This window comes from Salvia splendens, chromosome 8 (assembly GCF_004379255.2).
Source record: "Salvia splendens isolate huo1 chromosome 8, SspV2, whole genome shotgun sequence".
NCBI classification, from domain to species: Eukaryota; Viridiplantae; Streptophyta; class Magnoliopsida; order Lamiales; family Lamiaceae; genus Salvia; species Salvia splendens.
Window position 1 is genome coordinate 31,010,057 of NC_056039.1, and position 60,948 is coordinate 31,071,004.

At 41.0% G+C, this 60,948-nt stretch overlaps 6 protein-coding genes, 1 non-coding gene and 1 pseudogene across 9 annotated transcripts; 2 read left to right on the top strand and 6 right to left on the bottom strand.

The window, feature by feature from the left end:
* Positions 1–2,349: 2,349 nt before the first annotated feature.
* LOC121743278 (protein CHUP1, chloroplastic-like) lies at positions 2,350–6,404 on the top strand. Its single transcript, XM_042136534.1, has 6 exons — positions 2,350–3,591; positions 3,875–4,006; positions 4,091–4,272; positions 4,348–4,459; positions 5,864–5,998; positions 6,091–6,404. Exons 1-6 carry the CDS (start codon positions 2,365–2,367, stop codon positions 6,226–6,228), a joined length of 1,926 nt encoding a protein of 641 aa, XP_041992468.1. The 5' UTR covers positions 2,350–2,364; the 3' UTR covers positions 6,229–6,404.
* Positions 6,405–10,137: 3,733 nt separating this feature from the next.
* On the bottom strand, positions 10,138–12,534 carry LOC121743110 (U-box domain-containing protein 7-like). The gene is made up of 2 exons (XM_042136297.1): positions 12,019–12,534; positions 10,138–11,117 (listed from the first exon to the last, which is right to left on the bottom strand). The coding sequence occupies exons 1-2, from the start codon at positions 12,297–12,299 to the stop codon at positions 10,265–10,267; spliced, it is 1,134 nt and encodes a 377-aa protein (XP_041992231.1). The 5' UTR covers positions 12,300–12,534; the 3' UTR covers positions 10,138–10,264.
* A 16,131-nt stretch (positions 12,535–28,665) lies between these two features.
* TRNAG-GCC lies at positions 28,666–28,736 on the bottom strand. Its single transcript has one exon. It is a non-coding gene; the product is annotated as a tRNA-Gly (tRNA).
* A 147-nt stretch (positions 28,737–28,883) lies between these two features.
* LOC121744963 (ubiquitin-like modifier-activating enzyme atg7) lies at positions 28,884–33,370 on the bottom strand. The gene is made up of 14 exons (XM_042138670.1): positions 32,944–33,370; positions 32,023–32,240; positions 31,653–31,844; positions 31,514–31,568; positions 31,340–31,434; positions 30,993–31,182; positions 30,808–30,916; positions 30,583–30,727; positions 30,343–30,501; positions 30,049–30,237; positions 29,727–29,924; positions 29,491–29,606; positions 29,249–29,405; positions 28,884–29,176 (listed from the first exon to the last, which is right to left on the bottom strand). The coding sequence occupies exons 1-14, from the start codon at positions 33,089–33,091 to the stop codon at positions 29,003–29,005; spliced, it is 2,145 nt and encodes a 714-aa protein (XP_041994604.1). The 5' UTR covers positions 33,092–33,370; the 3' UTR covers positions 28,884–29,002.
* Positions 33,371–34,053: 683 nt separating this feature from the next.
* Positions 34,054–34,464, bottom strand: LOC121746064. The gene has a single exon (XM_042139993.1). The coding sequence runs from the start codon at positions 34,462–34,464 to the stop codon at positions 34,054–34,056; it is 411 nt and encodes a 136-aa protein (XP_041995927.1).
* Positions 34,465–41,673: 7,209 nt separating this feature from the next.
* Positions 41,674–43,607, top strand: LOC121743187 (heavy metal-associated isoprenylated plant protein 28-like). Of its 3 annotated transcripts, none has more exons than XM_042136417.1 (3): positions 41,674–41,775; positions 42,928–43,003; positions 43,133–43,607. In XM_042136417.1, exons 1-3 carry the CDS (start codon positions 41,770–41,772, stop codon positions 43,507–43,509), a joined length of 459 nt encoding a protein of 152 aa, XP_041992351.1. In that variant the 5' UTR covers positions 41,674–41,769; the 3' UTR covers positions 43,510–43,607. The 3 variants fall into 3 exon arrangements, with proteins under 3 accessions (XP_041992351.1, XP_041992354.1, XP_041992350.1); XM_042136420.1 differs by having other exon boundaries at positions 41,734–41,903; XM_042136416.1 differs by lacking the exon at positions 41,674–41,775 and having other exon boundaries at positions 42,916–43,003.
* Positions 43,608–43,687: 80 nt separating this feature from the next.
* Positions 43,688–47,257, bottom strand: LOC121746065 (annotated as a pseudogene).
* Positions 47,258–49,062: 1,805 nt separating this feature from the next.
* LOC121743465 (dof zinc finger protein DOF1.5-like) lies at positions 49,063–49,931 on the bottom strand. Its single transcript, XM_042136771.1, has one exon. It carries the CDS (start codon positions 49,786–49,788, stop codon positions 49,360–49,362), a length of 429 nt encoding a protein of 142 aa, XP_041992705.1. The 5' UTR covers positions 49,789–49,931; the 3' UTR covers positions 49,063–49,359.
* Positions 49,932–60,948: the final 11,017 nt, after the last annotated feature.

The window sequence follows — 60,948 nt, forward strand, 5'->3', positions numbered from 1 at the left end:
TGTAATCACTTCGTCTTTCTTCAGCCTTTTATGTGTTGGCTCCTCTTGATTGGAACCTCTGCATTCTGCTTTTAGGGACGACTTAGTCTTCCAGGCAGGGAGAGCATCAATAGTCAGGATTACTCCATCATATTGCGGCTCGTCGTCGTCTTCGGGATCCTCATGCCTTTTCGGATCCTGAGGATTGCAGTTCGCACCTCTCTGCCTTTTGTTCTTTTTCGGCTGCTTGCTTTGGTATTTTTTTAACGTTCCCGTTTTCACAAGAACATCAATACCTGCAGCCAAATCTCGGCACTCCTCGGTATCGTGACCGTGGGTTTGATGGAAGGAGCAATATCGATCCTGAAGTCGCCGTGCGGCTGATTTCGTCATCCGCTTTGGTCTTTCGAACATATCGGAATGTAGTTCGAAAATTTCCGCTCTTGACTTGTTTAATGGTACGAACTGAGCGGGCGGCTTCTCAGGATTGAGACGTGGCCCCAATCTGCCTTGTACTGGTGCCCTTTGAATTCTTTCAAAAGGAGTTCGGCGAGGAAGCACCTGGTCGCTTTGATCGGGCTTCCTTTTGTCTCCTTGGGATGAGCTGTCTAACGACCGTTTTCGACGGTCTGCCTCATCCGCACGAGAAAACTGGTCCGCAATGTCCCACATTTCTTGAGCTGTTTGCGGACCGCACTCCACGAGCTTTCTGTAGAGAGCTCCGGGCAGGATTCCATTTTGGAATGCCGAGATGACAAGTAGATCATTGAGATTATCTACTTGTAGGCATTCCTTATGGAATCTCGTCAGGAAGTCGCTGATCTTTTCGTCGCGACCTTGACGTATAGAAAGCAGCTGAGCCGAAGTGATTCGGGCTTCCGCTTTCTGAAAGAACCTCCTGTGGAAAGCATCCATGAGATCTCGGTAGGATCTGATGCTGCCTTGAGGAAGGCTGTCGAACCACCTTCTGGCGTTCCCGATGAGCAGCTCGGGGAACAGCTTGCACATGTGGATCTCATTGAGACCCTGGTTCGCCATATTATATTGATAGCGTCCCAAGAAGTCATGAGGATCCTCTAGCCCGTCATAAGTCATTGACGGTGTCCGATAGTTCCGCGGCAAAGGAGTTCGGGTGATGTCGTCCGAGAATGGAGTCTTTAATGCTCCGTACATGGCGAACCCGACATCTCTTCGGTACGGAGGAGATGGAGTTCTCCTGTGGTTCCGGTACCGAGGAGGAACATGTCGGGGTTGAGGATTCTTTCTCCTGGAAGACACGTCACTACTGCGGTAGTGACTTTCCTGTCTGGATGAGGAGGGAGAATCCGCCGTTGTCTTCTCCGACTGTTGGCTCTTCTGCAGGAAAGTTAAGAACTCCTCCTGCTTCTCGGCCAAGAACAGCTTGACAGCCTCGTTCAAATCAGGCTGCTGGGAAGACTCGGTGTGTGGACCTTTTGAGCGGCTTGCTCCTTCTCCGTGAGAACTGGAAGTAGATTTTTCACGAGGCTGCTTTCCAGGCCTATGGGCTGCTGGATTAGCTTCCTCATGGTTATCACGGACGGAGGCACGGGTGTTATGTGATCTGGTATGCATTTTTTTTTTTGTAGAAGAGGATCAAAAACTCGCTTTATCACAAATTTGGTTCTCTGTTCCCCAGCAACGGCGCCAGTGATGAAGCGGCGAATTTTTGATGTTTGTAAATGCAGGAAATAAATGAAGATCAATACAGAGATTTTACGTGGTTCGATTTACTGAGGTAAATCTACGTCCACGGGGAGAAATGGGGGCAGGTTTGTATTGCTTGATCTGCCAATTACAGCTTACAACACTGGCCTGCTTTATGATATTCTCTCTAGAGAGCTTTTTAGAATTTAACAGAAGAAGAAACCCTTATCTATCTGACCTAGGTTCTATTTATACAGTGAACCAAGATCGTGGCATGCAGCATTTATTAGGTAGTGGATGTCGTGGAGATCGTGGCGACCTTGCATGGGTCCACTATCCTGCATGAGTTAATGACTGCTTGACACCACTAAATAGATCGTCGGTGTAGTGGAGGTGGAAATCTTGCATGAGTCCACTATCTCCTAGTTCGGTCGAATACTGAGACCGAACTGCTGAATTATTGCCGAGCAGCTTTTGCCGATCTGAGAGTAGAGCTTGATGCCGATCTGAGGGCAGAGCTTGATTGGTTGGCTTTTACCGAGCTGTAGGCTGAGGCCGAACTCTTTGGTTGTGCCGAACTGAACTCTTAGCCGAACTCTTTGGTCATGCCGAACTGGTATTCTTTCTTGGGCTTTGTGCTGGCTTGTTTAGTACGTACTCCATCAATAGCGTTGGTAGAAAGAGAGAGAGCAGCCGAGTTATCTTGAATTTAAGGCAACAATGGTTGCTGGCAAAGTAAAATCTGTAATGGGGCTTCAGAAATCATCGGCGCCACCTAAGCACAAGCCCGACGCCTCCGCCAGGCCCCCATGGTCAATCACGCCGACTTCAGGCAAGCAGCATCCCTCGCCGCCGCCGCAGAAGGGCTCCGCCGCCCCCTTCTCTCGTTACTTCCCTCGCGCTTCTGCTCAAGTCCAGCCCCGCCCTCCCGACGTCTCCGAACTCCTTCGCCTCGTCGAAGAGCTGCGAGAGAGCGAGTCCCGCTTGAAGACCGAGCTCTTGGAGCAGAAACTCGTCAGAGAGTCCGTCGCCATTGTCCCCGTTCTGGAGAGCGTTATCTCCAGCAAAGACTCCGAAATCGAACTCTCCAGAAGGAAGATCGGATGCTTGGAGGCCGAGAACGAGCAGCTCAGGAGCGAGAACGAGTTTCTGCACATGGAATTATCCAAACAAAATCAGATATACGAAGAGAAGATCAGATACATGCAGGCCGAGCTAGCTGAGATCAAGATAGCCGTTTCCGAGAGAGAAACCGAGTACGAGGAGGCCACGTCTTCATCCGCGGCGGCCGTGAAGCCCAGCGACGCTCGTAAACCAAACGTACCTACTATGTGTTTGAGAAAATGCGCGGCTCAAACTAGCAGTAAGACCGAAACTGACGCGAGGAAAGACGAAATCTGTGCTGCGGCGGAGAGGAATCCAACAGCAACGGGAAATTCCGAGGAAATTCCTGAAGCTTCCGATGTGTTTATGGGGATAAGATCCCGTGCTCCGCGCGTTCCTAAACCGCCTCCCCGGCCGTCCGCATCGGCATCGCTTCTCTCGATGGTTCGTTCATCTTCTCCCAAATGTTTGTCATCCGTCTCGTTGCCTTCTTACGGTTCCTTATCCGATTCAGCGCACCGCGCATTATCGGAAACTTCCAACGGCTCACGTCCGCCGCCTCCACCGCCCCCACCACCTCCTATTAGAGGCTCCGCTCCTTCACTGCCGAAGAAAGCCGCAGCGGCACCACCTCCTCCTCCTCCTCCGCCTCCGAAAAAGGGGTCGAATCCGTCGCCGGCGAAGGTCAGGAGAGTCCCGGAAGTGGCTGAGTTTTACCACTCTCTAATGCGGCGGGATGCCACTTGCCGGAAGGATTCAGCCGGCGGTGATCCGCTGGTTGCGGGTGCTACGGCGAAGGACATGATAGGCGAAATCGAGAACCGCTCAGCTCATTTGCTAGCCGTAAGTCCTCTGTTTACTATTTTGGTCAGGGTATGGGTGGTTATTTACCACCACTGCCACTGTGCCATTGGAATTTTGCCAGACTTTTTTCAGGATAAGACAGTGTTAAGAATCGAGATCAAAATTGGTAGAGCAGAAAGTGTAGTAAACTGAACAAACCACGTGGCCAAAATGATTATTCATGCCCTCTATTGATTGTGCTCTCCTAGATCAATTCCCATTGCACTTTTTTTTTGGTTAATTTTATCATTATCTGATTTGTTTATTACTGCCTTAATCACAGATTAAGACTGATATAGAGACTCAAGGGGATTTCATAAGGTTCTTGATTAAAGAAGTTGAGGCTGCTGCATTCACTGATATTGAGGATGTTGTGTCTTTTGTCAAATGGCTTGATGATGAGCTGTCTTACCTGGTATATCCCTTAGTTTCTCCCAATGCTTGTTATTTTATGGCTGGTGATTATTTTCTGATTGGTTTTTTCCTAATATGCATAAAGGTCGATGAGAGAGCAGTGCTGAAACACTTTGACTGGCCTGAAAAGAGAGCAGATGCGTTGAGAGAAGCCGCATTCGGTTACTCTGATCTGAAGAAGCTGGAGTGTGAAGTCTCATCGTTTCGTGACGATCCTAGGCAACCTTGTGCTCATGCTCTCAAGAAAATACAATCTTTGTTTGAGAAGTGTGGACTCTACCTAAATAATTACCGGAATTTTCAATTAGTAATAAATTAATGTGCTGCGTTATTTTGTTGCAGATTGGAGCATGCTGTGTATAATTTGTCGAGATTGAGAGAGTCAGCAACAGACAGGTACAAAGGTTTCCACATTCCTGTGAACTGGATGCTCGATTCCGGCTATGTTAGTCAGGTAAATAATCTCATTCTAACAAGTTGTGATGCTTGTTTTGATCTTTTTGACTGTTGATGAGTATATAGTATTAGTTAAAGGCAAAAGATTCAGCTATGATTTTGTTTGAATTAGTTGTTTATAATGTTGACTTGATTTATGTAGGATTTCTGGTATATAGGTTTTAGTGTTTAATAAGGGATTGCTTAATATTATTACTTTGACTTGTTATGGTGGAGAAGATCTTCTCTGACTCTGTCATTTAGACAAGATTTCTCATCCTTCATAAACAACTCTATTATTTTGCTGAGTTGGTCAAGGTCAACTCCAAACAATTATACAAGCATTCAGACAAATTCGATTTACTATCAAAATTATGCATAGATTGAATTATAGCCTATATGTTTGAGATCTAGAGGCTGTTAAACCATCAGATTAATGGTTCCGATGTCTTAACAATAGTAGCAAGACCCCCTTCACTACCATACACTCATGTGATCATGACTGACTATCCAAACTCTTGGAGTTTTAATTTGAAACAACTGACATAACTTTTGTTAGTTAATTCATATTAATATCTTCATATGGATTAATATGCTGGCCCTGTGTCAATTAAGGATTAGCAATAACTCACTTCAACTGCAGACATATTGCATGCATTTCACATGTCTCTGATTGCATATTTAGTAGTACTACCTCCATCCCACTCAAAGTGACGCATTTCTGAAAAAAAAGGAAACACCGCTCTCAACTTTATTCCCTCTCCACTTGAAACAAGAAACAACACTGCATAAAATCTAATGTTGAACATGAAACGTGTCACTTTGAGTGGGACGGATGGAGTATCTGTTAACTTCAAATTTTTTCTGAAAATTAAGCGTACGTCCTATAAGTAGATCTGTTGATAAACATGATAAACCAAATGAAGAATGATAAAATGAAAAAGATGCATATAGGTAGTTGAATGATCAATTTTTTACTTGGTAATGTAGTATAAGAAGTTCATTGGTGGTCCCTCGAGGTTATTTTTACAACTGGAAATTATGAGGAAGCATCATGACATACACAAATTAAAGTTTGGGTAGGTGAAAAAGAATGCCTCATTTTGTTATGTCCAACTACTGCATGAGAAGCGCTGAACATGTGCAGCAGTGCAGGGCTCTCAAAACTTTAAGGTGCCTCTGTTTTGTCTCTTTTGATTGGGATTTTAGTATATTCATTAACCTGATCCCAAGAATCTATGTCACTTGGGTACTTTTTTGCTTGCTTCTGTTTGCTTTACGACAATATATCATCCTATTGTTTGGTGAAACACTAATGTGAGAAGCTTACTTTTTACCACATTGGACTGTTCTACTACGCTCGAGTTTTACTGTGTTAAATAGCAGAGGAGGGGCTGACAGTTGTGATGAAATGTGTGCGCAGATCAAGCTGGCGTCCGTGAAGTTAGCGATGAAGTGCATGAAGAGAGTGTCGGGGGAGCTTGAAATGGCTGGTGGCATCCCGGAAGAAGAAGAGCTCGTAGTTCAAGGTGTCAAGTTTGCTTTCCGAATACATCAGGTGATTGATTGATTCTTGTTTGAATTTTTCTACTTCTTTTGAACTTCATATGTTGCAAAGTGATCAGTACTGATTCGAATTGTGTTTCTTAGTTTGCGGGCGGTTTTGATGTGGAAACTATGAAGGCTTTTGAGGAGCTGAGGGATAAAGCTCGACAGTGTAACGTGCAGTGTCAAACACAGCAGCAGAAGTATGTTTCGAGGTCCTGTGCGTCGGCTGTTTGTCTGTAGGCTAAAGCAAAGTCATCTGCAGAAGATGATTGCCGCTATTTTTTTGCTGTATAATAGGGTTGAAGATAGTGCGAGAATGTGAATATGCTTGGCAGCTTCAGCTGCATTAATTTTGTGCAAACTTATTGATGTATAAGCTTCAACTATTTAAAATATAACACTATGATTTGGATGAATTTTTTTTGAAGGTAACATCAATTTGGAGTGATGCTGGTATAGTAGTATGTATTCCAGATTTTGCTTCCTTCAATTTCCCATCTCCCTCTTTTTTAATTACTAGTATTTCACACCCTCTGAGTCTGGTGGCATCTACTCCCATGGTGATTGAGCAGAGTTCTGGTGAATCGTTTACCTTTCTGCCCTATTCTTCTATGAGCTCCTCTTTGTTGAAATCGGAGTCGGATACAATCAGCATGGGTGAGTCTCTCTATCTCAACTTCTATTCTTTTTTACTTTTTGATCCCCTTTTCAATTTTTTTTTATTGTGGGATAGGGTTTGATGTGGGGTTATTTTTAAAATCCCAATTGCGCATATAAGTAGTGCTTGACCCTTTTAGTTCAGTGAAATGAATTAGTAAAATGTTGGGTCTATTAATAAAAGTAGTATTAAGGGTATGAAGTAATTAAGGACATAATTAGTATTAAGGGTATGAAGTAATTAAGGACGGACGAAAAGGAAAATTGGTATGATTAATGGGAGACGGAGGGACCGAGGGAATACTTAGAATTATTTTTAGCAAAGTTAAGATTCCAGATTATAGATGTACTGTTCTCAAAATGAATTCGATGACAGACCCAAAATTCTATGGATATGAGTAATGTTTAGAAATGTATCATTTAAAATGACATATCAAAAAGAAAAATGTGTCACTTTGAATAGGACGGGAGTAATAAATATTGGAGGCCCGGCCTCCAATACATCGTGGTGGTGGAGCATGGCGGCGCGTATAGTTGGGAGGAGCTGTTCTTTGGTGAAGGGCTCGAGGATTTTCTCTGCCTCTTCGGGAGCAAGGAAGCCCATCGACAACGACAGCACAGTGCTCAAAGGGTTTCCTAGTTCCGCGGTAACGGGGTACGATCTGCCGTGCTTGTCGGCCTTGCGTTTCTTAGTGTAACACCCCGACTTTTTCTATCTCTTTTAGTCATTCTCGAAAGAAGGTGGATTTTGTGAGCCAAATTTTTTCTTTTCTTACGCTCGATTTAAGGAATATTGGACAACACTGCCAATCAAGAGGAGTTCAAATTTCGTTTTCTACCTGGAACAACCAAGAGGAATTTCTTTAGTGTTTATTTTTGAGGCCTTGCTAGAAAATTAAATTGGATTATATTTATTTTGGACCTACCAAATAAATATAAAGTCCAAATAATTTAATTACACTTATTTGTGTCCAATAGGCCAATTTCTTCCTATGAGGCCAAGGAATAAAGTCCTCTTCGAGCCCAAAAGTTAAAATGCTTGATTTTGTTAGTCCACGCCACTTTCCAGAAATATGCTCCACTCTACTGCATTACATGTTGTAACCTCTCTCTTCTGAAAAATTTATTTCAATGATTAAATCCCAGTTTATGACAAATAAAGTCAGCAATCAATTTGATCTTGAATGCCAATAATCACACTTGATTATATACAGTCGACCACTTCCTCCATCCGTTACACAGACATTTTCCCCTCCACCATCCGGAATTGACATAAGACAATTAAGTCAAATCAATTAAGATTTTAATCCATCATTAATCACAGTTTATTTCCACATTGATTTCCAATAATCGTTAAACAGTATATCTACTCGGACTATTTCATTTCTACTTCACAAGTCACGTCGGAATTCCATAACAAATATCAATAGAGTTGAAGAGAGAACATAGGGGATTAGAGAAGTAGAAGCTCAATCCAGCAAACCCAAAGAGCTCAGCTTTCAGGGTGTTTCGGAGGCTGTACGGACTCTTTTAGGACGGTTCGGGGCTGTTCAGCGTAGTCGAGTAGTTGTTCGTGGCTGCACGAGCGCGTGCGAAGCTGTCCACTAGTACAGCAGCGGCGACACTACACGATATCGGTAGAGTTTGTTGGTGAGACATCACGGCGAGGGCTGGCGGCAGCAGGAGCGGAGGACGGGGCTGCCGGAGAGAGATGATGCCGACTGCACCGTGACAGCAGCGGCGCTGCATTCTGATCGAGGGTGAGCAGACCTCTGGAGCAGCAGCGGCGCTGCGTTTCTCTCCCAACAACGGCGTCGAGACCCTCCCCCTCCGAGCAGCAACGGCGGCGGGTAATCAGCGAGGAATGGTCACGGGGGCACCGATTGCAGCGGGGTGAGACGGATGCCGGACGTCGAAGATGACTGCGCTGGTGGCAGAATCATGGCAGAACGGGGGAGTACGACGGCTGTGCCGCCGCACGCTCCACAGAAGCGGCGGTGACAGAATTTTCAGGCGAGCATTGCGGGCTCAGAGCGAAACAATGCTGAGTAGCCGGAACTTGCAGTTATGAATTCTTCAAAACAGGCGGTATATGCGCCGGTCAGAAGAGGGGAAAGAAATAAAGAATGGTGAAGGGAATTAGGATGAGTTGATTTTGATATTGTGGAGGAACGTTAAGAGAGACAGATTGGCGCATGGAGGAATAAGGTTGGGGAGTTCTCTTTATTTTATTTGGCCAATTCGTTTCTTTTGTTTGGGCCGTTAACGAATTATTTAAATATGGGGTTTTAAGGTTGACAAGTGATGGAGGGCGAACGGCTGGCCGGCGTCGCCTGCGATGCCTTGGGCGGCCGCAAAAAGTCAAAAGAAAGTCTAACCCAACGAGTTAAGGTCGGAGTGAGGAAAATCTCAAGTTAAGGAATCTTTAAATGAACAAGATGGACATTTCTAAAATGCAATCGGTCTATATATAAAATGCAAATTAAACAGTCTACATCTAAAATGCAAAACTCAATAATAAAAAATGCAATATGCCGAAATCCAACTACAGTTTCTACACATGTATATTGCATTTTAATATTTACAATATTGCATGTTTTGTGTCACGTGGCAGCACGAGATTAGATGTACGTTGTTATTAGAAAAGAAAAAATAATCCAATCAAGAATACTTGGAGCACAAGCTTCTAAACCTCTATATAAAGGGTGACATATCTTTGAATGAAATCAAGCCAATACAATGTAACTTGAGCTATTCTCGTACTTTAATTCTAGTATTTACATTTCCGCATTTCAATTCTATTTTTCAACAGTTGTAATTTTAAAATTAGTTATTTTTTAAGTAAGTACCCATTCACCATTCTATGGTTTACATGGATGCCAAGCGAGTATCATTGCATAGTAAAAAGAAATCACAAATACATATGAATTTAACCGGTTAAAGGTAGTGAATATTTCCAAATAATAAGATAATTTGTGCAAAAGTTTGGCAGCAGTATTAAAATTGTACCGAATGGAATATTCCCACAAGTTAGTTATCATTTTTCAGTCATTAGATGAGATTATGCTTACAATTTATGCATAATATTTCAAATTATTGACGAGATTAGGCTCGTAAATCAATTCTTAATTTTTAAGCTCCATACGAGATGATGCTCAGAAATAAGAGATTATTCGTCAAACTCTAGACGAAAACTTAATTTTAATCTTTCAAACTCGAGACGAGATTATGCTTGATTACGATTTTTCAAGGTCTACATGAGACTATGCTCAAATGTCATTTTACAAGTTCCATATAGAGATGATGTTAACAATTCATAAGTTAAAAGACCTGATTTTCAACCTTCAGATGAGATGATGCTCAGTTTGTAAAGGAATCGAAATGTACATTGTTCTTAGACACAAACACAGCCACATATGTTCTAAACTTGTCTGTCCTATAGTCTTGTTTGCCTAATTGCAGGCTAAAACAGAGGATAATCACTGATCCAAGTTAAATAAATACACCAAAATTTTATTAGTATTTAAATAAATCATCCAGGATTTACAATCAGAATCACAAACATGTGGTACCCATTCCTTTGTATATACCAAAAACAGTACTACTATGAGTGAATTTTCTAGTATGGTAAGCTCTTAGAACTGGTGCTAACCACCAAAGCCTTGAGCTTCGAAGCATCTCCGGCCGCCCCATTGGCACGGCGCGTGATGGTCTCCATGTTCTTATGCAAACTCTGTTTCACAATCTTGGTCATCATCCTCTTCCCTTGCTCGGCATCCCCCTCACTCAGAGGCGATCCCATCGATACCCTCCCCACCTGGAGGGGCCCCGAATGAGGCCCCATCCTCGTCTGCCGCTCATCCTTGAACCACTGCAGCAGCTTCAGTGCTCTCTTCTGCGCCAACGGGCTCCCCAGCAGCGCGACTTCTAGAAGCACCTGCACTATCCCGGCCTTGGCCATCTTCTGCCTCTGCAGGGAGCTCTGGTGAGCCAAGATCATCAAAATGTAGGCAGACAGTTCCTGGCACTTGGGCTTCTCCTCCCATGTCATGATCTCGATTAGCCCCTCGGGCACTGTGGGGTTCTGCTCCAGCGCCTTCCTCCCGGCTGAGGTCACTACCAAGTTGCCTAAGGTTGCTAGGCTTTTCTCCGAGGTCTCCTTCACCGAGGCTAGCTTCGTTAGGCTGGTCATGATCCCCGTTGAGATCAGGGCTGGCGCGTTGTCTAGAACGGAAGAGAGGTTGTGCAATGTGCTCAAGCAGAGCTCTTCAGTCTCTATGCTTGAACAGGATTCAAGAATGCAGACTACTGTTGGAATGATTCTTGAAGAGTTTAGGGGAAATTGACTGTTGGCTAGGCCTGATATAGATAGGAGGAGCTCTGCAATGTCTCTCTTATCTCTTTCCTCTAACAAACTCAAATTCTTGGGCAATTTTGATAAAATACCTGCCTCCACCATTAAAGCCTTGTTCCTAAATAAGAAGCACAAAAATAGTTAGTCAAGGAACAAAGTGTTGCTATTGATAAAGTCTTTGTCAAGAACTACTATAAGTCAACAAGATTGAAAATATGTGAAAACAGAGCTTCATAATACATTATACTATATGCTAAAGTTAAAAGTGATGTTAGCTATCGTTATCTTCAACCTATACCTCTAAGTTATTTTTTCTGGGTCAATCATATCCTTACGCCAAGAACATCAATTTCCACTCTGTATTATTCCATAAAACAAGAATTTCAAGCACCAAATACGACTAACCAAAGTCCAAACCCTATTGTTGAGGCACCTAACTTTCAATTATAAAATCCTAGCAAATATAGTCGTATCGCAAGGGGCTTATGCAGAAATGTTTTCGTTAAGAGCTACGTTTTCTAAATTTTATTCGAGAATATATTTTTTAGGTGATTCAAATTATTATAGGGACTTTTGCAAAATAATTTACATAAAATTTTAATATATTTGAAAACTTCATAAAGGATTTTATTTTTGAAAATACTGGCGCCGTGGCGCTGCCGGAAACCGCGGTCGGCGTCTACGACACCGGCCACTCCACCCACCCCACAAGTCATTAATGGCCAGTAGGCCTCCATAATGGTTGCAATTTCCATGTGTGAGTAACATTTTTTCAACTAATAAAGAATAAGTATAGCTTCGGCCCCTCCCGCAATAAAATATCCAACTAGATTAGAGACTATTTGCTTAATCGTTAATCCCATTTAATTCCTCTACTCCAGTTGAAAAAACTAAAAAACAACAATAATTTTAAGTAATGCAACTGAAAATGAATAATCTCTATAATCAAATTAACCAAGACCTCAAAACTCCAAATTTCAAATTAAATCGAACCAAATTAATTAAAATTTAAAACTCACGTGAAAGACGCATTGGCGAGTTCAATAAGCACTTGCACAGCCAATCTTTGATGCGCCGCCGCCACCGCCACCTCCGATCCAACCATAGCAACCAGCGGCGGAATAACACCAAACTCCGCCATGGTCCTCCGCCGCGTCACATCTACCGCCGCGAGCCTCTTCATCTCCCTCGCCGCCGCCTCTTTCTCTTCCCACCCCCCAAAATGAAGCATCTTCGCCGACTTCTTCAACGCCGCCATCCAATCACGATCTTCAATCTTGGCTTCTTCACACGTAATCATATCTGTATCAATTACAATAGCCTCCGCCGCCGCCGAATTCCAGATAAAAAATCTTGGGGTAAAGCAACAGTTAGATAAAGAATTGGAGGCGTTTGATGTTTATAGAAATAGAATGATGTATTTGAAGAAACTGTGTCGAATTTGTAGTTGCCTAATCAATTATTTGAATATTGAATAATCATTTATGTCTGACTTTTTTTGTTGAGAGAGAATCAGAGACTTTGCGAGAAGATACAAAAGAAGCAGATAGCACATGCAGCTTAAGCAATCTGTCTCTTTCGTAGGATGAATGGAAATATAATTTTACTATTTTTTTCCGGTACAATTTCACGAATTTAGACAATGGGATTATTAAATATTTTAATGGAGGCTTAATAAAAGATTTTGGATCTCCCACAAATCACAAATGCCCATGCATTTTAGTTGGCTGGCGTTTTGGGACACTGAATTAGTGAGATATGACCTAATCATTGATGTAATTTCCTCAAGAGTCAGATTAGGGCTAATTAAACATAATGTTGCTTATTAATGGATGCAACTTTATTTTTTTAAACTGATATAATACTGATTAATATCGCACAGGTATACCAAACAGATCCGGTTGGAATTATAAATTCATCTTTACATCCTCTAATAATTATCGAATATATTTATTTATGAGTAGAAAAACTATCTCTGATTTGTGGTTCCATTGATAAGCTACAGAATTTATTATTATAATTAAGAATTAGTAGTTAGTTTATATATTAAAATATAATTCTGAGCCAACATTAATTGCTTATTGTGGTGTAATGTTTTGATCGCCTGGTTCCATATTCCACCAAAACCGGTTATTTGTTCAGTTGTCCTCACACATGTAGGCTGTAAGATTCTTTTATTAGGCAATAAATTCTATAGAAAATCGCAAGACACGTGTGCTCTATGTAGTGGTTTGGTCTCCCATATCTAAAATAGAAAAGGACATTTCAAAACCAAGATAAGTTGAATTTGAAATCATAAAAAAGAAATACGATTTGTTAGTATACCGTTCAAGTTCATCCCTTTTCTAGAAAATTACCACTCCTCTTTTCTATTTAATCTTTTTCTGAAGGGAAAGTTTCATATAATTACGTACGTGATCACCTCCGTTGTTTTACGAGATTGAATAAGAGCATGTGCAGCGGTGGCGTCCGTCGCCACCGCCGTCCGTGCCAGCGGACGCACACATGGCACGCTCCCATTCGTCAACGGCGTAGCCGTTGCATTTAAAAAAATTTATTTTTTTAAAAAAAAAATCGGTTTTTTATTAAAAAACCGATAAAAAATAAAAAAAATTTCACTTCCCCAAAAAAATATATCCGTTTATAAGCGTTTTTTACACCTTTTTAATTTTTTTTCACTTCCCCAAAAAAAAAAATTCACTTCCCCAAAATTTTTTTTACACTCCCACTGTTGGAACCCCGAATGGTTCGGTTCACAACCGTTTCCTAGTCCGGAAACGGAATATTCGGCCCCTCCTCAAACCCAAGATTCTGCCGTTCCGGGGTGGCTACCGTCCATACCCAATCGACGACCAAGGTGCCTCCGAATGGCGCTACGGGTGGACACCGGAGCCTTGGCCTCGCGCCCCTTCCCAAATGCCGACTCCTCCATCTCGCGCCGGTGTCCGCACACCGTACTCACCGGCGGATATGGAAAGATTGTTCAAGGCGTACTTGGAAATCTCCGAAGATGCGGTGGTTGGAACGAACCAATCCGGCGATCACTTTTGGTGGCGCGTCTCTAGCCGGTACAATGCAAACCGGCCGCCGGGAACGATCGAGCGCAACGAGAGTATGGTGCGCAACTGCATCGGCCGAGCCAACGAAGAAATTGGCAAGTTCAACGGCTATTTCATCCAGGAGTCCCGGAATGCCGGGAGCGGCCGAAGCGAGGTCGACATCCACCCCCGAACAACTCGCTGTGGATGCTCTTAAGCCAACTCAATATGGCCGATAGGTCATCTATGACCCCCACGCAACTTGAAACACACGAGACCATGATAAAAGGTCTCCAAAAACAATAGGGGTTGATCCCGCCGGATGCGTAGTCTTATTAGGAGTTTAATTATGTAATTTTTAACTTTTAGGATTTTAATTATGTAATTTTTAATTTTAAGGAGTTTAATTATGTAATTTTTAATTTTTAGGATTTTAATTATGTATTTTTTAATTTTATTTGTAATTTGTAATATTTAGTGTGGTTTTTAAATGGATTTTAATATTATGGAAATGTTTTTGTTTAATTGAATTTTATATTAATTGTGCTCGTCCTTGCGGAAGAGCACAGTTGTGGGTGTTGTGCTCTTGCCAGAGAACAGACATGAATAGTACCGCCCGGGCCCACAACCGTGCCTCTGGCAAGAGCACGGTTGTGGATGCTCTAAAGATTGGACACAAAAAGCGATCCGAAAATAATTAGAAAATTGTTGTCACGACATTACAAATAATCTTAATTCGGCGTCACAACTTCTCCTTTTAAGTTAGAATAGAAAAAAACGTATTGAAAATAGAATTCCCGTACATATTCGGAAAAGGAAAAAAATGATAAATATGATGGTGGCAACATTACCATTGGATAGAAATCTAAGAGTTCCATCCTAACACCAATTGGTGATAGGAGGAGTGCCCATGGGGTTGGACTTTTTTCTGATCTATTGGACAACTGGCCCAATTTTTTTTCCGATCGGTTGGATCACTGGCCCAAATTTTAAGCCCAAATATATTGTTGGGTCAGTCATTTTTTTGATTTTTGCCCAGATATACTGCTGGGTCAGTTAAATTTGACCCACAGTCGGTGACCCGCTCTGATACCATGATAGAAATCCATGGGTTCCATCTTAAAACCAATTGGTGATAGGAGGAGTGCCCATGAGATTTATATACTAGTTTCAGTTTTCTTTTAACACCGATGTGAGACAGTTATATGTTATTTTTCTAGTTTCAATTGTCAACACCATTTACCACCTATGTGACCTATGTGGAGTTACATTAATGAAGAAGTTTTAAAGCTTTATTAAATCCATCAAGTATTTGAAGTTGGCATTGGCATTGACATTGGCATTTGGCTCCAATTATTAATCGATTTACATGTTCATGTGTGGAACAATATGGTGTGCTCCATGCACTCAAATTTTGTACACGTGCGATTCTCATACAACACTTGGCTCTTCCTAAATTTGCATCTAACATCTTCAATTATACTATGTTTCAACGTTGTTTGAGCAATCTAATGAATTACTACAATGTACACTTATCCAACAAATATACATTAGTACATGTATCTAGTAATATACTAACTACCAATAAATATCACAGAACGCAATAACAGATTGATGAATCCGCGAATTATTGATGATGATGAATGCTCGTAAAAATAAATTACGACACGGAAATTTTACGTGGTTCGATTTACTGAGGTAAATCTACGTCCACGGGGAGAAATGGGGGCAGGTTTGTATTGCTTGATCTGCGAATTACAGCTTACAACACAGACTTGCTATATGACTTTTTCTCTAGAGAGATTCTAACTCCCTCATATCAGATCTAAGTTCTATTTATATATGGAACTAAGATCGTGGCTTGCATCTCCACCCTAAGTCGTGGATGTCGTGTAGGTCATGGCCTAAGATCGTGGATGTAGCATAGGTCATGGCCTACGATCGTGGCCTGAGTTGACACCACGTGGTAGTGGGTGCGTTGGACATCCTGTATGGGTCCACTAACTCCTTGTTCGGTCGAAGACTGAGACCGAACTGCTTTGGTTGCCGATCTTTGAGTAGAGCTTGATGCCGACCTGAGAGCAGAGCTTGATTGGTTGGCTTTTACCGAGCTGTAGGCTGAGGCCGAACTCTTTGGTAATGCCGAACTCATACTCCTGCTTTGGGCTTTGGGCTGATGGGCCGTCATTGCTGTTGGGCTTGTTTAGTGCGCACCCCATCACTACCCCCCCCGAAGGGCGAAGTGAATCACTTCGGAGAAGTGAGTCACTTCGGCATTCTGGATAAAGGCAAGGGGGAGGCTGATGTCAGGGGACGTGCCTTGCGCGTGACTGCATTAAATGCGACAGTAAAATCCGGCCGTTGAATCCTGAAAAGGTGGGATTCGAAACGGTGCGACGATTTTGAAATCTTCGCCGAACCTGATAAATACCTCCTTTCTTCATCATTGAAGCACTTTTGCGACTGCTTCTTCTGCACTCTCTCTTTTTTGCGAAGATTCTCTCTCCGCTTTCAAGAATTTCTTCAGACTTTCTTCACCTTCAAAAAGTAAGAAAAATGTCTTCTTCTTCTTCTTCGGAGTCGGGTAGCGTTAGGAGAGGCGGTAAGGGGTCTTCTGGCCGGAAAGAGTCCGGGGAGAAGACCGTAGAGTATTTCCATAGTATTTTGAGTAAGGATACTGTGATGTCCCTACCCGAAAAATACTTTTTTCCTGGGGGGAAGGCGGTGGTACCTGACGGTGATCATAGGGCTGACTCCCCGCCGGAGGGTTACGCCACCGTGTACGAGGCCTGCTTAGAATGCGGGCTTCGTTTCCCCCTCCCTTCTGCCTTTATAGATTTACTAGATTTTTTTCAGCTTCCTTTAGGCCAGGTGACTCCGAACTCTTGGAGGCACTTGTCGGCCTTTGCTGCCGAACTCCGTAGGTTAGGAAGGGATTTGTCTTTGAAGGCGATCCTTAAATTCTTTCAATTTAAGAGGAAGGGGTCTTGGTTTTACTTGATCCCTTTACAGCCCTTTAGGGCCTTTTGTAAAACGAAGTGGCCGAAGTGGCAAAATCGCTTCTTCTACTATGATAGGACCGCGGCTCCTAGTTTTCCCTGGAGAGGGCCGGAGTCCGTTATCCGTCATCCTCGGCCTGAACCGTTGGACGAGCTCGATGGCGAGCTCAACAAGATTCCCATAGTTAGGAAACAATACACGGAGTCTGAGCTCGTCAAGGGCGACGTCGTGTTCGACATCTCGTCTTCGGACGAAGAGGCCGAGGGTGAGGATTTCTCTTTATCTTTATGCTCTACTGCTTTAACGAAGAAAATCTGACTTTGCTTTCTTGCTTTTTGGCAGTGTACATGCTGAGTAAGGCTAGCCGCAAATCTTCGGAGTCCAAGGAGCCGGAGAGGCCGAAAACCACCAGCTCGGCGTCTGATGCCGAGAGGACTCCGAAAAGGCAAAAAACCTCTTCGGATCCGAAGAAGCCGGAGTCGACTTCGGCAAAGGGGAAGGGGAGGGCCCAGAAGCCCCCGAGAGCGCCAGAGAAAGATGTGGTCTTGGCGCCTCCTTCGGAACATATCTGTGAGCCGTTTTTATGGCCCACGGACTTCGCCGAGGTGAATTCTCTTCTTGATTTTCTGGCCTTGCTTTTTTCCTGTATTTTTTGTGGCCCCTTTGTTGACTTTTTTCTTTATTCATTTTCAGAGGAACGATATGCTCTCCAAGCTCGTCGCCGTCGAACTCTCCAAAGCGTCCAATGACTATGCTGAGATGCAGAGGAAGTTGGCGGCTGCTTGTCATCGGGCCGAACAGGCTGAGGCTAACTTTGAGAAGGCCAGAGCTGCTAGGATTTCGGCCCAGGATGAAGCTCAGTTTGCCAAAAACCAGCTCGTCATCCAGCGGGAGCAGACGAAACGGAGGGATGCTGCTGCCGTGGTTGCCCAAGGGGAGGCTCTCCGTGTTTACACGGAGAAACTCTTTTTGAGCAGCCAGTTCTCGGCCTTTGTCGGTAGTCTGGTAAGGCTAATTGCCGATAAGGGCGAGCAGGGGGCCGACGTCGTGCTGCCTCTGTACAGCCGAGAGATAGCAGCTCGGCTTCAGAATCTGCCGCTCCTTGAGGAGCTCGCTTCATCCTCGGTCCTGCTTTCTGCAGACCGAGTCCGGAGTTGTCGAGCTGATCGGGACGAGAACCTGGAGGCTATCTTTGCCTCCGTGGGACCCGTTTCACCCGCTTCGACTTACAACGGAGAGGGTGAGGCCGAGCCGCTGGAGCTGGAGGCCGAAGTCGAGCGGGCCGGGCATCCGGAGAAGGAAGCCGATCAGGAGGCGGAGGCGAGGCCGGCAGGAGGCGAGGCCGAGGCTGAGGTAGCTCAGGAGAAAGAAGCTGAACCAGACCAAGGAGCCGGAGACGAAGCTGGTGGAGTATGATTTCGTCTCCCTTCTCTTAGTCTAGTTTCTTCCTTGTAAAATGGCCTTGAAGCCCTCCTAGTGTAAGAAATTTTCCTTGTGAATGAAAAATTCTCTACACTTGTCTTCGTATAGCTTTTCGTACTCGCCTTTATTCCTGTTGTATTTTACTATCTGCTCGGTACAGCTGCCGAACTAACATAGCTGCTTTGTACTCAAGGAGATGGAGATACTTCACTGGAAACGGCTGTACTCTTCGGCTTTAGACGAAGCTGAGAAAAGAGCTATAGCCGATCAAACGAAGAATGACGAGCTTCTGGCTCGTTTAGTGAAGCTGGAGGCCGATAATAAGGACTTAGAGTCCGATAAGAAGGATCTGGAGGCCGAGCTGAATACGACCATTGCTGAGAGGACTGCGTACGAGGATTACATCCGTGTGCGCGGGGGCTTGACCATATCAGATGTTCAGAGTCGAGTTGACGAACTGTGGGAGGAATATCATGTACTCCGGAGGAACAATGCGCTGGAGAGCTCGGCTTGCCAACAAGTTGTGAAATCATTACGGCGCTGGGCTTCTCGGTACGACATTGTTCTTTCTCGGCGCCCCTCCATAGAAAGATTCCTTCGGCATATCGTGCCAACAGATGCTCGCACTCCAGATCAAGCCTCTGGTTCCCTTGTTCAAAATCCTACTTCCAGTCAACAACGAACTCCGGAACAGCCGGAAACGTCAAGACGAGAACGGGCTCAGGAGCAACCGGAATCGTCAAGACAGGGACGGACTGAAATTCGCCGAGGAGTTGTGACTATGAGCGAGCAAGATCAGCAGATGATTATTGCAGAGACTCTTCATCGCCGAGGTGTTAGGACTTCTCGGGCTCGGGGAAGAGGCGTTGGGTCGAGGATAGCATCTCGTCGACCTGCTTATTCTTCATCTGCTCGGAACAACCGAACTCGGCTTCCAGAGGATTTTGCAGATAGGTGGCTTAACTTCAGCAACCCTGGACAGTAGAATAGTCCTTTGTAATAGCGTAACGCCATTTTGTAGGGTAGCGGAGTTGTATGCCGAACAAGATTTGAAAAATGAAATTTTGTTTTCGCTTCTAACACTGTATTTACAGCTTAGCGAAAAAATTTCATCGTACTTGTCCTCGGTCTTATGAAGTAAACTTCTTTGACCGGACTCGTCTTTGGTCTGATGAAATAAACATCTTTGACCGGACTCGTCTTTGGTCTGATGAAATAAACATCTTTGACCGGACTCGTCTTTGGTCTGATGAAATAAACATCTTTGACCGGACTCGTCTTTGGTCCGATGAAATAAACATCTTTGACCGGACTCGTCTTTGTGTTCTAATTTGGCGATTTTTGTCGCCGGGATCGAACTTTCCCTTGTCCTAATTCGGCGAGTTTTATCGCGTGGATCGGACTTTCCCAGTTAACCGAAGTGGTCTTATGCAGTAAACCTCTTTGACTAGACGTGGTCGTCCCCGGTCTTATGAGGTAAACTTCTTTGACCGAACTTGGTCGTCCTAATTCGGCGAGGTTTATCGCGTGGATCGGACTTTCCCTCATTGCAGTTCGTTTTAGACGAAGTGCTTGTTAAGCTGAATTGCGGTCTTGTATCCTCCTTGGAAGCTTGGACTCACAATCGTTGGCTTATTGCAGTTCGTTTCAGACGGACTGCTTGTTAAGCTGAATTGTGGTCTTATATCCTCCTTAGAAGCTTGGACTCACAATAGTCTTTAATAATCGATCTAAAAAGGGGATCAGTCTTTAAAGAACGATATACCTTGGTACCATTTGTAAGAGACGACAAGCACATAGAGACAAAACACATAGAGAAAAAATGAAAAAGACGAAAGAAAAAACTTTAAACTTTTTATAAAACGACAAGTAAAAGGTACAAGTAAAAAACAAATAAAAACATGTACCCCTATGACCGAACTAGACACAAGACAGACTGACCGGACCTTGTCTCTTACAAGTGGAACTTCTTGAGGTTGGAGACGTGCCATGTTCGGGGTACTTGTTCTCCTGACATGTGAGTCAATTTATAAGACCCTTTGCCGAGGACTTCTGACACCCGATACGGACCCTCCCATGTGGGCTCGAGTTTGCCCAGCTTTTCTGCTCGGCTTACTTCGTTGTTTCTCAAGACGAGATCTCCCACTTGAAATTGAAGCTTTTTCACCCTTTGGTTATAATACCGGGCTACTTGCTCCTTATACTTGGCTGCTTTTATGCACGCCAATTCTCTTCTTTCTTCGGCGAGATCTAGTTCTGCTCTCAGTCCGTCGTCATTCATTTCTGAGGAGAAATTTAGAGTTCGGGGACTGGGTACGCCGATCTCCACCGGAATTACGGCTTCAGTGCCGTACACCAGACTATACGGAGTTTCACCGTTGGAGGTTTTGGGCGTAGTTCGGTAGGACCATAGGACTTGAGGGAGATTTTCTACCCATTGTCCTTTGGCTTGTTCTAACCGAGCTTTTAACCCTTTCACCAGAATCCGGTTCGTTACTTCCGTTTGTCCGTTTGCTTGGGGATGGGAGACCGAAGTGAACCGCTGTTGAATGTTCAGCTCTTGGCACCAATTCTTGAACGTCTTGTCGGTGAACTGAGTCCCATTATCCGAGATGAGGATGTGGGGTATGCCAAATCGGCACACTATGTTCTTCCAGACGAAGTCCAATGCCTTTGAGCTCGTTATCGTAGCTAATGGTTCAGCCTCCACCCACTTCGTGAAGTAGTCCACGGCAACGATAAGGAATTTCATTTGCCGAGGAGCTTGAGGAAGTGGTCCCACTATGTCTATGCCCCATTGCATGAAAGGCCAAGGGCTTTGCATAGTGTATAGATCGGTCTGCGGCATCCTTGGGACATTTGCATGAATTTGGCACTTCGTACACTTCTTGACGAGCTGCACTGCCTCTTGTACCATGGTTGGCCAATAATATCCCCATCTCAGAACTTTTTTTGCTAAAGCTCTGGCTCCGATGTGGCTACCGCACGATCCTTCATGAACTTCTCTGAGGATGTAGTCCGTCTCTTCTGGTCCTACGCACCGCAATAACGGCTGGAGGTAAGACTTTCTAAAGAGGACTCCTTCATGAAGTTCGTACCGAAGTGCTCGGCACGTGATCTTCCGAGCTTCTCTCTTATCCTCGGGCAATTGTCCTTGATCCAGATACTTCAAAATCGGCGTCATCCAGTTCGGCGAGCTGGATACTGAATGTACCTCGGCTTCATCAATGCTTCGATGCATTAATTCTTCCGCCTTTGAGTTCGGATCTGAGGCCAACTTACTTAAGGTATCTGCTCGGCTATTTTCCGCTCTGGGAATGCGGATTATCCGAAAATAGGAGAAACTTCGGCTGATGCTTTGCGCTTTGTCCAAATACTTCTTCATTCTCTCGTCACGAGCTTCACTTGTACCCAACATGTGATTTACTATGACTTGTGAATCACAATGGACTTTGAGAGATTTGACGAGCAGACTTTGCGCTAACTGGAGTCCGGCCAGGAGGGCTTCGTACTCGGCTTCATTATTAGTAGTGGGGAATAGGAACCGAAGTGAGTAGGTTACCTCGTGTCCGTCGGGAGCGACAAGTAAAATACCAGCTCCACTTCCCATCTTGTTTGAAGCTCCATCTACGAATCCGCTCCAGCAGTCCGGCGGCTCTACTTCGGATTCCAAGGGCTGTGCTAGTTCGGCATTGGCAGAATTCTTCTGTTCGGCAATAACAGGAATTGCTTGATCGAACTTTGCTTCTGCAAGAAAATCTGCCAAGGCTTGTCCCTTGATGGCTTTCCGAGGTAGATATTCAATTGTGTGCTCTCCCAACTCTATAGCCCACTTGGCGATTCTGCCTGATGCTTCTGGTTTGGTCAACACTTGCCGAAGTGGCAGATCAGTTAAGACGCATACCTTGTGAGCATAGAAGTATGGCCGCAGTCTCCTTGCTGCATTTACTAATGCCAGAGCAATCTTTTCCAGAGGTTGATACCTGGTTTCTGGACCTCTTAATGCTCGGCTTGTAAAATAGATGGGAAGCTGCTTTAGGCCTTCTTCTCGTACAAGCACCGCGCTGATGGTTTGATCCGATGCCGCTAAGTATAAGAATATTACTTCGGCTTCGGTTGGAGCAGAGAGAATAGGAAGCTCGGCTAAATAACTTTTGAGCTCGTCAAAGGCCTTTTTCTGCTCGGCTCCCCACTCGAACTTTGGTGCCTTTTTTAACACCTTGAAGAACGGCAGTTGCTTTTCGGCTGCTTGGGAAAGGAATCGATTCAGGGCGGCTAGACATCCGGTTAGCCTTTGCACGTCATGTATGGACTTCGGCATTGCCATGTTCTGAACGATTTGAACTTTTGAGGGGTTTGCCTTGAGTCCGTCCTTTGAAACCCAACAACCCAGAAACTTTCCCGAATCTACCAAAAAGGTACACTTTTGGGGATTAAGTTTGAGGTTGGCTTTCTTGAGCACGTCGAGAGTGGACTTGAGGTTGTGCTCGTACTCCGAAGTGCTTTTGCTTTTGACGACTATATCGTCAACATACACTTCGACCTCCTTTCCAATCAGGTGCCGAAAAAGCTTGTCTACCATCCTTTGATAAGTGGCTCCGGCATTCTTTAAACCGAATGGCATCTTTTTATAAGCGAAAATGCCGAAATCAGTAATGAAGGCCGTTTTTGAAGCGTCAATCTCATCCATTAAAACTTGATGGTATCCTTTGTACAGATCAAGAAAACAAAAAATTTCAAAGCCTATCAAAGCTTCTACTTTTTTATCTATGTTCGGAAGGGGATAGCAATCTTTGGGACAGTGCTTATTTAGATCGGTGAAATCTATGCACATCCGCCATCCTCCTTCCTTTTTCTTGATCATGACAGGATTGGCCACCCACGAAGGATACTTCACTTCGAATAACACATCCGCCTTCAATAATTGACGGACTTCGTCATGGATGACTTGACTTCGTTCTGCCGCAAAGAGTCTTTGCTTCTGTTTTATCGGCCGGACTGAAGGATCAATATTTAACCGATGAGTGATTACCTCGGGGGGCACTCCGGTCATGTCCAACGGAGACCATGCAAAGACGTCTTTATACTCCTTGAGGAGCTGGATGGTTTTTTCCCGAAGTAGAGGCGTTCCCGCGAAACCGATCTTGACCGTTCTGGATGGATCATCTTCGTATAACTGAACGGTCATTGAGTTCGGCTCTGGTGTGACTTCGGTAATTTCGCTTGCCTCTGACTCCGGCTGCTGTGATTGCTATGCTTGATGATGCCGATCTGATTGCTCGGCACTTTTAAGCGCAATCTGCAGACACTCTTTTGCTCTCTTTTGATCACCTCGGATGACCGCTATCCCCCCTTTAGTGGGGAGCTTGATGGTGAGATGATAAGTAGAGCAAACGGCCCGAACTGCGTTGAGCCAGTCTCTTCCCAGGATGATGTTGTACGGAGACCGAGCTTTTACCACAAAGAACTCAATCATCGTACTGGAGCTAGTAGGCGCTTTCCCCACCGTGATCGGAAGGCTGATAATACCTTCAGGGCGGGTGTCCTCCTGGGCGAAGCTCTTCAGGGGAAGCGGAGCCGGACTGAGCCGAGCTGGGTCCACTTCTAGTTTGTCGAAGCACTCTTTAAAAAGAATGCTAACCGACGCTCCTGTATCCACAAACACCCTGTGGATTAGTTTGTTTGCCACTCCGGCTTGGATGACAATGGCGTCTTGGTGAGGAGAGATGGCCGGGACGGGATCAGCATCCGAGAACGTAATCACTTCGTCCTGCTTCAGCCTTTTATGCGTTGGCTCCTCTCGATTGGAGCCTCTGCGCTCTGACTTCAGGGACGACTTGGTCTTCCCGGCAGGGAGAGCGTCGATAGTCTGGATTACTCCATCATATTGCGGCTCGTCATCGTCTTCGGGATCCGGCTGCCTTTTCGGATCCTGAGGAGCGCAGTTCGCACCTCTCTGCTTTTTATTCTTCTTTGACTGCTTGCTTTGGTATTTTTTCAATGTCCCTGCCTTCACAAGAACATCGATACCTGCAGCCAAGTTTCTGCACTCCTCGGTATCGTGACCGTGGTCTTGATGGTAGGAGCAGTAGTTATCCCGGGGTCGGCGCGCGGCTGATTTCGTCATCCGCTTTGGCTTTTCGAACAGGTCAGAGTGCAGTTCGAAAATTTCCGCTCTCGGCTTGTTCAGCGGTACGAACTGAGCGGGCGGCTTCTCGGGATTGAGACGGGGTCCCAATCTGTCTTGTACCGGAGCCTTTTGAATTCTTTCAAATGGAGTCCGGCGAGGATGCCCCTGATCGCTATGATCGGGCTTCCTTCTGTCTCCTCGGGACGATGAGCTGTCTAACGACCGTTTGCGACGGTCTGCCTCATCGGCCCGGGAGTACTGGTCCGCAATGTCCCACATTTCCTGAGCTGTCTGCGGACCGCACTCAACGAGCTTCCTGTAGAGAGCTCCGGGCAGGATTCCATTTTGGAATGCCGAGATGACAAGCAGATCGTTGAGATCGTCTACTTGCAGGCATTCCTTGTGGAATCTTGTCATAAAGTCGCTGATTTTTTCGTCGCGACCTTGACGAATGGAAAGCAGCTGAGCCGAAGTGATTCGGACTTCCGCTTTCTGAAAGAACCTCCTATGGAATGCATCCATTAGATCTCGGTAAGATCTAATGCTGCCTTGGGGGAGGCTATCGAACCACCTTCTTGCGTTCCCGATGAGCAGCTCGGGAAACAGCTTGCACATGTGGACCTCGTTGAGACCCTGGTTCGCCATGTTATATTGATAGCGTCCCAAGAAATCATGAGGATCCACGAGTCCGTCATAGGTTATCGACGGAGTTCGGTAGTTCTGTGGTAGGGGAGTTCGGGTAATATCGTCCGAGAACGGAGTCCTCAATGCTCCGTACACGGCGAACCCGACATTTCTTCGGTATGGAGGAGATGGAGTTCTCCTGTGATTCCGGTACCGAGGATTCTTTCTCCTGGAAGACATGACACTACTGCGGTAGTGACTGTCTCGTATGGAGGGAGAGGGAGAATCCGCCGTTTTCGTCTCCGGCTGCTTTTGGCTTTTTTGCAGGAAGGTTAAGAATTCCTCCTGCTTTTCAGCCAAAAACAGCTTGACAGCCTCGTTCAAATCGGGCTGCTGGGAAGACTCAGTGGGACGATTTTTGGAGCGGCTTGTTCCTCCGCCATGAGAACTGGTGGTGGATTTATCCCTAGGCTGTTTTCCAGACCTATGGGATGGATTGGCTTCCTCCTGGTTCTCACGGGCAGGAATACGGGTACTCTGCGATCTGGTATGCATTTTTTGGGTGGAAAAAATGGTCAAAAATTCGCTTTATCACAAATTTGGTTCTCTGATTTCCCACAGACGGCGCCAGTGATGAATCCGCGAATTATTGATGATGATGAATGCTCGTAAAAATAAATTACGACACGGAAATTTTACGTGGTTCGATTTACTGAGGTAAATCTACGTCCACGGGGAGAAATGGGGGCAGGTTTGTATTGCTTGATCTGCGAATTACAGCTTACAACACAGACTTGCTATATGACTTTTTCTCTAGAGAGATTCTAACTCCCTCATATCAGATCTAAGTTCTATTTATATATGGAACTAAGATCGTGGCTTGCATCTCCACCCTAAGTCGTGGATGTCGTGTAGGTCATGGCCTAAGATCGTGGATGTAGCATAGGTCATGGCCTACGATCGTGGCCTGAGTTGACACCACGTGGTAGTGGGTGCGTTGGACATCCTGTATGGGTCCACTAACTCCTTGTTCGGTCGAAGACTGAGACCGAACTGCTTTGGTTGCCGATCTTTGAGTAGAGCTTGATGCCGACCTGAGAGCAGAGCTTGATTGGTTGGCTTTTACCGAGCTGTAGGCTGAGGCCGAACTCTTTGGTAATGCCGAACTCATACTCCTGCTTTGGGCTTTGGGCTGATGGGCCGTCATTGCTGTTGGGCTTGTTTAGTGCGCACCCCATCACAGATTATGGATATGTGTTTTATGTAATAAAATGTGGCTGCAAGATACTATTTCATGTATTACCTCATTCACCAAAAATTATCTTGGTAATAGACTGTACGGATTTTTAATATAAATTTGATAAATTAAAAGTTAGAGAGAGACAAAAATGGTTAAAATATTAGTTCTATTAATGAACAATTAATAGAGTTGGACTTTGAATTTATATGGTCCATATCTAAGCTGGTGTGCAGAAGTAGTGATTAGGATTTCCACTATTTGCTTCTACTAATTAGATGGCTGCTCTTCCTCCCAACTTGGTTGTGAGTTAATTTGAACAACGGAGATTACGACGTCTCATTCAATTAATCTTTTTGAGGAAAAACGAGGTTTTAATTTGGTCGTATATGGAAACGTGAATATAAATTTCTTAGTGGAAATGACCCAAATATGAGGTTTACATGAGTTTGGGTCTTGGGAGGTTAACAGTTAGGAAAGCCAGAATTAAAGTACAAAAAGTTCTACAACTTTATCAATATTTTATATTTTTCATCATCGTTATTTTGTGTTTGCTTGCAAAGAACAATAGGGATCATTAGGGGGTGAATGGATAATCCCAATTTAATTGGATAGTACTAAAAATATTAAAAAAACATTTGCACCAGCCGGGAATCAAACCCGGGTCTGTACCGTGGCAGGATACTATTCTAGTACTAGACCACTTGTGCTTCGTTGCTTCTTTTATTATAGAGTAGTATTTTCATTTACTTCGGTACAATAGAATTCTAAAGTAGCATTAATTACTATACTAAGAGCATCTTCAAGGGAGAGTTAAATGGAAAGTTAAGTCATATTTAAATGGAAAGTTAAGTCATATATGATATAACTATTATATTTGCAACTTTTATGAAAAATCATTTTTCAAGGGAAAAAGGTATTTGAGAAAGTATTATACCTTTTCCCATTTTGAAGAGGTATCTTTACCTTTTCATTGAAACTTATAACTTTCATATTTGCCTTTTTTTCATGAAAATCCATTCTCTGAAGAAGGTATTGAGAAGATATTACACTTTATATTTTTTAATGCATTTTGTACTATTATTTTATTTTTTTAAAAAATAATTTACCTTTTTATATATATATATTCCCTTTGAAATGTAATACTACTACTTTTTGGAAGTATATATTTTAATTTTTGAGAAGGTAAATAGATTATATACCTCTTTTATTTACTTTTTCTTCTTGCAGATGTTCTAATATGTTTGATCGTAAGCTTCCATATGCCACTGTGTGTGATGGCTTGTCCTGACATTGTCACACATGTAGGTATGACTGAGAAATTTTCCAAACGAAGCAAAACCTCTACACGAATACACATAAATTCAATTGATTTGAGTCAAATTTTTTGGATTTGGATTCTTATTGATTAGACCCAATAAGAATCCAATATATTCAGATTGGGTCGGGTTAGGTTCGAAATACCAGTTAATAAAATAAAATTACTCCTTATGTTACTATTTTAAAAATATTATACTTCAATGTTGAGTTCTTACATTTGAAAGTCGTGAACATTTTCACCAATTTAATAAATTCAATTATTTACATAAATTGTCTGAGTTAATTTACCAATCTATATATAGTTGGTATATAATTGTCTTCTTCAGAATACCTCATATGGAGTATATTATAGTGCTATCATTATATCATGTACGTGTTGCCTTCGTTTGCTTATAATTTGGACTTGAGAGTACAAAATCAAGATACATATTCTCAGCCCACTTTCCACGTTACAACTCGTCATACTGATTCTATTAATATTTGTAGTAATACTATATTTTCAGTAAGATACATGTATTAATTAGTAGTAATAAATTTTATAGAAAATCGCAATACACGTGTGCTCTATCTACTGGTTTGGTCTCCATATCTAACTTAGAAAAGGACATTTCGAAACCTGGATAAATTACTGATAGATTTATTTTTTTCAATTCTTATCAGATAATCTGCATCTCGATTTATAGGTCCCTTTAATTCATCAATGTAATAAGAAAAAAAAAATCGTTATCTTAAAAATGGAAATACAATTTGTTATTTGATTTTAATTGTGTATAATTAAATTACGAAATTCAATCTCATAAACCAAATACAATAATACATATATAGTAATATGTATTATTTGAATATTGATCAAACATGCAAGAACTTATAACAAAAAATAAAATTAAAATAAAGGTGCACCAGCCGGGAATCGAACCCGGGTCTGTACCGTGGCAGGGTACTATTCTACCACTAGACCACTGGTGCTAATTGTTCTAGCTGTTTTTATTAGTCCTTTATTCACCTAGTTAAGATAATAAATTCCTACTCCAATTTGTGGCTTCATATATAAAATGAAAATAGACACAAATGTACTACAGTATACTCGTTATTTATGCAGAAGGAAACGATGTGCAAATATTGTTAGCCTTTAGATAAAGACAATTAACATGCATTCAGCAAAACCAATCCTTTCTCAATTTATTTTTAAAATTAATAATAATTAACTCTCTATTGCCAGCGTTAATTAAAACTCAAATGAGAGAAAATTCATCATCGTCATCGCCAGTTTCATCAGCCCAATCCACTTCGAATTTGCTAGCTGATTTCATCAGTTCAGTTAGACCAGTTAGATCTTCTAAATATGTAGGATGGTTGATGGCTTCAAGTATAAAATCCAATCCTCTCTTCTCATACTCCTCCACAACCTGCACACGTTTACAACTTTATTCAACAAATTACATGCCATATATTCGAATGTTCTGTGAAATAAAGCTTACAATGGAGCTACAAGCAGTGCAACTTGCAGACGCATGACCGACGAGGATCATCTGAGAAAACTGGGACAGAGAGCCTCGCACTTGATGAGGCAGAATCCCGAGAGGTTGATCGCCGCCAGTATCAATTGTGCTGGAAAATTCAGCTTTGGCTGATATCCTAAAATGGTTATCCAGAACAGATAAGGAAAAACGTATAAAGCAACTCATGAATAAGAGCTAGAAAGTGTGCAGAACCAATGTACCCAGAAGGATGATGTAGAATTCCTACAAGAAGCTCAACTGCGAGAGATGATGCAATAGGAGCAAGTCCTGGACGTGTGACAGTACATTGCTGGTCTAATGTACGGTTAGAGGTTGACTGCCAAACAGACAAGAACAGTTAAGATTGTTTTCGCTGTAATAAAGAAAGAAAACATAGATATGTGTGTATTGGGGTGGGGGACGTGATATCCGAGATCAGTTACTTCAAAATACTTACATCAACTGGAGCAACAACGTCATTGCAAAAGTAACAACCTAATCTCTGCCCCCTATTCTTCCCAGCGAGGGAGATGGTTGCAATTTCAGCAGATAAATCATTTACAGCTTCTGTTTTTATGTCATGAGAACTAAAAGGACCAGCTCCATGGCGCATAACTAGAAAGCTATCAAACCCGAGAGCAGCAGTAATAGCGATCTACAGTTAAAGCAAACAAGTTCATAAATTAGTAACCAGATATAATTCAATGGCTGTATAACAGGAATTCAGATAATGCTTATCGAAAAATCATACTCAAGGAAGAAGAAGAAAGAGTATAAACCTTATTGGTTTTGGCACAAAGAAGAGTTGGAAGCCACCTACTTTCTCGTGTATCAGTTAGCAAAAATATCACATCATGTGAATCTATTAAGTTATGCAACTGTTTGCAGTCTTCAAGCACACTACTCTCGTCTTGGCTCAGTACAGGATGCCCAGGCATAGGAATAGCCATTACAACAGATTGTGTTTCCTGCGACATATATAGCACATGAAATACTGAGAAAGCCAATAAAAAGAACGTGCCCTTGTGTGAAGAAATTGAATCATGAACGAAATAGAGAAGATAACACTGTACCACTGCTGGATATATTCTAGATAAACTTTTAGCAGCTGCTATGGCCTTAAATTCACCACCATTCAGACAATCATCCAAGGTATACAGTGACTGCCGAAGTGGATTAGACATAGAAACTCTACCACTATCAACAAATGTGATCTTCCGAACACCCCATGCCTGAAATAATTAGTAAAAGTATAAAAGGCAATTGGGCTCGACACAAATATTGTGTGATATATAGATTTCTAAAATCCATACCATAAGCATCCTAGCAACCTGGCATCCAAGTGTACCTGCACCTAAAAGAAGGCATCTTGTAGATGACAAGACAGTCAGATTTAGTGATGGCAGCTGACGCCATCTCATAAGCTTTAAGTTCAAATCGGCAGCTTCAACTGCTAACCTGTCAAAATTCATGTAAAACTAACAATTGGACACTGTGACGAGGCTCTGAATTGTCTAGTAGTAGATTGTGCAGAATACCTATTTGGATCCATTGTCTTGGCAAGACTAATGCACCTTGATGCCTTTCTCCCTCTGTTATTGAGTTCCCAGCCAACAGCATTTGGCATGTTCTCATGATTTCTCAGCTCTAAATGAAGATGCTCGAATGAGAATGCATCAAAACTGAAACTGCTGAAACAAGACAGATATTCTGGTAGATCTACCTTGCGAATTTGATACTGATGCTTCTCCCACCATCGATGATTCTAGATCAGCCAAACCACGACTCTCACGATAGCAGAAAAAATGAACCTTAGGAAGACACCATCTTCTGAAAATATACCATAAGAAGTTTCGAAGTGGCCAACCAGGATTATTCGGAAGATGGCAAGGGTCATAAAATCCAAACAGCACCTACAGGGAATTGGATATGTGGTTCAATATCGAGTGGCGATTGGTCATTCAGCTTCATTCGTGCAAAAACATCGATATTAACAGCATATGTCTTTCTGCAATTGGGTTTAAGTTGATAATTTATTATCACAATCCTTTTAGTTTACATATGACAAACCTTATGACTATCCTTCTGACAGGCTTCAAACTCAGCCAGATGCCTAATAGTAGCAGTAGAATTTGAAGGAATGGATACCAGGAAGAAAGGAACATCTGCAAAAGACTTGACCTTTAGCTGTGACTTAGTGAAAGTAAAGACACCTAACCAACAATTATTAAGGATGACGTTTACCTGTTGTTGAGCACATATTGCGCCAATCATTACAAGCAGCTGTCACAGACTCCACCTACAAGCACAATGTTATCTTATATATCAAACTTAACATCTCAAAAAGATGACAGTAATACGAGCAGCTTGATATTTAAAGCACCTCATCCTTACTAAACCATTGAGTAGCCGGCTTAAGATTAACAACAGTTGCTGGAGGGTCAAGAACCAATGCTGGGAAAGCAAACCAATAATAAAAGCTCCATTTTTTCAAGTCAGCAAATGAAATGACGAGGAATCTTGATAGAAGGCTGCAGTCCTCCTGGACTTTGCCGGATAAAATATCCTCCCATATCTGACATTCCAAAAACATGGAAATGAGAACATACCCAAATTCAAGCAGATTTTTCATCACAAAGATCAATTCAAACAAAATATGAGTTCGGACTTTGGAGCAGAAGGGAAAAACCTCAACCCCAATAAATTATGCATAAGGCGAGTCAAAAAGATAAAACAACTGATAAAAATTAAACCTTTTTTGCTTCTGCTTTGAGTAGCTTTTGTTTGTCGAGAGCCTGGAAGCCCTCCAATGTATTTGTATTGTAAAGAATACCAGGGATAGGACATCTATTCCTGTTCCCACGACTTAATACAGGCTCAAGTGATTGTTCATTAGACTCAGGAGGTAATGATTCCGTGAAAAGAGTTAAATGATTGGATACTTGTCGATGTGAAGAAGGGGCATAGAAACCTGCCACGACAGTTAAGACAGAAGTGAAAATGTGTTCATGGTTCAAATATCTGCAGGTATTCCCTAGTCCCTAGAAGTCAATTAGTTAAAAGTACAGTGCTCGCAGAAAAAGGGTATCCTCATTAACCTCAAAAAGCCAGCTAGTTACCAATGCTTATTAGTGCTTAACAGTAGAAGCATGTAGTTTAGGGAGAATCTAATAAAAGAAAACCAGCAATGTTAGTAACATGCCAATGGATTAGCAATGGCCCAAACATTTCCAATCTGACATTAGAAATTTTCTACAATTAAGAAAAAACCGGGAAAGATTTCAGTGGGAACCTAGGACCGTGAAGCACCACTGTGAAGTATTATCATATGCATAACTATGTTTATTTGTATGCCCAAAATAGTGTATCCCATTAATTAATACCTACAATCTGATTAGTATTACTGATGCGATACAATTATAATATCATATCAAAACACTTAAATTCACACCTGAAAGGGGATAGAACAAAAGTAGCACCAAAGCAACAATGACATTCCATAAAACATAACTGGATGAATAAACCTAAAAGGAATTAGGGATGCCGATGCGATTGAGCCTACAAATAACAACACAATGCACTGATCTCAACTCAGTTTTATTTTGTGGAAGTCATGAATCAATCCAAAACAAGCTTGGAAATTGGAAGCAACCCTGGTTTAATTTAAAGGGTACCAGTGATAGGAATAGGAGACTCGTCAATCCCAAGCTTGTTGAGCTTCAGTGATGATAATCTGTGCCAAAATCCCTCGTCCACTGCACTTTGAAAAGGAGCGAATTGAAGAATTGATTCATTCCCTTCATCCACCGAACTGGACGACATGAATTCCTACGCTTTTCTTTGCTTTGATGGATCAAATACAATTGAGAATTGGGGTACAACTGCGCCGCATAAGGATCGGCGACTTGCACAACTCTATAGCCAAACGCTGCGAAAATTTAGAAGAAAATTAGGGCACACAGTTGGGACTAATGGAGTTTGTGCCGTCTCGGGTTTGGATGTGGATGAGGATGAGAAGAAAGTTGGATTGAAGTCTTGTAGATTTCTGTATCTTCCAAATCCGATCCATACGCTGCTTCAACACTTGTTAAATTCATGTTTCTTGACAAGTTAAACAAAACATATTGCTTAAATATTTACGTCAGCGACCCCCTTTTTTCGATTATTTTTTATTTAAACAAAACTAAATTTTTAGTTTTACTCCCTCTGTTCTATTTTTTAATAAGGACATTTCATTTTGGATACTAGTTTTGAAAAAATAATATTGACAAATAGTTAAAGTAGAAAAAAATAAAATAAAAAGGAATAATGAAGAGAAGAGTTTGAAAAACTAAAATACAAATAAATATTTAAAGGGTAAAAAAAGGAAAGTAATTAATAATCGCTCTAAAGTTCACACCTCCAATCTTTTCAAGGATGTTATAATTTGTTTAGTGTGTGAAAAATGTTTAGTTTAGTTTAGTTTAGTTCCACCAATTAGTTTCTATTTTGCTTACGGATCAAGACGATTGGTGCTACGCTTTCTGGAATCCTACCTCTGCCGCTTTATTAAGAGTATATTGTTAACATAAATTTAGTTGATAATCTATGTGTTAATTTATGATAATGAGACATCTAGGCTATCTTGGTTTGGTTGGTTACGAGTTCTAATTTCATTTATTTTGAGTTCATTGCAACATGTTTGGCAGGGAGATAGTGTAAATGCTTGGTGATATATCCAAACAGAGCTCATTATTTGGTGTATTAACATAGGAAAGTTGAATGGCCATGAAAGACTGATCCGATCACTGGGCAGGAGCAAATGCCTCGACCGGGAAAGTCTTGGTGATACCGGCAAGGCTCTTGAAGTGAATCTTCCCAGTGGGTGGATCATCAACGGTTATCTGACTGACTGGAGGCCACAGAATAAGCTCCTTGGCCTTGACTCCCTTGAGCTTCTTGATTTGCTTCTTCTCCACGTAGCCGCTTATGTCCGTGTCGTAGCTCACGACCTTGCTTATCATCTTGAAGTTGTGCTCCACCTTCGCCTTCTGCTGGATCCACATGTACCCGCTGCTCCTCACGAACCCTACTTCGATCACATCTCCCAGTGGGAGGAGGCCCCCTGGCAGCTCGAACTCTTCCAGGAGGGCTGTCGCCTGTTTTAGCCCTTCTTCATGGCCTTGCCTCACTATTGCTCCTTCCCTTTCTGCCATTCTTGATTTGTTTGTTTCTTTGTTTTAGTTTTGAGATTTGTGGGGTTTTGAAGTAGTTGATTGATCAGAATTTATACAAAGGGTTCACTCATTAGAAACAAAATTGTAATGGAGAAACCAACGTGGTGAGCTTTGTTTATATCAGTAGAACTAGTGTTTGCACAACTATGCTGCTTGTCATTTTCATTTGACTGTGTAATCTTTCTCGATTATGGCTTCTACATGCATATGGATCAAACATGAAAGTTTCTCTTGCTCAACCAAGAGTATCAATTTGATGCAACTGTCCAAATAGTATAAATTGGTTTTTAAGTAACAACACAAGTATGAACATTATATAGTATATACACCCTCGCCCCGCATAAAGCGAAGCATTTCCTTTCCGGTACTAGATTTTACGTAGTGCAGTGTTGTTTTGTGCGTTCAGTGAGTGGATAAGAGTAAGAAACTAAGAATAAAGCATGATAGTACAAAATAAAGAAGAGATGATGATAAAATAGAAGATACAATATACTACTCCCTCCGTCCCACAAGAATATACACTCTTTCTTTTTTAGTCTGTCCCACAAGAATATGCATTTTTCAATTTTGAAAACTTTTTTCTCTCTAATGAGGTGAGACCCATCCCCCATTGACAATACTTTAATTACTTTTTCTCTCAACATCTCTCTTACTTTATCAATATTGCATTAAAACTCGTGCTGAATTCAAAGTGTATATTCTTTAGGGACATAGGGAGTATCACTTGAAGTGAGAGCGTCCTTAAAAGAAAAATGAGTTATTTTATGTGGAACAAAGGGAATAATGCAGCGAATTAAAAAAAGTTAAATTGGGCACACAAATTATAAAGGGAAAATAATAAAATAAGAGGGCAATCATAAATTGAAATTGAATTCCTTAACTACAGTGGGAAGCTTTGTAATTAACTCGTCTGTTTTCAGAATATTCCAAGTTGCTATTTTAGAAAACATTTTCGCACAACTGGCCTTGAAAATAGACCCTTAAATTGTGTCTCTTCATGTATATAATTATAATAGTATTAAAAGTTTAAGCAGTCATATTCGTAACTGCGAAGCAATTATGTCACGCCCGCATTTTCTAAGGATAGAAAACACGGTTGATCGCGACTAGGAGAGGATTAAAGAAGCGGGGAAGATAGGGGAAAACAACACAACTCGACCATAGCTCGAAACAACTGGGAATAGCTCGAATAAAATCAGAGTATCTCAACAATCAACAACTCAAAAATGAATACTATCTCAACGATACAAGAACTCAAACGAAAGACAACTACTTAGCGGAAGCATTTGAGAGGAGGAATATGCCACGTGTGAAGACATGACACATTCTACACACTTAAATTTCTTCAACGGTCTTGCTCAACACCCACCGCACCCGTCACGCTCAACCTGCAATTTTTAAAAAGAAAAGCAGGGCTGAGTACTTGATGCACTCAGTGGACTCATGCCGAAAACATTTTATAAAAAGTATTTATCATGCCACCATTGAGTGACCTTGGGGTTTTAACTTTAGAAATTTCCCAAGACACTAAAATCATTTCCATCGTAAAACTCGTGACTGCAGTCATTTTCCCATAGATGTCTACCATATCTGATCCATTGATGACAAGGAATGTGGCCACATCCCAAGTCACTAGACCGGCCGACCCAAAAGACGGCTCACGATCTCCTTAGGTGTACACTAGCCTGAATAGGGACTCACTCCCTAGACAGACCCGAATTCGATTATCCATTGATGGCAAAAGCCACATCAGATAGGTTCCATAGAATAAAACAAAACACGGCATGACAAATATTCATATCATTTTCACATAAAAATATACTTTGGGCATTGCCCTTATTTAAAAAGAAAGCCCACCTCAAGTTCTTAATCCGAAATTATTTCTTTTCCCTTGATATCACGTCTCGCTCTCAAGGAATCACCTCTCTCACACAATTTGCGCCGCCGCTGCCTCATGCAATTCTCCGTCATCATAGCTGCTGTCCGTCATGAGCAGCCGCGACTGCTGCTGTTGTTGTTCTCTTTCTCCGTCGGCTCGTCGTCGTTCGCCTTCTCCCTCCTACCTCAGTGGCAATCGGCGCCGCCGCTATTCACCGTCGCTTTCTCAATTGAGACTTGAAAGCTTCTCGGATCTCTCTCTTGGATTTATGAAAAGTGGAGACGTGTGGGGGTGGTTATATATAAACATGGTTGACATTGTTGCTGATCGCATCCTATCTCTCAGGAACCGATTTGAACAAAAGATTTGGGGAGCTTTGAGCTGAAGCATATCGTGTATGGTCTTATGTTGGGCTTTCAAAAGTAGTTTCATAAAAAGAATTGGGCTAGGAAAAATAAATAAATTGGGTAGAAAAAGAATGATTGGTATAGGCCCCAAAATGATTATATCCTTCTATCGATTAACGAAACAAAGACAAAAATTTTAGGTGCACAAACGATGTCACTACGAACAATAATAAAAAAAGGCAGAAAAAGTCGGGGTATTACAAATTAGCTGGGGCTCATTTTCGTGTACATTTGCAAAGCAATTAGCTGGATCTCACTTTCATGTAAATTTGCACCGATGCTTCTAAGAGCATCCACAACCGTGCTCTTGCCAGCGGCACGGTTGTGGGCCCGGGCGGTACTATTCATGCCTGCTCTCTGGCAATAGCACAACACCCACAACTGTGCTCTTCCGCAAGGACGAGCACAATTAATTTAAAATTCAATTAAACAATAACATTTCCATAATATTAAAATTCATTTAAAAACCACAATAAATATTACAAATGACAAATAAAATTAAACATTACATAATTAAAATCCTAGAAATGAAAAATTACATAATTAAACTCCTAAAAATTAAAAATTACATAATTAAAATCCTAAAAATTAAAAAAACCACTACTCGTTGCCGAATTTCGCCCACATGTGGTTGATTAGGTCTTCTTGTAGTTGATTGTGGATTCGAGTATCGCGCATTGTGTGTCTTGTCTCGATCCTCTGGCCAACCGTCGTATGCTCGCCTCGGCGTGGGGGAGACCTCGCTGTTGAGCTTCCGGCTTCGTCCTCGTCGTAGAAGCTAGCCGCCCTCGGCCCTTCGTCGGCTATAATCATGTTGTGTAATATAATACACGTGAACATGATGTCGACGATATTATTCACGTACCACAGCCGAGCCGGGGCCTTCACAATGTTGAATCGAGCTTGAAGGACCCCGAAGGCTCTTTCGACGTCCTTCCGCGCTGACTCTTGACGCTGCGCAAAAAGAACCCGTCTCGGGTCGTGCGGGTTGTGGAGCGTCTTCACGAACGTCGACCACCTTGGGTAGATACCATCGGCGAGATAGTAACCCATGCGGTATGTATTTCCGTTGATGGTGAAGTCGATCGCCGGTGCTACACCATTCATCACATCATTGAAGAGTGGTGAAGAATAGAGCACGTTCAAGTCGTTGTTGGATCCGGCAACGCCGAAATATGCATGCCAAATCCATAGGCGATAGTCGGCGACCGCCTCAAGGATAAGTGTTGGGCCGCCGCCTTTGTGACCGCTTAAGTGTTGCCCCCTCCAAGCAGTCGGGCAATTCTTCCACCTCCAATGCATGCAGTCAATGCTGCCAAGCATTCCGGGAAAGCCATGGACTGATTCGTGAAGACGAAGCAACCGTTGGCAATCATCGGTGGTGGGACCCGAAGGAATTCATCCCCAAAAGCAGAACGAACGTCCTCGCAAAAATTCTTTAAACAAAGGATTCCAGTGGACTCACCGATATGCAAATACTCGTCGAAGATGTCGGCCGTTTGCCCAGTAGCGAGTTGTCGGATGGCACACGTACACTTCTGCAACGCCGTGATACTTTGCCGGCAGGCTGCATCTACACCTGTTTGAAAGTATTCAACACGTGCGGACAATGTGTTGACAATTCGCATGAACAAGCGCTTTGACATGCGAAAACGGCGCCTGAAGTAATCTGCCGGAAACCGCGGATGGTCGGCAAAGTAGTCGGCAACGAGCCTTTCGTGGGCTCCCTCCCGGTCACTATGGATGTAGCGGCGATTTGATCTAGTGCGTTGAGGAGGATGAGCGGGGGTATTCGCCGCGACATATGCTTCGTAAGCGGCACGATGTTGTTCGTAGTATTCTTGTTCTTCGCGCTCCGCTTCCGCCATGAGATGAGTGAAATCCATTTGATGTTTTGAGTGAATGTTGAATGTGTTGATAGTTTGTATAAGAATTATGAATGAGAGATGAATGAGAGGTGAATTGATGTGATAAATGAGTGATGAATGTGTGTATTTATAGATGATTTTGGAAAAAATTAAAAATCAAAAAAATCAAAAAAATTCAGAAAAAACGGGAAAAAACGGCCATATTTTTGGGATTTGGAAAATATTTTTTTTATTTTTTAGCATTATTTATAATTAAATACCGATTTTTTTTAAAAAAAATAAAAAATGTTTAAACACAACGGCTATGCCGTTGACGAATGGGAGCGCGCCACTTGTGCGTCCGCTGGCACGGACGTGCTCGATACATCGAGCAGCGCTGTGCCAGCGGCGCGGACGGCGGTGGCGACGGACGCCACCGCTGCGCATGCTCTAACATTCAGACTTTGTCCAAACTTCACTAAATTAATTTTCATTTCATTTATTAATATTGCGTCATCCGCGTTTCATACTTTACAATGAGGCTATCTAAGTATTAAGGCCTTAAGAGCATTAGCAATGGGGCGCCCTATGGCGCGCCACGTCAGCAGTTTTATCCTCCTACCTCCCCACCTGCAGTGGGGCTCCCTAAGGCGCGCCCTAAGGTGCGCCCTATGGCGCGCCACATCATCATTTTATTGTTTTGTTTAATTAATTTAATTGTTTTCAAATAACAAGTAACGAGTAAATAAAAAACGGTTAAAATAACAAACGGTGAAGTTTTAATAAAAAAAAGTTACATCATTGAACTAATAAAAAAAAAACTAAGTCGGACCAATTCCCAACTTCCGACGCAGCTCATCGAGTAACGCCCGGAGATATTCGGCTTCGTCGGGGTCGGTACACTTCTTGAGGGCCCTGTGCGTCTGCAACATCGTCCTTGCCATCGACGCTGTTGCTAACGACTCAAACGCGGTGGCCGTCTGGGTCGGGTGCTCTACCGGGACCGGAGCTTGGGTTGCAGCGGTTGACGATGAGGTCGCGGTCGCCTTCCCCTTGGCCTTCGCAGCCTTGACGCCGGGAGGACGCCGGAAGGACGCCGGGAGGACGCCAGAAGGACACCGGTGTGCCGGAACTCCCTTCATCCACGTACGTCCGGTTGAGGTCAACCGGGTGACTGCCGCTACTCGTGTAGTCACCAACTTCGGTGACCTTCGTCCTCTTCGGCGCACCAGTGTGCAGAATTCCACCTTGGAACTTCTGCTTCTCCCTCAAGAGTGCCCAAATGACCTCGTGCTTGAAATCGCCGAACATCGACCGGTACGACAACATCGCTTTAGTGCGCACGTCGCTCGCGCTCTCGCCGCTCACCTGTGACCGCGTGAACTTCTCGAACTCCGCCGCGTACAAGTTCACTTGCTTCTTGACTTGATCCCAGTGCTTGCGGAGTTGCTCACGCTTGCGCTTGTACGCGGTCGGCGGCTTGACCGAATTGTAGAGGTCCGCGATGCGTTCCCAGTACGCGATCTGTCGGTGGTTGTTCGCGAATATCGGATCTTCCGATATATCTACCCAGCACCGGGCAAAAGTGAGAGTTTCGTCGTCGTTGTAGTTCGTACGGCCGGGGGCGTACTCATCGCAATCACCGGGAGGCGGCAACTTCTGCACCCGCTGCCGGTTCCGCTTCTTTCTGGCTGGGGCGGAAGAGGTCGCGGCGGGGTCGGGATCGGCCGCTGCGGTTGGGCGGTGCGGAGACGGCTCCATGTCAGACAACCCATACGATTCCGTACTGAAATCGGGATCGTAATGGGTGTTGGTGTCGAACGAACGATAATCGCCGGGTTCTGTACCCGGCCAATGCGCCCCTGCGCTAAACGTAGGACTATTGGGGCTTGAATCCATTTCGTAGTAATTATGTAAATGTAAGTTTCAAAAATGAAATCGCATGAAATGAAATGTTACAAATGAACGGTATTTATAAAAAAACGAAACCGCGTGCCATCGTCCGCGGTCGATCGTCCGCGACCTCCACAATGGGGCGGACGATGGCCATCGTCCGCGACAGCCGCAATGGGGTGCGGACAATGGATGGCGCGGACGATGCGCGCCATCGGGCGTGCCATCGTCCGCCCATTGCGGATGCTCTAACTCTATATTTTGAAGCTACGTAATAATTGCTACAGGATCCTACATAATATTTGGCAATAATTCGTAATACTGCTGTAAGATTTTTAATAAAATTAAATTCTTTAAAAGAAAAAATATCTTAATCGCGGTTTTGCCACTTTAACCAAACAATTTTTTGCAATAACATTGGCCTAATTAGCTTGAGACAAATATATTACTGTATGAATTATAAGTAGTAGTATATTTTATTTTTTTTGTACTAAAAAGTGTTTTATGGAGATAAATAACAGTACGTATGTATGGACAGTAACATTACGCACAGAAAAAAAAAACGTATTGAACTAATTTAAAATTGAATTCTATTATTTGATGGTTTGGCCATCGACCAAATTGTACCCATCCTAACTATTCCCAATAATATTTTGTTAATAATAATAAGTGATAGAGCTCGATATAAGTTGAGACATCAACAGTGCCCGACGCTCCACAACTTACGTGGTTTATTTGACTTATAGATTAACATCGCAACCTAATTAAACCACATATTTTATTCTTCTATTTATTTTTTTAATACCAAATAACTCTGTTAAAATACACATTTATACCAAAAAATAGAAAATAAAATAAAATAAAGTATTTGCAATAGGCAAAATAATAATAATTTCAGTGTAATTTTATGGTTGGGTCATCCATTACTAGAAGCATTAAAATAGTAGGCAGAGGGAAAACGTTAGGAATTCATTAGGCAGATCATGTTGAATATTATATAATACTCCATACAGCTTCTTATTGTTTTTCTTGCATTATTTAAGTTACTTCTTCTGCAATTAAATCATATATATGCACACTACGTACAGGGAAGCTGTTGCTATATACATAAATGCAGTGTACTTGAATTGCCAAATTATCAAAAACATTGATCATCTCACAATTTATATTGTTTACTCCATAATATATTTGGTTGCAACACATCTGAGATTTTGGGAACGAAGATAGCAATTATATTGATCTTCTGTGAAGTCTCGCCATGTCGGTTAGTTTCATCTCTCCAATCTAGTACCGTCGTGTATATGGAATTGATGTACGTGTATGCGCGTGCGTACATGGTAGCTTTTGCTTCCAGTCTCTTGGATCATAAAAATATTCTCCTTTATATCAATGGTATGTATCAATATGTGTTTAGTACTATAACTACTGTACAAGGTTTAAATATACTCTACAATTTCAAATATATAAGAATATAAGATGAAACATAAGAACACAGGCTTTTTGTGTGCTCTATTTTAATACAAGACATTCCAATATATTCACAACTCAGAAGTGGAATATGAATTATTAGAAATGTATGAACACAAAATTTTCCCAGTTTCGAAAAATAAATGGCACGATAGTAATTAGTAAGTTTCATGGAAATTTAATCAAGCTTTCCCGCGTAACGTTATTGCAACAATGAACAAAAATGGAAAGCAACACAACCGACTAATAACACAAGTAACATTCATATTACGCATATATACCTTCTACATTAAGTCATCTAGCTAGCTAGAGACAATAGATGTTGTGTATTTTAATTTTCGAGGTCATGATTTTGAGAAAACTATTCTTATGCAATTTAGTTTGGATGAACGCTTTTACTGATTGAGTATAAAAAATATTGATACTTTTATTTTCTAATATTAGCTCCGTAACCAGACAAAAATCATAATCAAAGTGGGGATATGAAAGAGAGATGAAAATGAAAGTGTCTATATAATAGGAGTATATTACAAACAACACATATGTCCATAGTAGGGTTATTTTTATAAAAGAATTGGTGCATGTAAGGTTATGATAAAACCAGTTGGAGTTGAGGAACTTAATTGCAAAAAATTATGAAGTCCTAAACATCATATATATTATTTTAAGGAACTTGCAATCTCGGCCAAATATACCCTCTAAATCATCTATACTCTACCAAAAGTAACGATTATGTCACATATGAGTACGTTTTTATCACGAAATTGATGTAATTAAAAGTTGAAGAGAAGGCTTAAATTAGTTGACGTACTATTTCAAACTTTGTTATGTTATTATCTGACAATTATCACAATATATATTGTGGGGACAAAGATATTAATGCATGATATTAATAATTATCGTGATATTATTATTCTATATGTATCTTACATCAATAATGTGGTTTCAGATTGTGGAGATGAGAGTGCACGTGGACTGTCCCGGATGTGAAAAAAAAATAACAAAAGCCCTTTCAAAATTAGATGGTACTATAAATCTCCTACTTCCAATTCCTATCATATAGTAGCATATTTATTTAGATTCATACATTTCATATTATAATTTATTAAATTCAAAATCATTATAAACTAATTGAGGTGCAAAATATGAATTAGGTGTGGACAGCATTGACATAGATATGGACATGCAAAAGGTGACAGTCACAGGGTGGGCAGAGCAGAAAAAGGTTCTCAAAACTGTAAGGAAGACCGGCCGGACAGCGGAGCTCTGGCCGTTTCCGTACAACCCGGAGTACCACGCCTACTACAGCCACTACTCCGGGAGTCCGGCCAACTATGCCTACTCGAACGGATACAGCACTCCAGCAAGTTATTTCACAGCTGAGACGACCTCCACCTACAACTACCGCAAGCATGGTTACAACGGCCATGACCACGGCTACTACCAGCAGCCACCAAGGCCGGACATCCTTGACAGTCACACTGCAGCCATTTTCAGCAACGAAAACGCAACTGGTTGCTCTGTAATGTGATTAAATTAAAAGACAATACAACACTACTGTCTGAGTGCAGTTTCTGTACCTACGCACATATTTTGGACTCGTAAGAGTTGCTTTGGTTGACGTCTCCATCTCCTTATCCTTCATCTTCTGCATTCATGTTGCTGCAAAACATTGTTAAGAGCAGATATAGACATAGAGAAACCTCACATATCAAAATTAAGATTATGTGGAACCATTCTTTCATCACTTTGATTGGTGGATGGAAAATATAATCACTATCTATCAATAAAAGATTGTTATCCTAAGAATTCTTATACACATTGAGGGGAGAGAATGATATAACTAATGAAAAAACTGGAATTTCCCATCATCTTGCCAGTATACAACGGCTAACACTAATACATGGTGAAGAGTTTTGTTGCTTTATGGTGTCAGCAACATGCGCCACCACTCCGGCTCCAGCATTATGAAACCTTTCGTTTTTCCCCTGTTTATACAATTAAGGTATAAATTAAAGAACCATAGTTGCATAAACGTAGGATGATGTATGAGGTCTGTTTGTTACTTAACCTGGATATTGAAGTGTGCAAAGAACGGCCAGAATATCGAGTGAAAGCTAACATCAACTTTCATCCATCCCAATCGTTGTAATCCACGTATCATTTCATCTGTAACAGACAATTTTCATTTCCCAGACAGATGAACAGTGATACACCTTAATAGAGTAGGGATTTTTATTCATAATTGGGATCGTACCTTCCATAATCTCATGATATTCTACAGTGTTCTGTGTGCTCGGATAATTTTGAGCAGCCTCCTTTGCTTCGGCTGCCTCTGAAGGGAAATTAGGGCTCTCGGACAAAACAGATGTGTTTGTAGCCATCCAGTGACCCATTTGTAGGCTGCCAGTGTCAAAATTAGAAATCTGACTAATCAAGATAATTATACACAACAAGGAAAATGTCAAATTACTTTAACGAGTTCTTCTTCTCTTCTAACGGAGGATGTGCGCCAACCAACCATATCTGGACATCATTAAGAATGTGAGTAATCAATGCAACAGAAAATAACCATTTATAGTATTTGAAATCAGCATACGGTCATAAGAGACGTTTGCATAAAGCACCCGGCATCTGAAAGCAGCGAGTGCAAACCTGCAATGTAACTCAGAAAAATTAACCTAAGAGTTGAACACCAAGACAAAAGTTAACAAAAGAACATCATAACAAGTTAAGTGTTCTCACAGAAATTTTCCTTCATCGCAGTCTGAGGCCATTCGTAACAAGAGAGGAGGTTTGTCGGCCTCTTCATCAGTGAGAAACAGCTGACTGCCAGTTTTCCCAGTAAAAATAGGAGCAATCGGTGGAGCAATTTTCTCCAAGAAAGACACACCCAACAGAAATGGAAGCTGAATTATTGAAGAAAATTGACTGTCTGGAGGTCAGATCCCACATGACTATAAATCACAAGTAAGGTAATTGTGTAATATTCTACAATAAATTATAAACCATTAGTTTTAAATCAACACGAATAAAATACTATATTTACAAGTTAATCTTTCAGTCAACAAAATATACCTGTTTTCTTCCTCTTACTCCGAGATGAGGTGTTGCCAGGGTGATAAAATTAATTGCTTCCAGGCCAGCAATCAAACCACCGTTTGAGGGAGATGAGGTTTCGGAGTTTGTAGCAAGTATCATCAGGAAAATTAGAAAAAACATTAGGCGTATACAACACAGCAATTGCATATCTTGCAATTAATCCACTGAATGAATGGGCTAGAAAGGAAATCATCTTTAAGCTATCTTCCTTCTTCACGACCTCCAAGACCTGTTCAAGAAAAGGAAAAAGAAAAAGGAGAGAAACACTTTGATTGTCAATTCAGACTCGATTCTTCATAATGAGTAGTAGAAGGACTTTTGACCCAGGCATATGAGTGTGGTTCACCACCCATGCACACTAGTATTAAAGAGGTCTGAAAGAACATAACCCAAAGAACTTACTTCATCAGCCAGTCGTCTACCAGCACCATCGATGCCTGTGAAAGTCTTGGTGTACATATTACAAGAACTCACTGCAAATAGAAAGGAAGTAAAATCCTAAATGAATTATAGTACAGCTCACAGATTATACTACAACGAGAACTTATCAGTTCAAATTCATCAAACGCGGACACTCTTTTGCATGCATTCTCAAGGACGAAAAGATGCTTTGTTTTGCATATTAAATCTCCAATTGTTCCCCAAGAAAAGTCCCTGTATATCTATATCCCCATATTCATGGAAAGTAAGCATTATAAGACGTTGTAAACTGGCTCATCATTCTAATTCATTGCCGCACATTGTTCTCAATATGGGATAACATATCCCAATTGTAAAATTCAAACATACCCTCCCCCACCCCCACCTCCTTGATGTGTAGAATAATGCAAAAGGTATGGGAAGAACAAAATTGAAAACATGTACTCACAAAACTTTAGCAATACCACAAACATGATGAGGCCATAGTCCAAATAGCATATAGCTGCATCATCAGTGGTATGACAATGTGGCAATTCTACCCCATACATTTTCTTTATTCCAAAAAAGTTTCATTCCCATGTCAATATTATATAAAACGGTACTACACAAACACTAAAAATTGGAATGAAGTTATTGTTTGTCGAGTGGACTTTACATGTGAAACAATTAGAAAAGAAAACATACCATGTACCAAAAACTTTTTTCCTAATCGCCTCTTCAACTCTGCTTCACAATACGTCCAGTCATTTGGGCTGCAACACTTAGAAACTTCAGCATACATAAAAATCATGTGCATCTTAATATAGTATTAGTTTCTATCTACTTTACATTCTCGAGATAGCACTATCAGTATTCACTTAATCAATGTACAATAATCAGCATACCTCCCCATTATGCCATGAACAAGGACAAGAAGATGATCAGGTTTATCCTCCGAATTTATCATGGCCGTTGAAGATGAAAGATCTCCTTGAGTAGTACTCATAGCTTCAGCATTAAGGCTATGTTGCTTCCAGATAACTTTTAAGCCTGCAATATGTAAATGAACCGAGTGAATTTATTTGACCAAACATGGAGTACTTTGTATTTTCAAGGCATTGATTAATTCTAGTAGGCTAAGCAAAGCATGATTGATTAATAATTAGATTCGCAGATGAATAATGGAGTGACCCAATCAAGTAGCTTTGTCCGTTTATGGAATTAAAATTAACAAATTCAGTTTGGATACATCAGGCTAACAAGAGCATAAACTTCAAAATCAATAATTAAAAATGCCATATTTTTTAGAAAATTCGTGATCTCGATTCCGCAAAGATAAACAAGTTTCACAATCCAATTACAAGAGAATAGGCACCAGGTTTTTACAGTGAAACAACAAGTCAATCAGCAAATTTAAGAAATTCCACAACTCCACCGCCTGTAAATAAATCACAAAATAGTGAAAATACTGACAGTAAAACCTCGTCCACACATTACAGTATTAGAGAGAGAGAGAGAGAGGAAGAGGCTACCGGAATGTGTAATGCAATTCCAATAACGCCCTGGCCGACGAGATGAGAAATTAGAGTAAGAAGAATAAGGTGAAGGGGAGCAAGAGCTAGAAGACGACGGCGGCGGATTGACCGAATTTTTATGCCGGCGGCTGATAATTCGAGGAGAGAAAGAGTAAAACAAAGGCGCAGAGGCAGCCATCTATCCGCACTCTGTATTAATAAAATCAGGCGATACTCGTTCTTATCCTTCTCAGATGCGGCGCGTCATAAGCACGCTCCGCCCATACACCGCCGTATTTAGTAGAGACTCTCTCTCTGTGACGAGTCGCTTAAAAAGAGGTGAATAATGAGAGATTGACACAGAGCTTCGTATCCACTGCCTGCCTGGTACATGAACACGAAGCAAAAAGCAAGGATTTTTATCATGATGCCACCAAAATCAAAATGTGAATAATTTGTCCCGAACTGAAATCTCCGAAAGAAAACAAAAAATGACGCGCGGCGCGTAGCTACTAGTAGTACAATTTGATTGACATGTCTTCAAAAATGGGCATTGCACAGGCCCAGTTATAGTGGGCCGCGATAGACCTGTCATGAGATTAATCAATCTTAGGAGAGACGCCATGTGAATGGGCCTGTCATGCCTCGTCGACTGTAAGGTAAGGCCAGGGCCCAAGAGTTTGCATGAGAGTTGAAGTCTATCTATATAATAGTACTAGTGTTTAATTGTCCTAGCTTAGTTTGTTGATTGGTACGTCTGATCTTCATTTAATTATTTGTTGAGTCACTCCCATAAGTGATCAACATTAAGTTTCCGTTTTCTAGGAGAAATTGTGCTTATAAATTGAACTTGTTCGAGTCTTGTAAACATAGATAAATATAGTTATTATAGTTTTGAGTTTTAACTCTTTTATTCAATTGCGTCTCGACCAACAAAGTGCTCAAGCAAAATTTCATCCACCTATCAAATAGAGGATTATTAGTAATTGTTTTTCTCGTCATTCATCATCTAAAAAACTCGAGAGTTTAAATAATAATTGTTCATAGTTTTGACACTTGTTTTTGTATTCATTAGATTCCTCCTATGCTATGCAATTTAAATAGATTGTTGAATTAATGGCGCATATCATATCGTATCAATAACTCTCCAAAAAAAACCATGTGCGCCGGCCTTCATATATAGTATTACTATTATTGCGAAATAATGAACTTTGCAAAAGGAAGTTTTCCATCTCAATTTCCACTCTAGTGATTAGTATCATAATTGGCAAAATATTACGTTTATAAAACTCCACCTATAAAATACAATTTTACTTCAAAATCATATACTTAACCTCTCATTATCATATCTACAATGTCAAGTAAAATGGATTGTATAATGTACTCTATATAATTATAACACGAGAAATTTACTTACAAAAACAATAGTGTCACAATAAAAGGATCCAACGATCGATAGCTAGTTCATGCACAGAGCTTGGATTGTTTAACGAAATGATTGAATTTAATTAGTTATATGTAAACAGCAGCTCAACGCTATCAATTTCAGATCTCGAGCACAATCAAGATCAATACTTGAACGAATAAGAACAACACACGCAATGCTGATTGAAAATGAGTAACCAAGAATTTATGAACTCAAGGGGAAACGGTGAAGAACTTTTATTGAATCTCTGGAAGAATTCCAACTAACTCAAGATGAAGAACTCTCTTTTACTTTTGTTAGTTACACAGCTCGATCCCTGAAGCCGAGACTCTCACTAATTCCTCTCATTCTATATACAAAGTTTTGAAGGGAAGATTCAAACAGAAATTACAAGAATTTGCATATTAGACCCTGAGCTTTTACACATCAGTCCCTGAACACTTCATTAGTTGTTCACAACCCATAGAATGATAGCTTGAAACTCATAGAATGATAGTTTCCAACTACAAGAATGATAGTTTGTAAAACCAAGAATGATAATTTGAAGAAGCAAGAATGATAGTCTGTAGAAGCAAGAATGATAGTCTGTGAAGCAAGAATGATAGTTTAGTTTTGCCCCAAATTCCATAACATTATATATATATTGAAAAATCACGAGGCTAATTTCATATTACTCCATTTTTCAAAAACCATATAACTTGTAAGACCAATTCATTACCATATATTTTTACACATAAACTAGCTTCCTAGTCTATACGCGTCTTACTTGCATTTTCAACGCTAGCTATACTTAGTTAAATCATATACAAAAATTTAAAATAACCAACTAGTACAAGGAGAGCATATGTACAACAAGAAACGTAGAAAAACGAGCATATTCTATTCTCTATTTTCCACGATTAAATACATCCTTAAACTAAAAGACAAAGAATCGGATATCTCAGCAACTTTGACTATTGAGATCGCATCTCCTCCTCTTCGCCGCCTCAAAACCGCCATGCTCCGCCACCTCCATCATCGGCGCATCGAAGAAGCACCCCTCCGATGTCGCCGGCTTATTTTTGCGGCGGCCGGCTCCGACGGGGACGTTGCGGAGGGCCCCGCCGGCGGTCCAGTACCTCTGGCAGCCCCGACAAAAGTGTCGGGGCTGATTAACATTGTAGTTGTTGAAGTAACAAAACTTCGTCTCCATGCTTTTGCACCTCGGGCACGGGATGATCTTCTCCGGCCTCTTCTCAGCCGCCCGATCTTCCGCTTTCCATGATTCACGATCACAATCACCCGCTTTTTCTGATCGTTCCTGAATGATCGGGATCGTTGTCCCGAACAGCTTGATCCCCGATATGTTTCTTTCCTCAACCTCCGCCATAGAGCCACAAAGAGAGAGATTAAAGAATTAAATTTGATTATAGAGGTAATTTGGTGTGAATGTGATCAAGTATTGAGGTATTTAAGGAAGAGTATTGACTTGTTATGTATGTATGAACTCAATCACACTACCATTCTAATATATAAGGATTTATGTGATGAAAATATTGTGGTTACACACACTGTAGTTGAATAGAATATAGCATCTATAAAAATTAAAAATAAATGAAATGATGTGGTAGCCAATTAGAAGTGGGGTTAAGTGAAAAAGTTGATGCTCAACTTTTTATCCATGTCATGATCTTGTTTAGTTTGAAAACCAGGGAAGTGGGGCCCAGGCCAGGTATGTTGAGTGCAAAGTAAAGATTAAAGGGATAAAGCCCAAAAGTTTCTTTTGATTTGATTAATTAAAATGAAATCCACTTGCTCTTTTTCCACCCCACTTTCTTCATCTCTTTTTTAAATAGCAAGGTACATAAAAGATCAACGACTTAAGATATTGATGATTAATGAAATATCATGGTAACATGGTTCGAGATATATAAAATTTTATACTTCCGTTCACTATCAATAATTATATACTCTACAAAGTTTAAATATAAAATTAGTAAACTAAGAAATATATAAAAAAATAAATTGAAGACTAGGTCACATCTCAATTATCTCATTTGAAGGAAAAAATTTATTGTTTGTCTTAAAAGAGTTAAAGACGGCCTTCGTTAAAAACAAATTTCTTCAAAACAACATAACCATTCTATAAATATGTTCAATGCCAATTACAGCTGTTGTATTTTTAATGAGTCAATGAAACATTTTCCAAGTCAACATACGTTTTTATAGGGTTTTGGCCAACTTGTTTCCTATTCCATCCCTTTTATTCCTCTCTCTCAATTCTCTAACACTGTTTCACAATTTCTTGTCTTGAAATTTTAAGGAATAAAAATGGATCACTTTCAAAATCGTTTCGATCTTATATGAGTGACCCTTTTTCACTTCTTCACTTTGGTTATAAATCACAAAGCCAGCAAACTATAACCGAGCAAACATTATAAGTTTGAAAACGAATGTCTAAATGACTACTTAACTTTATTGAGTAACTAATTTGATCATTTTTTAGGAAATAGCTATATATTATAGTATGTTTGTACTAGAACATAAATGGACTAAACAGATCCATCTTCCATTTTGAAAGTATATATTTTATTTTAAAAGTATTGAACCGTGTATAATATGTCAGCTATGGTCTAGAATTTAGGAATTAGGTGCTTGCTTTCAATATTGATAAAAGTTTGATACCAAAGTTAGGAACTTTGCTAATACACAAATATTTATGATATTGACGTGTGCTACAAAATATTTGATCACTCAAAAACTTTTTTGATGCGTTGCTTCTTTTCCAAATTTCACGTGTAACTTTAGATTTGGTCCCAAACCAATCATACAAATTAAGAACTAAAGACTAAAGAGGCTCTATATTTTTCAAGGAAAAATAAATAAAAGTAACAATAAAGGTGAATAGATCCTTAATCTCAGTCTGATGGTGTTATGGTAATGCACTTCCTTTTTCCTGAAACTCGAATCTCCACTTACTCTAATGAATCTGTTCCTCATTTAATTATTTTTCTTTGAATGGAAAAAAAGTAGACTTTGATTATGGGATTACTTTCATAAAGATCTCTTTATTTTCGGTTAATTCAAAAGTGGCTAACCACATTTCTGAAATCATTTTCCACATATCTACTGTCATTTTGAAAAGATACACTTTCACTTTGGGAGTGCCCTTTATAGAAAAAATAATCCAAATTCCGATTGCATCTTTATTGCTGAACTGTTGAAGAGGGATCTAATCATCTAAATATTGGTAATTTACTAAATTTTGAACATGAAGTTGTGTTTGACTTGGTCACTTCAACAATTTTTAGTTTTGAATTTCAAATCACAAAATTTCATTTTTTTCACAATAGTTATGTGATGATTTTTTTTCCGGCACTTGTGTGTATTAATTTCAATGAGATGATTCTTACATGTACTGATGCTGTAGCTGACCAATGATATAAACGTGTGCTAATCTTTCATCCTAAAGTACCTCAAACTCGACGACCATGGCCTTGCTATATATCGGTCGCGCTAGACAACCAGCTTAGCTCGTTCTTCACGAGTCTGTAATCGACATATAGTTTCACCTAGTTAAGCGCACATCCTAATAGCATCTACGATAATAATAAATTAAAAAAATTAAAAAAAGAACAACCTTACTTTTAACATCAAACAAGTCGATTTTATTGAGTTAAGATATCAATTATTCCGTGATATGTATCAATATATACTCACGTGTCAAATTATTTTGATTATGTTTTGTCCATGTAGTATTTTCTGATTGTCACCAAATCATTGATTTCAACGAAATTAGGACCATACATTTACGACAAATGAAGCTTATTGGTTATTTTAAATTCAATTTATAAATCTTGTACCACTGGGAAAAAGTTAATGCACTTTCGTATGTTAAATAACTCAAAATTAGATGGTACTACTGATATTACAATCCAAATACAACATTACTTGCTTAGGTGGGGTATATAGTATTTCTTACCTTCATGAAATAATGTCTATATTTATTATTTTGGTTCATCCATGAAATAATGTTCACATTTGTTTTTCTCATTTTTGGTAAGTGAATCATACTTTCAACTAACTCATTATAACTTATATTCTATTATAAAACTAACATATCAAAATGAGATTCATATTTCATTAACTTTTTCAACTTACTTTTTATTCACATTTCTTAAAATCCACACCGAATCAAAATAAAACTTTAAATCGTAGACGGATGGAGTAGTTGTTATAGCTATATAAAATACAAGAGAACTAAGTAAAAGTATGACATAAAGACTCCTATCTTTTTCCCTAATAAAGTAAATAATAAAAAAAATCATTATAGTTACTATAGCTAATGACTTTTACTCAACTCAAAAAAGAGTAAGTAAAAGAAAACGAAACAAAAAAAGGCGACCATAATGTCAATAAATCAAGTTAAAGATCTTAAAGGCACTTTGAAAGAAGTACTATTTTCTTCGTCCCATCCCGTGATAGATATCAGATTTGAGTAGTGACTTGAAATTTTATAAAATGTTATTTAATGTGTTAAATAAGTAATTGAGGTAATAATGAAAAGACAAAAGGTGGAAGAATATATTGATTAGTGTTTAATTTTGTCAAGAAATATAACAACTTCCATGTAATAAATTAAAAATGAAAGTTTGATATCTTTCCGGCTAAGGGTGGAATATGATAGATCATGATTTGATTATTTGCACTTTTAGGTTTTTATTTGAGTTACTTCGTACTAGTAGTTGTCTATAGAATAATTTAAAGATTATAACTAAAATGTAGAGTATGGAGTTAAATTAAAACTTTATTTAAAATCATACAAAAAGTATAAGTTGAATAGGAATGTCAATCTAATTCGAAATTTGTTGATTGATCCAAATAGCCTGATAAAATATTCGAATTATGGCTGTACTTTCGCAACCCAAACATATAAACGGGCTTAATTGATTAGCCCATTAGGATTGGAGGGTTAAACAGGTTGGTCCGGCCGGATTACATGTTGTTGGCCTAAAAATACTAGAGTTTTTCTTGTATTTTGAATTTCTTGGGGCACATTTCATTAAGTATTCTACAATCTTTATTTCACACATTTCCACACAGTACCACACTACCAACTTCCAAGTTCCACCTCGAATCATTCTTCCATCTTCCCGTCATCTGCCACCACCAAAGCCAATCAAAACAAAATTGAGATATAAAATGATATCAATTAAAAAAAATAAAACTGTATTGGTTAATCTCAGTCATAAAAAGGCATAATACACAGAAATAGAGCCAAAACTTTCTCTTGTGGCACTGATTTTGTTTGTGGAAAAATGAATCACGTGTTTCAGCTCCATTTTTAACTTCATCTTATGATTTTAAGCAAAAAATTCTTTATATTTGCAACTGTTATAATCAAGAAGGACTACACTTTAGCATCACATCCAAGTATGATTCTGGACATATTCAATGAATTGGTGGCATTTGAGAGGTGTTGCAAATATGGTGGGCTCTCGCAATGGTGATTGGGTTGGAACCTATATATAGTGTACAGATAATTTCTTATATTAAGATTTTGAAGTTTTGGACTACTTCAAATTATCCTTTCTAATCATACAGGATCAAGCTAGCCTCTTTATATGGCAATTTTCGTTTGATCAAGTACAAAAAAGTTGATGCAAGATTGAAGATTTCTGAAACGTAAAATGAAAAAAATATGTAAATTTTCCTTACGATATGATGATGAATGTTTGATGTGTCGCATTCTACTAATCGTTTATAAAAACAATAACTTTGTATGATATTTTTACGTTTTAAACTTTTACGGACAAATAATAATTTGAGAACATTAAATTTTTAAGTATAATCTGGTCCGAAGCTTGAAAAACTATACATGAAGTAGTATTAGAGTTTTCTCATCACAAATCAAAAATATTATCTTTATTGTGAAATTGTGAAATTAATATTTAATAATGAGCGAAATTTTAAACTATACCATGATTGGAAATTATGGAAAATGGCATACTTTATCAATTAAATTTAATAATAATAGGTTGTTACGAGAAAAATATAGGGTATATATGTTAGATCTTTAAATCCAATTACTTAATAATTGTTATATTTTTATAGTAAGAATGTGTAATTATGACTTGATTACATCTCTCTATACACACACACACAAGATTTTTACTATACCTGAATTCTTATAGTGAGCAATATTTTTTTTCATGGTGTTGAATAGAATCATTTGTTTATTAACATGTTGGTTTCTTGAATATTGATTGCGGTTTCTTTCATTATAACATGAGATGGTATCAAAAGAGGTGAAAATAAAAAAAAAATAGTTGAAAATGAGGATATATGGTGATATTTTTATATAGAAAATGCAAGGCAAGCTAAGGTAAAAGGTAGCTATGTATTGCTTGACTAGGATTAGTGCAATGTAGTCTAAAAGGATGTGACGTGTATTTTAGAGTATTTATACAACTTCACACAAATTATCAAGTTTAATTAATTATTTCTAATAATACTACAAAATTGCAAGATTACAGCGTCGTAGTTGTATTTCAAGTATCGATCCACAGGGAGGTGAGAGACTGATTACACTTAAAGCATACAAAAACATGCAAAGGTTTGATTTTTGATTTTGAAAGTTGTTGATAAAATAAAACTACAAATTTACTAAAGAAAGACTTTTCAAACGGGAAAACATGTTGACAAACACGGATTTTGCATGTTTTTAAGGGCTAGATTTGACTAGTTTTAAATGTCAATCATGCAAATTATGTTCTTAAATTGCATATATTATACATTTGGTATTTTGAATGTGTTTGTTGATAAATGATAGAAAAAGATAGAAAAAATATGCAAAAGGCCAAGGTGTAGCAGCTTCTGTTCGAGCCCATTCTGCCAGAAAGTTTGAAGTCCAATCAGTGCTTACTACATGTCATTCTCTTTGTCTTCGAAAGAGCTTCGCGTGGATACCTTAAACTTCTCAATCGGAGTTCTGTAGAGAAAATTATTACTCCCTCCGTCCCGAACTACTCGCACATTTCCTTTTCGGCACGGAGATTAAGGAATGAGTGTATAGCAAAGTCAACAATTGCGGCTGTAGGTGATAATTTTTACTAAAAATAGAAAGAGTGCAAATAACTTGGGACGCCCAGAAAGGAAATAAGTGCAAGTAGTCCGGGACGGAGGGAGTACAATTCTGCGAACATTGCGCAATGCAGTCAAAGCTGACGGAAATTTGAGCGGAAATTCAAGAAAGAGAATAAATTATTAAATTGTGAAACCAAATCTCTCTCATTTCTTGTAGGGCACGAAAATAACAAAGACTAACCCTTTTTCTAGCCTATAAATACTCCTAAACCTAATTCATAATCCACATCTCAGAGTCTCCAATCCTACTCCCTCTCTACACTTTCTCCATTCCATATTTCATACATAATTCATCCATCTTCCATTGGAGCGGAGCTCTGCAGATCCAGGCAAGAAAAGACTGAAGATTGAAGATTCAACTTTGGGTTTTATCAATTTCTTTCATGTCTAGTACTTTTATTATTGATTTTACTACTTATCTATGAGTAGTTAAACATCATTTTTAGATTTTTTGGTGAAGACTGATAAGGCTAATTTCATGCATAGGTCTAGGGGAAAAATTCGTGAATTTACAGAGTCTAACACTTGTTTTAAGCCAGGTGTGTAGGAAGAAATCCGCCAGGTCCAGGAAGGGAAGGCGGTAATCACACGCCCGAGGAAACTGGCGGATAAGTGAACAATGTGCGAAAAATTGCTTGACGGAGGAAACCTCGGAGTTGAAGGGTAGAATAGAGATTTCTACGAAGACTCTAGAAGGTTATGTCCGCATCTATAAAAGGGAGAAGCATGCACGCTGGAGGGACCTTCTCGGTTGGAGGCCTCGCTAACAGCATGTAGCTTAGTTCACTTTTCACACACTTGGGTTCTTTTCGTGGGGAGATTCAGGGTGACGACCTTGGGTTCACATCTAGCTTTCTCACGTTTTCGATTGGGTTGTAACACCGTCCTTCTGTGGGGCGAAGAAACAATTTAATTTCCGTTTTCGTACTTTGCTGATTTCGCTGAGCTTCGCTGTTCGAAGCTCGGACCTCTGGTTGTTTTTACCATTTATTCCGTCTTTTATGCAAGTTTTATTTTCAGTTATGTCGATGATGTTGATTTCTGGTTTTGCTGCTATGATCTTCTGGAATTTGAGTTAGTTTACTTGTTTTGTGCGTTTCACAATTGTTTTCTGAATTTATGCAGGTTGTGGTTGGATCTGGGTGATCGGAGTCTGTTTGTTGATGAATCGGAGAGTTGAGTTCGCTGGTGTTGTGGAGATGTTGGTGATTGTTTGAATTCGGAGTTGATAGGGCTATATCTGTGAAAACCGGAGTTGTAGAGTCGATTTTGTCTGTTGTTGGGTTCGGATCGCTTGGATCCGGAGTGGATTAAGCTTCCAACGTGAATCTGAGCAAGATTGATTAAATTTCATGCCTAGTTTACGTGTTTTCATTTCATTTCGCCTAGTTTACGCTAAACATGCCCACCGGTTCCGGTTCCGAACCGGAACCGTGGCCTTTTTCCCGAACCGGAACCGTCGGAATTCGGGTTGCGGTCCGGTTTCGGTTCAAGATATTTCGAACCGGAACCGTGACCGAACCGGCGGTTCCGGACGGTTCGGAACCGGCGGTTAACCGGCCGAACCGCCGGTTCGGGCGCTAATTTTGAGGCATTTTGATGGGGGAACCGGCGGCAGCTTTTCAGCTAAAAAACCGGCCGGTTCCGGCGGTTAACCGGCCGTTAACCGGCGGTTAACCGTGAAAACCGGCGGTTAACCGCCGGTTCAGGGCTTCCGGATGCGGCGCAAGAAACGAGGCGACATGACGCAGCTTTTGCAGACGGTTTCGTTGACTGAACCGGCGGTTCCGGCCCGGGAACCGGCGGTTTTGGCCGGAAAACCGGCGGTTCCGGCGGTTTTCCTCCAAAAACCGCCGGTTTTTGCGAAAATTGATTTTTTTTTTTTCAAATATCAAATTCGAAATTCTTCCATTTTCCCCCCATTTTTATCTATAAATACCCCCCTCTATCCTCATTTACATTCACCCCACTCTTGTGTTAATAAGAGTTTCTCTCTTCAATCTCCCAATTCTCTCTCTTTGTCTCCAATTTCTCATTTGTGCTATTGTGCTTCCATTTAATTACGCAAGTGCTACTCTTATTACGCATTGTTATACACTTATACTTGTTCCCGTAGTTCTATCTATAAGTTGTCTTCCTTTCTCAATTGCTAAAACAAAAAAAATTCGTCTTATTTGTGCTTGAATTATGCATTGTCTTGTTCCGATTTATTGTATAAAGCCAAATTTCAAATTATGAAAAAAAAATAAAAAAAATTGAACCGGCGGTTCCGCCGGTTCGAAAACCTGAACCGCCAAAACCGCCGGAAAACCGGCGGTTCCGAATCGGAACCGGAACCGCCGGTTTTCGAACCGGAACCGGAACCGCGAAATAGCCTCACGGTTCGGTTCCGGTTCCGAAGATGACCGAACCGGAACCGGCGGTTCCGAACCGGAACCGCCGGTTCGTGAACCGTGGGCATGTTTAGTTTACGCAGATCTGATGTATTTCCGGTTCATGGTAAGTTTCCAGCATCCAAATCTTTATATTCTGTTCGAATCCAGATATATGCTCTTCTTTCTCCATTTGCGTGCTTGAATCGGTTAGGAAATTTCATGTCGCTGTTAGTTGGAGCATAAGTTTGTTATTTGCAGCTTTGGCCGTACTTACTATATTTGGAGTCATGGTCCTCGCCGTTTTATTCTCTCTGTCTAGTCTTAATTAGTTAGGCGTTTACTCAATCTAGGAAGTAAAATGTGTCTCTCAGTATTTAAGTCTGATTCTATTTTCCTTTCCGTGTCCTAGGTCTAGCATTTACATTTCGTGCCTAGGTCTAGAGGTAGTTAAAATTCTCAACCCTTTTGCGTTGCAGCAGCCGCTTGTTTCCGGAGTTTCTAAGCACTACTTCACGAATCCATCTTCGTGGGATCGACCCCGCTTCTCTATACTAATTTATAGTATTCGGGTTGAGGGATTTATTTTTGAAGGGGAGTCGAGTGTGTCCAACGATAAAAACACTGTTGTTCTCTTGAGTTCCTGGACCTGGTGATCTGGTGGATTTAAGGAGCATGGTGTCTTGACCGAGCACTTGCTTTAGTTTTCTCTGTACACACTTGACTTACTTACTATCACTGCTTACACAGAAATCACCATTCAAATGGCGCCGTTGCCGGGGATGGATGGCGTGCTTTGTGTTAGTGTTCAGAGCCTGTGGTGTAAATAGTTTTGATTTATTTTCTCTCACTTTTATTTGTAGTTTCTGAGCAGAGGCTCAAGATCTACCTACTGGAGCAACTAATCTGGGTGGAAGCACGACCAATTTAACTGGCGGGTAAAGGATACAGTCTCTACTGTGACCACCAGATCAGGGTTCACCACGGGAGATCCGTTTCTGAGTGAATTTACTAGCGACGAATCTTGGACGTCGTCAGGACGCGAAGATCCAGAGTCACTACCCGAATCAGAAACAGAGTCAGAAACAGGGGAAGCAGAGGAAGTAGCCACGACGAAAGTAGTAGATCCAGATCCAGAGATCGGTTCGCTCACTGCCCATTTAGATGGAGAACCAGCTCAAGCAATAGTGATGAATCCACGCCAGAGGACTATTGAGATCAAGACAAACGTACCTGGCATCTTGCCAACGTTCTCTGGGCGTAGGAATGATTGTCCGTATGAGTTCCTAAATGAATTCAGTAAGTTGTGTGGTATTCAGAAGAGGCCAAATGATGCAACAGAGGAGGATTATCGCCTACGTGCAATTCCATTTACCTTGAAGGGGGGAAGCTAATACGTGGTTATTGAGGTTGCCCCCAGATTCTATCCGCACATGGAGGGACTTCAAGTTGGAATTCTTAGATTATTTCTTTCCATCCAACAAGACGAATGCACTGAAAAAAAAATACTAGAGTGTAAGCAGGATTACGATGAATCGCTGAGTCAGTATTGGTCTAGATTCAAGGGGTTGTTGGATGCATGCCCGAACCACCGAATGATAGAGGCAGAGACCTACTCTCTGTTTTACGAAGGGGCAACTCCTGAGTCAAAGGACCTAATGAATTCCTCGAGTGGAGGGAATTTCACAAGAAAAAGAGGAAGTGAGGCAAGAAAAATCCTGGGGAAGTTGATCGACGCTAAAAAAGCATACGATAACCCTAGGAATGCAGTGAGGAGATGATCGGTGCATGCTGTAAGAGAGCAAGAAGATGACAAAGTAGAAGCAAGAATTGATAGGCTCGAGAAAGCTCTTTTGAACGCGATTGAAAAGACGACTCCACTGGCTTCACAAGGGAAGGAGAAATCTCCTGGTCCAGGAGATAATCAAATTCAACAATATTACGGGACCCAAGAAGGAGATTATCAGGCCCAGGTCAATTCAATGGGAAGTTGGAATCCCGATGGGAGCTGGAATCCAGAGAGACAGAGAGATGCGCCCTGGAGAAACCATCCAAATTTCAGATGGACTGACAATGAGCAGAATCAGCCGGCACCACAACAAAGTCAGCAATTTGCACCTCAGCCCGAAAGACAAGGTAATTGGTCAGGAAGGAATCAAGAGGGGCAGGGCAGCTGGATCAATCGGAACCAAGGAGACCACTCGAGCTGGGGAAACAGAAATCAGAACAGTCAAGGGAATTCTTATGTACCACCGCACCAAAGGAATTTTCAGAACAATTACCAGGGTCAAAGAAATCAATACAACAACTCTTCAGGAGGTCAAGGAAACGCTCGTCAGGGTCAAGTGAGTGGACCGACTCTGAGCATAGGTCCAGGGCCCAGTCAGCCATCGAAATCACTAAATAGTATCGATGATATGGTGCACGATCTCGTCAGTTCTCAGCAGCATATGCAAAACAACCTGCAATCGAACAATGATGTAGTGCATAAGCTTCAAGAAGCTCAACAGGAGCAAAAGGCAGCAATGGATATGCTGGCCAAGCAGTTATCCCAGATAGCCACTTCTTTGAGTGATATGAGGGGAAATGAAGGGAAGATTCCCGCCTCCGTAAGGCCACCGGATAGAGCGAATATAAGTCAGATTACCTTGAGATCCGGGAAAGGATATGATGGGCCAGTGGTAAGAACGAAAGAAGCGACAAGCCCCAAGGAAGGCAAGGACGAGGATACAATTCCTAGGCCTAGGAACTTGGAGGGAGGAACTTCCTAGGTCAAGGATGACCTTAAGACAGGGGATTTGGAGAAACCCTTGCCAAGGTCAGCTGAGCCTTTTTTCCTCGATCCAGAGCCGGAGTTGGAGAACGAGGCAGTAAGGGAGGAAACTGGAGAATTCTTAGCTGAAAGCTCTACAGGAGCAGGGAAGCGACTGAAGCCTTTCCCAAGCCGGGGGAAGCCAAGAAGAAGAAGAAAGAACCGGTGGACTTCAAGGATATTTTCAGGAAATTGGAGATTAATCTACCATTTTTACAGG

What these genes read in the sequence shown, in the direction of transcription:
- LOC121746064 (XM_042139993.1), bottom strand. Translation starts at nt 34,464, where the DNA reads ATGGCAGAAAGGGAAGGAGCAATAGTGAGGCAAGGCCATGAAGAAGGG.
- LOC121743110 (XM_042136297.1), bottom strand. Translation starts at nt 12,299, where the DNA reads ATGATTACGTGTGAAGAAGCCAAGATTGAAGATCGTGATTGGATGGCG. An exon ending in CTCGCCAATGCGTCTTTCAC is followed by an intron (nt 11,118 to 12,018) that starts GTGAGTTTTAAA and finishes CTTCTTATTTAG; the next exon opens with GAACAAGGCTTTAATGGTGG.
- LOC121743465 (XM_042136771.1), bottom strand. Translation starts at nt 49,788, where the DNA reads ATGGCGGAGGTTGAGGAAAGAAACATATCGGGGATCAAGCTGTTCGGG.
- LOC121743278 (XM_042136534.1), top strand. Translation starts at nt 2,365, where the DNA reads ATGGTTGCTGGCAAAGTAAAATCTGTAATGGGGCTTCAGAAATCATCG. An exon ending in ATGATGAGCTGTCTTACCTG is followed by an intron (nt 4,007 to 4,090) that starts GTATATCCCTTA and finishes ATATGCATAAAG; the next exon opens with GTCGATGAGAGAGCAGTGCT. An exon ending in TTGCTTTCCGAATACATCAG is followed by an intron (nt 5,999 to 6,090) that starts GTGATTGATTGA and finishes TGTGTTTCTTAG; the next exon opens with TTTGCGGGCGGTTTTGATGT.
- LOC121743187 (XM_042136416.1), top strand. Translation starts at nt 42,916, where the DNA reads ATGTGGTTTCAGATTGTGGAGATGAGAGTGCACGTGGACTGTCCCGGA. An exon ending in AGCCCTTTCAAAATTAGATG is followed by an intron (nt 43,004 to 43,132) that starts GTACTATAAATC and finishes AATATGAATTAG; the next exon opens with GTGTGGACAGCATTGACATA.
- LOC121744963 (XM_042138670.1), bottom strand. Translation starts at nt 33,091, where the DNA reads ATGTCGTCCAGTTCGGTGGATGAAGGGAATGAATCAATTCTTCAATTC. An exon ending in AAGACAATGGATCCAAATAG is followed by an intron (nt 30,728 to 30,807) that starts GTATTCTGCACA and finishes GAATTTTGACAG; the next exon opens with GTTAGCAGTTGAAGCTGCCG. An exon ending in AGGTTGCTAGGATGCTTATG is followed by an intron (nt 30,502 to 30,582) that starts GTATGGATTTTA and finishes TAATTATTTCAG; the next exon opens with GCATGGGGTGTTCGGAAGAT.